The sequence below is a fragment of the Rhinopithecus roxellana genome, chromosome 7, assembly GCF_007565055.1.
Source record: "Rhinopithecus roxellana isolate Shanxi Qingling chromosome 7, ASM756505v1, whole genome shotgun sequence".
In the NCBI taxonomy this organism is placed as follows: Eukaryota; Metazoa; Chordata; class Mammalia; order Primates; family Cercopithecidae; genus Rhinopithecus; species Rhinopithecus roxellana.
In genome coordinates, this window is record NC_044555.1 from 25329245 (window position 1) to 25399072 (window position 69828).

The 69828-nt window shown below is 49.5% G+C and overlaps 2 protein-coding genes across 9 annotated transcripts; one reads left to right on the top strand and one right to left on the bottom strand.

Moving 5' to 3' along the window:
* The first annotated feature begins 11002 nt into the window (after positions 1 to 11002).
* GJB1 (gap junction protein beta 1) lies at positions 11003 to 22449 on the top strand. 3 transcript variants are annotated; one of them, XM_010374019.2, is made up of 2 exons: positions 11003 to 11081; positions 20927 to 22449. In XM_010374019.2, exon 2 carries the CDS (start codon positions 20943 to 20945, stop codon positions 21792 to 21794), a length of 852 nt encoding a protein of 283 aa, XP_010372321.1. In that variant the 5' UTR covers positions 11003 to 11081; positions 20927 to 20942; the 3' UTR covers positions 21795 to 22449. The 3 variants fall into 3 exon arrangements, with proteins under 3 accessions (XP_010372321.1, XP_030790658.1, XP_010372320.1); XM_030934798.1 differs by lacking the exon at positions 11003 to 11081 and adding an exon at positions 18872 to 18928; XM_010374018.2 differs by lacking the exon at positions 11003 to 11081 and adding an exon at positions 20439 to 20568.
* Positions 22450 to 36426: 13977 nt separating this feature from the next.
* ZMYM3 (zinc finger MYM-type containing 3) lies at positions 36427 to 51835 on the bottom strand. Of its 6 annotated transcripts, none has more exons than XM_030934399.1 (25): positions 51782 to 51835; positions 49712 to 50397; positions 48682 to 48725; positions 48302 to 48368; positions 47556 to 47850; positions 47152 to 47329; positions 46589 to 46807; positions 46147 to 46297; positions 45815 to 45930; positions 45567 to 45653; positions 45291 to 45441; positions 44864 to 45036; positions 44472 to 44637; positions 43727 to 43824; positions 43482 to 43644; positions 43115 to 43227; positions 42769 to 42943; positions 42440 to 42586; positions 41584 to 41687; positions 41099 to 41267; positions 40633 to 40784; positions 39777 to 39891; positions 38977 to 39231; positions 38022 to 38139; positions 36427 to 37911 (listed from the first exon to the last, which is right to left on the bottom strand). In XM_030934399.1, exons 2-25 carry the CDS (start codon positions 50376 to 50378, stop codon positions 37719 to 37721), a joined length of 4116 nt encoding a protein of 1371 aa, XP_030790259.1. In that variant the 5' UTR covers positions 50379 to 50397; positions 51782 to 51835; the 3' UTR covers positions 36427 to 37718. The 6 variants fall into 6 exon arrangements, with proteins under 6 accessions (XP_030790259.1, XP_030790256.1, XP_030790260.1 ...); XM_030934396.1 differs by having other exon boundaries at positions 48302 to 48374; XM_030934400.1 differs by lacking the exon at positions 51782 to 51835 and adding an exon at positions 51152 to 51367 and having other exon boundaries at positions 43763 to 43824; positions 48302 to 48374.
* Between the last annotated feature and the right edge of the window lie 17993 nt (positions 51836 to 69828).

The following is a 69828-nucleotide window of genomic DNA, read 5'->3' on the forward strand; positions in this document are numbered from 1 at the left end:
CCCCTGACCTCAGGTGATCTGCCTGCCTCAGCCTCCCAAAGTGCTGGGATTACAGGCATGAGCCACCATACCCGGCTGATTTTCCTTTTTTAATTTTCAGTTTCTTATTTTATTATAAACCATTATTTCTTCTTTATTTTCGTTATGTTTTAACTTTTATTTTTAAGTTCAGAGGTACATGTGCAGGTTGTTACACAGGTAAACTTGTGTTATGGGGGTTTGCTGTACACATTAAACCTAGTACCCATTCGTTATTGTTCCTGATCCTTTCCCTCCTCCCACTCTCTGCCCTCCAATAGGCCCCAGTATGTGTTTTTCCCCTCTCTGTGTCCATGTGATTTTCTTTGTACTTCTCAGTTTTTCTGTAAAGAACAGGCATTACATCAGCGCATGGTGGCTCACGCCTGTAATCCCAGCACTTTGGGAGGCCAAGGCAGGTGGATTGCTTGAGCTGAGGAGTTCGAGACCAGCCTGGGCAACACAGTGAAACCCTGTCTCTACCAAAGTACAAAAAATTAGCCGGTCATGGTGGCATGTGCCTGTAGTCTCAGCTACTTGGGAGGCTGAGGCAGAAGAACTGCTAGAACCCAGGAGGCAGAGGTTGCAGTGAGCCAAGATCACGTCACTGCACTCCAGACTGGATGACAGGGCGAGACTCCGTCTCTGGGGGAAAAAAAAAGGAGAAAAATAAAAGGATGAAATGTTTGATGAAGGTGGGAGTGGTCAACCGTATCAAACACCTCAAAGAAGTGCAGTGAGGCTAGTCCTGAAGGGTGTCCATTGGATTCAGCAACAAGGTGACTTTGGCGAAAACCATTTAAATGAAATAGGGAGTGGTGGAGGAAGCCAGGTTGGAGGGGAATTGAAGAGTAAATAGGAAATGAAGAAGTGTAGACAGCAAATATAGAGTTGTCATTGAGGCCAGGTGCAGTGGCTCATGCCTGTAATCCCAGAATTGTGGAAGGCCGAGATGGGAAGATCACCTGAGGTCAGGAGTTCAAGACAAGCCTGGTCAACATGGCAAAACCCCATCTCTACTAAAAATTTTTTTAAAAATTTAAATTGGCCGGGTGCGGTGGTTCAAGCCTGTAATCCCAGCACCAAAGGAGGCCGAGATGGGCGGATCACGAGGTCAGGAGATCAAGACCATCCTGGCTAACACGGTGAAACCCTGTCTCTACTAAAAAAAATACAAGCCGGGCGCGGTGGCTCAAGCCTGTAATCCCAGCACTTTGGGAGGCCGAGACGGGCGGATCACGAGGTCAGGAGATCGAGACCATCCTGGCTAATACGGTGAAACTCCGTCTCTACTAAAGAATACAAAAAACTAGCCGGGCGACGAGGCGGGCGCCTGTAGTCCCAGCTACTTGGGAGGCGGAGGCAGGAGAATGGCGTGAACCTGGGAGGTGGAGCTTGCAGTGAGCTGAGATCCGGCCACCGCACTCCAGCCTGGGCGACAGTGCCAGACTCCGCCTCAAAAAAAAAAAAAAAAAAAAAAAAAAAAAAAAAAATACAAAAAACTAGCCGGGTGAGGTGGCGGGCGCCTGTAGTCCCAGCTACTCGGGAGGCTGAGGCAGGAGAATGGCCTAAACCCGGGAGGTGGAGCTTGCAGTGAGCTGAGATCCGGCCACTGCACTCCAGCCTGGGCGACAGAGCGAGACTCCGTCTCAAAAAAAAAAAAAAAAAAATTTAAATTAGCAAAGCGGGTGGGGCGCGGTGGCTGACGCCTGTAATCCCAGCACTTTGGGAGGCCGAGGCGGGCAGATCACAAGGTCAGGAGATCGAGACCATCCTGGCTAACACGGTGAAACCCCGTCTCTACGAAAAAAAATACCAAAAATATTAGCTGGGTGTGGTGGCAGACACCTGTAGTCCCAGCTACTCAGGAAGCTGAAGCAGGAGAATGGCGTGAACCCAGGAAGCGGAACTTGCAGTGAGCCGAGATCACGCCACTGCACTCCAGCCCGGGAGACAGAGCAAGACTCATCTCAAAAAAAAAAAAAAATTAGCCAGGCATGGTGGTGGGCGCCTATAGTCCCAGCTACTTGGGAGGCTGAGGCAGGAGAATCATTTGAACTCGAGAGGCAGAGGTTGTGATGAATCAAGATCAGGCCACTGCACTCCAGCCTGGGAAACCGAGCGAGACTCCATCTCAAAAAAAAAAAAAAAAAAAAGTGTCTTTCAAAATATGTGGTTAAGAAGGAAAAGAGAGAGAGCAGAATCCCAGTTTAAGATATCTTCCAATTTGGGGGCCAGGCACTGTGGCTCACGCCTGTAATCCCAGCACTTTGGGAGGCTGAGGCAGGCAGATCACTTGGGGTCGGGAGTTCAAGACGAGCTTGGCCAGCATGGCAAAACCCTGTCTCTACTAAAAATACAAATTAGCCAGGCATGCGGTGCACACATATCATCCCAGCTACTCAGGAGGCTGAGACATGAGAATCGCTTGAACCTGGGAGGCAAAGGCTGCAGTGAGCCAAGATCACACTACTGCACTCCAGCCTCTGCGACAGAGTGAGACTCCGTCTCAAAAAAAAAAAAAAAAATCTTCCAGCTTGGGAATCCCACACTACGTGTGGTAGCTTTGAACATGCTGAAGGGAGGTAGGTTATGAAGGTCATCTGACATTCAGATTTTCAATGTAAGGGGTATATACAGCAGAATGCAGAATTGGAAGTGGTAGCCAGCTCAGGGTAACAACATCAGAAATTGCTCCTCAGAATCAGAGATAAACATTATTATTACTATTATTACTATTATTATTATTATTACAGGCACCTGCCACCATGCCTGGCTAATTTTTGTATTTTTAGTAGAGACGAAGTTTCATGTTGGCCAGGCTGGTCTCGAAATCCTGACCTCAGATTATCCATCCGCCCACCTCAGCCTCCCAAAGTGCTGGGATTACAGGGTTAAGCCACCGTGCCCCGCCAATAAACTTATCATTATTAAAACTGAGCAAAACAGCTGGGCGCGGTGGTCATGCCTGTAATTCCAGCACTTTAGGAGGCCGAGGTGGGTGGATCACAAGTTCACGAATTCAAGACCAACCTGGCCAATATGGTGAAACCCCGTGTCTACTAAAAATACAAAAATTAGCTGGGTGTGGTGGCACGAGCTTGTTATCCCAGCTACTCGGGAGGCTGAGGCAGGAGAATTGCTTGGACCCGGGAGGTGGAGGTTGCAGTGAGCTGATATCATGCCACTGCACTGCAACAGAGCAAGACTCCGTCACACACACACACACACACACACACACGCACACACACAAAAGCCTCCTCCCCGCCCCCAACTCCGCCTCCAAGGCTTGTGATGAGTATGAACTAGTTATGGAAGTTTGTATGACTCATATAACAACAATAAGGCAATAAGGGTTTTTTTTTTTTTTTTTTTTTTTTTTTGAGACGGAGTCTCAGTCTGTCGCCCAGACTGGAGTGCAGTGGTGCAATCTCGGCTCACTAAAACCTCTGCCTCTTGGGTTCAAGCGATTCTCCTGCCTCAGCCTCCTAAGTAGCTGGGACTACAGGTGCCTGCCACCACACCTGGCTAATTTTTGTATTTTTAGTAGAGACGGGATTCACCATATTGGCCAGGCTGGTCTCGAACTGCTGACCTTGTGATCTGCCCACTTCGGCCTCCCAAAATGCTGGGATTACAGGTGTGAGACACTGTGCCCCGTCAATAAGGGCTCCTTTATCAATATGTGTAGCTTATTTGCAGAAACAATATTGTTTCTCTAGGAATAAGCCAAACCCCAGTGCATTCTATGGCCCGACCCAGCCTCAGCACTGTGAAGTGGAACGTCAGCAGTGAGAAAAAGCTGTTTACGTTCATTGGAAAGCACTAGCTCAGATTCAGAAATAAGTAACTGCTTGACATTCTGCAAAGTGCCCTCATGCTGGCAGATGCAATGCCACTGAACACCCATTTCCTAGGAGACAATGAAGTAGCTCAATTATCCTTGTCTTTTGTAGGAAGAAAACAACCAAAATGGAGGAACCTTCAGAGAGCCTTCAGAAGCGTCTTCAAAGCCCTTGCTTTTTATCTGCAGCAGGGGATCCCAAGATTGTGGAATCTTTATTCTGGATGTGTCTGCTTCTGCGATGAGCAGAGGGAGGAGGATCCTACAGGCATCCAGCTAGAAGAGCTTTTCACCTGAGGAGGTCCAGGGTGGCAAAGCCTTAGAGGAAAACTGTAGTTGTCTATCAAAGGGAAAGGCAAAGATGAAAACAAAAGGGAGGCTGGACATGGTGGCTCATGCCTGTCATCCCAGCACGTCGGGAAGCTGAGGTGAAATGATTGCTTGAGCCCAGGGATTTGAGACCAGCCTGGGTAGCATGGCAAGACCCCCTCTCTACAAAAATAAAAATAAAAAATTAGCTGGACATAGTGGCATGCACCTGTGGTCCCAGCTACTCAGAAGGCTAAGGTGGGAGGATTGATTGAGCCCAGGAGGTCGAGGCTGCAGTGAGCTGTATTCAGGCCACTGCACTCCAGCGGGGTGACAGAGTGAGATGTCCTCTCCAAAAAAAAAGAAAAAGAAAAAGAAAAAAAGAAAAGGAAAGAAAGAAAAGAAAAAGTGGCTTCCGCCTGTAATCCCCAACATTTTGAGATGCCAAGGCAGGTGGATGGCTGTGGCTCAGGAGTTTGAGACCAGCCTAGCCAACATGGTGAAACCAGATCTCTACTGAAAATACAAAAATCATCTGAGTGTGGTGGCGCCCACCTGTAGCCCCAGCTACTCAGGAGGCTGTGATGGAAGTGCCACTGCACTCCAGCCTGGATGACAGAGCAAGACCCTGTCTCAAAAAGACAAAGAAAAAAAAAAAAAAAGAAATAGGAAGACAAAATATTTGGCCGGAAGACTTGGGAGCAAGATTGTTCTGTTCAGGTGCAAGACACAAATTAAGACCAGGCACAGTGGCTCATGCCTGTAATCTCAGCAATTTGGGAAGCAGAGGTGGGAGGATCACTTGAGCCAAGGAGTTTGAAACCAGCCTGGCCAATTTGGTTGATATAGCAAGACCTCATCTTCAAACAAACAAACAAACAAAAAACAGATTGAGGAGAGTAGGTTAGTTAGAAGACGAATGTAGGGTCCTGAGTCAGGCACCAGAGGGGAGAAAAAAGATGGATGTAAAGAATGAAGGGTGGGGTGCGGTGGCTCACACCTGTGATCCCAGCATTTTGGGAGGTTGAGGTGGGCAGATCACCTGAGGTCAGCAGTTCAAGACCAGCCTGGCCAACATGGTGAAACCTCGTCTCTACAAAAATTAGCTGGGCTTGATGGTGGATGCCTATAATCCCAGCTACTCTGGAGACTGAGGCAGAAGAATCACTTGAACCTGGGAGGCGGAGGTTGCAGCAAGCTGAGATCGTGCGATTGCACGCCAGCCTGGGTGACAGAGGGAGACTCCATCTCAAAAAAAAAAAAAAAAAGAATGCAGATGGGCCAGGCTCAGTGGCTCACGCCTGTAATCTCAGCACTTTGGGAGGCCAAGGCAGGAGGATCACTTGAGCCCAAGAAGTCAAGGCTGCAGTGAGCCATGATTGCTGCACCACTGTACTCCAGCCTGGGTGACAAAATGAGACCCTGTCTCAAAAACAAAAACAAAAAAGAATGAAGATGTATTGGAGCTCCGGTTTTTTTTGTTGTTGTTGTTGTTTGTTTGTTTTTTAAGATGGAGCCTTGCTCTATTGCCAGGCTGGAGTGCAGTGGCGCGATGTCGGCTCACTGCAACCTCTGCCTCCCGGGTTCAAGTGATTCTCCTGCCTCAGCCTCCCAAGTAGCTGGGACTACACGCGTGCACCACCACGCCCAGCTAAGTTTTGTGTTTTTAGTAGAGACAGGGTTTCACCATGTTGGCCAGGATGGTCTCGATCTCTTGACCTTGTGATCCACCCGCCTCGGCCTCCCAAAGTGCTGGGATTATAGGCGTGAGCCACTGCGCCCTGTTTCAACTTTGCTTTTGTTCTCCACTCCAAATTGTCCTTAGAGTAAATGGTATATGTCTAACTCTCAAGTGAATTGGGGCACTATCTGGTACAATTCTTCAGAAACCTCCTTGGAAAAATACTGATAGCTCCCTCTAGTTGGCTTCTTCAAAGAATATGAATTCCTGGGGCATAGATTCATTCATATAATCATGTGGCCTTTTGAAAAGGATTTGTGAAAAATAATACCAATTATGAGTACAAGACCACTTCCATGTTTCCCTTGCACCTCTCACTGGGAACAGTTTGCATGATCTTCCACAGCCTGAGCTGGAGTGGGGATTTGAGAAATGTTCTGCAGCTTCTCAGGGTTAGCCATCTCCTTAAGCCTATGGACCCATTTGGGAAGAGTTTTTGCCTGTGTGTCATAAACAACATTTATATTGGAAGCTGTCCCTTTGATTTCTGAGTCATACAGCAATGCTGTCTCATTGATCAAAGCCATACAAAATGCCACATTTGTTCAGTAATGAGACACAGGGACGGGCTGGATGAGGGACTCCACATGCGAGGCTGTGCTGCTGCCTGGCATCCCAGAAAGCCTCAAGATTGCCGTTGCTGAGGCAGCTGCCACAACTCCCTGATGTAATGAGCAGAGCTCTCACCAGGCTGCCGATTCTGTTTATAAGGCCTAAGCTCTGAACTATGACAATGTCGGTAGTAAGATGCGCTTTTAAATAATGTGATCGGTTTGCTCCATCAACTCTCTTGGTCTTCGGTGGAACAGGAATGAGGAAAGCCCTTGTTTGGGCTGATGTTTGAGCCATGCTGGAGACAGCAGGCTTGTGTTTAGGGTCTCTTACCTGTCACAAGATTTAATGAAGATTTCCTTGAGTGAATATCAGGAAATAAGCAGGCTGATTTTTTTTTTTTTTTTTTTAAGACGGGGTCTCTCTCTGTCGCTCAGGCTGGAGTGCAATGGCATCATCTTGGCTCACTGCAACCTCTGCCTCCCGGGTTCAAGCGATTCTCTTGCCTCAGCCTCCCAAGTAGCTGGGATTACAGTCATGTACCACCACGCCTAGCTAATTTTGTATTTTTAGTAGAGACGAGGTTTCTCCATGTTGGTCAGGCTGGTCTCAAACTCCCGACCTCAGATGATCTGCTCGCCTCAGCCTCCCAAAGTGCTGGAATTACAGGCATGAGCCACTGCGCCTGGCTGTAAAGTTTTTAAATATTCCCCCAAAACATTCATTGTAATGAGAAAGACTGGGCAGAGCACCTGTTATCTCAGCACTTTGGGAGTCCAAGGTGGACAGATCACTCAAGTTCAGGAGTTCGAGACCAGCCTGGTCAATATGGCGAGACCCCCATCTCTACAAAAAATTTGAAAAGTAGCCGGGTGTGGCGGCACGCACCTGTAATCCCAGCTACTTGGGAGACTGAGATGGGACGATTGCTTGAGCCCTGGAGGTAGCTGGAGGTAGAGGCTGAAGTGAGCTGTGATGGCGCCACTGCACTCCAGCCTGGGTGACAGACCATGACCCTGTCTCAAAAAAAACAAGAAGGAAGTCTGCTTAGGATTCCAGGTAGCAGCTGAATTCAGCTGCATCACAGGAGCAAATGGATTTACATTGTTTGCTGTAATCATTTTCCCTTTGTCCTCTTCTTTTTTTTTTTTTTTTTTTTTTTTGAGACAGAGTCTCGCTCTGTCGCCCGGGCTGGAGTGCAGTGGCGGGATCTCAGCTCACTGCAAGCTCCGCCTCCCGGGTTTAGGCCATTCTCCTGCCTCAGCCTCCCGAGTAGCTGGGACTACAGGCACCCGCCACCTCACCCGGCTAGTTTTTTGTATTTTTTAGTAGAGACGGGGTTTCACAGTGTTAGCCAGGATGGTCTTGATCTCCTGACCTCGTGATCCGCCCGTCTCGGCCTCCCAAAGTGCTGGGATTACAGGCTTGAGCCACCGTGCCCAGCCTTTTTTTTTTTTTTTTTTTTTTTTGAGACAAAGTCTTGCTCTGTCGCCCAGGCTGGAGTGCAGTGGCGCAATCTCGGCTCACTGCAAGCTCTGCCTCCCGGGTTCACACCATTCTCCTGCCTCAGCCTCCCAAGCAGCTGGGACTACAGGCGCCTGCCACCAAACCCGGCTAATTTTTTGTATTTTTAGTAGAGACGGGGTTTCACCGTGTTAGCCAGGATGGTCTCGATCTCCTGACCTCGTGATCTGCCCGCCTCGGCCTCCCAAAGTTCTGGGATTACAGGCTTGAGCCACCATGCCTGGCCTGCTCTCCCTCTTTTCCCTCCCTTCTCTCTCTTTGCCTTTCCTCTCTTTAGCAGCCGCACACCATCCAGAAGATGGGCTCAAGTAACAGTCAACAGGCAGCAGACAGGTCAATTCTAGCAACAGTGTATTTTATACAGCTACAAAGTATCCAAATAGACTTTCTATAGTTTAGAACTATAAGCACCACAAAGAAATCCTGCCAGAGCTCCAAGGAACAATGAGTACACACTAATATTAACCTGTAGTTTCCCTTCCTATGAACTCCGCTATGTATAGGAGCTCTCTCTTCTGGTCAAACAGGTCTGCCTACAGTTCCCCAAACACAGCTCACAGCTTCCTGTCACCTGAAATGTTTGTCCTTCCATCTCCTTTATGACCCACATCCAACTCTGCCTTTCTGTTAAACCTACCCTTTTCTTCTGCATCTGAACTTCTGGCATCTCATATCTGCATATGGCATTTAGGAGAAACTCCCTTGTAGTTACTCAGGTGAGTGTCTCATCTGTCCTGTTAGCTTAGAATCTCCTGGAGTCAGGGACCACCTCTAACTCAGATTCTCAGTGGGACCCTGTAGAGCTCATCAGCTGTGATATAGTGGTCAAGTGAACAAGTTCTGGAGCCAGACTGCCTGGGTTCAAATCCAGCTTTGTTACTTACCAGTAGCCAGCTAACCTCAATTATGTCACTTAACCTCTGTGTGCCTTAATTCCCCTGTAACATGAGAATATTAATAGGGCCTACTTTGTAGGGTTATTTTGAAAATCAAACAAAGTAATACAAAACACTTTGAACATTGCCTTTTATGCATTCAGTACTCGGGAAACGGCAGTCCTCTTTATCCACTACAACTTGTACTCTCAGAGGGAAGAATAGTGTTCAGCCTGTCCCCCACCCACCATGATGTCCAGCTCAGTTTTGCCTTTCACCAAGTTTACCAGGCACAACTAAAGGATTCCCTATCTGGCTTTAAATGTCCTCCATACTCTAAGCCTCTTAACTGACTGACAGTTTCCTCCACAGCCCCTCAACACAGTCCTGCCTCCTTACTGGCTCCCAGATATGCCTTGCTCCTTCCTACTCTGTGCCTTCACTCACACTGTTCCTCCTCCCTGGAATGCTAACCCTGTCCTTCCCCTTCCAACTCCTACCTGTCTTTTACATCTCCACTCAAACCTCACCTCCTCTAGGAAGCCTTCCCTGATTACTTCAGTTTACTCTCATCATTCCCTTCTCTGGACTCTCTCAGGAATCAAAGTTAGAACCACACGATTGAATACGCACTGATATTTTTCACAGCAATTTATTGGGTCTTGGTCCCCTCTCCTCCAGAAGTTCGGCAGGGCATGATAGCTCACACCTGTAATCCCAGTGCTTTGGGAGGCTGAGGTGGGCAGATCACTGGAGCCCAGGAGTTCAAGACCAGCCTGGCCAACATGGCGAAACCCCATCTCTACTAAAAATACAAAAATTAGCCAGGCGCCTGTAATCCCAGCTACTTGGGAGGCTGAGGCAGAAGAATCGCTTGAACCCGGGAGGCGGAGGTTGCTGTGAGCCAACATTGCACCATTGCACTCTAGCCTGGGTGACAGAGTGAGACTGCAACTCAAAAAAAAGAAGTTGATAAATCTCTTATGAACAGTTGAGATGTTTTCACCTCCTTTGCCACCTGTACCCAGCACGTAGCCCTTTGTTGGGTTCCTAGTAGGTGTCCAATACTCATGGACTGATGTATCCATATGCCCAGGTTTGGCTAAGGAAAGCTGAGGCCCTGACTCCCTTTCTAGCAGTGAGCTCAAGCTGGAGTGAGGAACAGAAGGCAGGGGGCCAGTTTCTCTGCTAACTTCCCTTATTTCTCCACTGCCATTCAGGCCACAGAACCCAGCAGGGTCTTCAGGTAAGCCGTCAGTGGTGCAGACCTTGAAACTAGACTGATCCCTCAGTTAATGGCTGACATTCTCTGTTTACTTTAATGATTGCCAAGATTCATTGCTGCACATGATACACTTTGCAGTTCAACTGCCTTGGCCTTGAGGGTAGAAAGCAATTTCTGAGGTTTTAGGGTTCTGGGATAGGATTAGAAATACTTTGGTCCGTCCCCAGCCACTCAGGATGTGGACAATAAGCAAGTGGCCGAAGGGCACCCTGGTACTGCCATATGGGTGGGAAGCACTGCCAGCTCCCATCTTGACCTCAGGTGCCAGCAGGCATCACCCATGGCTTTTTCCTCCCCGTTGTCATATAATGTGTTTATTTATTTATACTTTTTGTAGAGATGAGGTCTTACTATGTTACCCAGGCTGGTCTCAAACTCCTGGCTTCAAGTGACCCTCCTGCCTTGGCCAAAGTGCTGGGATTACAGGCATGAGCCACCATGCCTGGCCCTGTCATATAGTTTCAGAGGCTGGGAGCTAGAAGGGTTGACCAGGATGGCAGCCTGTATAGGATCCATCTCTGCAGCTTGCCTACACTGTGGATCTACCTAAGGCTAGGGCATGGGGGAAGCCTGAGGGATGCTGAGGAGCACAGGTCCAGCTCAGTCTCCCAGAGAGACTAAACATGGGTGGGTGACAACGATGCCTCTCTTCCTCTGGGACAAGGCAGTGACTCCAGGCTATGTGATCTGTCTCTCCAAACTCATAGGGCGCTCAGAGGATCAATCGTGTTTAATGACTGTATGTGGGAGGAGGTGGGGCTGGTTAATGTTTGTCTGGTTCCTCTTGGGCTGTGGGCCATTTCTGGCTCTGGCCCTGAGCTCGTTGTCCCTCCCCTGGGCTGGGCTGACAGTACCTGGTGGCATAGGGCAGACACACCTGCAGACATTCTCTGGGAAAGGGCAGCAGCAGCCAGGTGTGGCAGTGACAGGGAGGTGAGGAGACTGGGGGCTGAGGGAGGTGGGCCAGGGAGGGCTGATGTGGCACAGGGGGCTGGAAATAGGGGCCGGGTCTTGCCTTCTATTGACCTCCGCCTTCAGTCACTTAGGTCCCTTCCATGCTTCCTTCTGAAGCTGGGGTGAGGCCCCTCCTACCAGGTGCCAGGCTTGCTTGGCCTCTCTCTGCAGCCTCTTTCCAAGTTCAGTGTTGCTTCTCCTCTCACTTTTTTTCCTCCGGCCAAAGATTCCCCTTATTTCCATAGGGTCAGATTCACAGGAAGACTTGAAGGACCCCCTAGGTGCAAGGTGGCCAAGTTTGTCTATCTGAGACATTTCCTGCCACACAGGGTTAGGGTTCAGTGGGAATGCTGGGCACTGCCAGGTGCTGTTTTCCTTCCTTGATTACAAGGCAAACCAGGCATGCACCCAACACGGGGCTGCGAGTGGATGAATAAAGCGTGCTCAGCGGGCTGCAGAGGGCTAGCCAACAGGGCCAAGGATTTGGGAGCGTGTGTTTCCACTTTCTTGAAGGAGGCAGACAGACTCAAGCTGAATTTGGAGTAATTGATGGTTTGGAGATTTTTTTTTTTTTTTTTTTTTTTTTTTTTTTTTTTTTTTTTGAGGCAGAGTTTCACTCTTGTTGCCCAAGCTGAGATGCAATGGCGCAATCTTGGCTCACTGCAACCTCCGCCTCCTGGGTCCAAGCGATTCTCCTGCCTGAGCCTCCCGAGTAGCTGGGATTACAGGCATGCCCCACCATGCCTGGCTAATTTCGTATCTTTAGTAGAGACGGGGTTTCTCCATGTTGGTCAGGCTGGTCTCAAACTCCCGAACTCAGGTGATCTGCCCGCTTTGGCCTCCCAAAGTGCTGGGATTACAGGCGTGAGCCACCACGCCCGGCCAGTTTGGAGATCTAAAGGAGAGGTGTTCCCCAGCTGTTTGAAAGTTTTGCAGCTGTTGGGAATGGCACAGCAGAATGTGTAAACTTAGAAAACGAGATGAGGAGAGGAGAATACAGACAAGAGAGGTTTTAATGGAGAGAAGTATAGATTAGAATGCAGCCTGGCAATGGAAAAGGGACCCAAGCTTGGGTTGAGGGGTCAATACAATTCTTACTCTGAGCTCCAGCACTTGCTTACCACCTGTGTAGTAAGTTACTCAGCTTCTGTTAGCCTTCATTGCCTCACCTGTGAGTTGAAGACAATGGCTCCTGGCTCACGGGGTTGTTGTGAGCGTGAGAGTCTGTGAATATACATACAGGGGGCACTCCATAAATGGCAGCTGTTATAATAACCCAAGCAGAGAGCAACAGGAAGTCAGGTGGGTGATGGAAGAGTAAGGGAGTAGCGTCCAAACAATGGAGAAGGGAGCTGGCATAAGCAGAAGCTCTCCGAAAAGACTGCAGCAGAGAAGGGGAAGGAACAAATTGGAATGAGCTAGACTGGACCTGACCCAAGCCTGGCCACGGAATATGTATGGCAGGGTGGAGAGGCTAAGTCCAGTGACTGAGATACTGTAGAACCACAGGACGGAGGCAAGAGAGAGAAGCAGGGGAAGGGGAAAAGAGCTGGAGGAGTTTGGCCTTAGCCACACCAAACTGATGAAGGCAGCCAGAAATTCCTAAGTAAATCTCAAAGAAAACCCCATGTCCCTTCCTGACGAGTGACTGCCTGTGAAATGGGGGAGGGAGCATGGAGTCCCAGGCTGAATGTAACCCCAATTGTCCCAGCCCGTCCCTCTTCCCCAAACCCCAAATCACAAGGATTTTCCTGTAGTTGGAAGGATAGGGAGGAGGTGAGGGCAGAAACAGAGACAGAGACAGACTAGACGAATGTATGTGTGTGCGTGCGTGTGTGTGTGTGTGTGTGTGCGTGTGTGTGTGTGTGTACGTGCCAGCACACACAGGAAAGTGTATAGGTTTTTGAATAGTAGGCCTGGTCTCAGAATGCAAACTCCTTAAAGGAAGAGAGGCCGCCATAAGCAGCACTATATACAAATACTTTGAGGTAAGAAAATAAACTTGGAACTTGATTCTACCATTTAGCAGCAGTGCAATTGCTGTTGAGGCAAATTACTTAACGTCTCTGAGCCTCAACTTCCTTGTCTGAAAAATGGGGATAATATTACAGGACTGTTGTAAGGACTAAGTGAGATCACCTGATTTTGCACTGTGCTTGAGTGCTAGGGCAAATCTAAATTTGGCCAAATCTAAATTAGGGCCAGAGCCTGACAAGGCCAGAGAAGTCCTGTCTAATTAAACTTGAGAGCAAAACACACCTGCCTACAGCAACACTGAGGATATCAATACCTGGACTTTAACCCAAAGTCACAAAAACAGTTTGGATTTCAAAATCAGGTCACTCCCCTGGATGTTTTTAGAATGAAATCCTTGAGGCATTGATGTTGACATAGGGATCAGTTCTCCTTCCAAAGGGAACAGCAAAAATTGAGATCACAGCACCCAGACAAGGGTCCTTAGAGGCCCCACAGGGAGCTACTGGCTATGACTCACACCCCTGAAGGGCAGAAAAAAGAGAACAGCTAAGGTTTGCTTTGCAGTTTGAGAAAGCAGCCCAAGAAAGGTAAGGAAAGGAAAAGCAGACCAAATCAAGAGGCAGCAAAAAATCCTGGGACAGAAGGAGAGGGAAAGAGTTGTCAATTTTACTACAACAAAAGTACCTTAGAAAAAAAAGAGCTGGGCCAGGCACACTGGCTCACACCTGTAATTCCAGCACTTTGGGAGGCTGAGGCAGCAGGATTACCTGAGGTCAGGACTTCAAGACCAGCCTGGCCAACATGGTGAAACCCCATTTCTACTAAAAATGCAAAAATTAGCCAGACATGGTGACACGCACCTGTAATCCCAGCTACTCAGGAGGCTGAGGCAGGAGAATCGTTTGAACCCGGGAGGTGGAGGTTGCAGTGAGCCGAAATCACACCACTGCACTCCAGCCTGGGTGACAGAGCAAGACTCCATCTCAAAAAAAAAAGAAAAAGAAAGAAAAGAAAAGAAAAGAAAGAGTTGTCAATTGATAGGAAAGGAGAGAAGGGGCTAAAAGAAAATAGGACATAGCAGTTTTGAATCTCCCTCTCTGTTCCTTTTTTTTTTTAATCTCCCTGTTCCTAAAAAATACCCACAGAAAGTAAAGTTATACTTGTAGCCAAGTAGAGCTTATGGGAAAAAGTATGTGCTCTGTGAGAATCACGTGAACCTAGGAGGCAGAGCTTGCAGTGAGCCGAGATCGCACCACTGCACTTCAGCTTGGGCTACAGAGTGAGACCCCGTCTCAAAAAAAAAAAAAAAGTGTGTGGCCAGGCGCGGTGGCTCACACCTGTAATTCCAGCACTTTGGGAGGCCAAGGTGGGCGGATCACGAGGTCAGGAGATCGAGACCATCCTGGCTAACATGGTGAAACCCTGTCTCTACTAAAAATACAAAAAATTAGCCAGGTGTGGTGGCAGGCGCCTGTAGTCCTAGCTACCCGGGAGGTGAGGCAGGAGAATGACGTGAACTCGGGAGGCGGAGCTTGCAGTTCACACCACTGCACTCCGGCCTGGGTGACAGAGCTAGACTCGCTCTCAAAAAAAAAAAAAAAAAAAAAAAACAGTGTGTGTTCTGGAGTCAGCTTGATCTGGCTCAAATCCCAGCTCTATCACTTAATTGATTATGTGACTCTTAGATAAGTCCTTTCACCTTTCTTTGCCTCAGTTTGCTCATCTGTGACATGAGGATAAAGCAAAACTTACCTCAAAAAGTTTTTTTGAGGATTAAACGAGAGTGCATGTGCAGGGGCCTGGCATATAACAGGTACTCAAAATTTTTTTTTTTTTTTTTTTGAGGCGGAGTCTCGCTCTGTCGCCCGGACTGGAGTGCAGTGGCCGGATCTCAGCTCACTGCAAGCTCCGCCTCCCGGGTTTACGCCATTCTCCTGCCTCAGCCTCCCGAGTAGCTGGGACTACAGGCGCCCGCCACCTCGCCCGGCTAGTTTTTGTATTTTTAGTAGAGATGGGGTTTCACCGTGTTAGCCAAGATGGTCTCGATCTCCTGACTTCATGATCTGCCCGTCTCGGCCTCCCAAAGTGCTGGGATTACAGTCTTGAGCCACCGTGCCCCGCCAATAATTTTTTTTTTAATAAAAATGCTACAATGTTGGGAGGTCTTATTATTATTATTATTTTCTGAGACAGGCTGGAATGCAGTTGGCACAATTGAAGCTCACTGCAGCCTCGACCTCCTGGACTCAAGAGATCCTCCTGCCTCAGCCTCTTGAGTAGCTAGGACTATGGGTGAATGGCACCAGCCACCATGCCTGGATAATTTTTGTGTTTCTTTTTTTGTAGAGATGGGTCTCACTATGTTGCCTATGGCTGGTCTTGAACTCCTGGACTCAAGCGATACTCCCACCTCAGCCTCCTTTTAATTTTTTTTTTTTTTTTTTAAGGGACAGGGGTCTCCCTGTGTTGCCTAAGAATAACCTGGCCAGGGGCCAGGCGCGGTGGCTCACGCTTGTAATCCCAGCACTTTGAGAGGCCGAGGCAGGTGGATCACGAGGTCAGGAGATGGAGACCATCCTGGCTAACACGATGAAACCCTGTCTCTACTAAAAATACAAAAAAAAAATTAGCTGGGCGTGGTGGCGGGTGCCTGTAGTCCCAGCTATTAGGGAGGCTGAGGCAGAATAATGGCGTGAACCCGGGAGGCAGAGCTTGCAGTGAGCCGAGATCACGCCACTGCACTCCAGCCTGGGTGACAGAGCGAGACTCCATCTCAAAAAAAAAAAGAACCTGGCCAGGTTATTCTTTTATTATTATTATTATTATTATTATTATTATTATTATTATCATTACTATTGTTGTTTATTTTGTTCTTTTTTTTTTTTTTTAAGAGACAGAGTCTTATTCTGTCACCCAGGCTGGAGTGCAGTGGCATGATCTCGGCTCACTACAACATCTGCCTCCCGGGTTCAGGTGATTCTCCTGACTCAGCCTCCTGAGTAGCTGGAACTACAGGCCTGCACCACCACACCCAGCTAATTTTTGTATTTTTAGTAGAGACGAGGTTTCACCATGTTGGTCAGGCTGGTCTCGAACTCCTGACCTCAGGTAATCCACCAGTCTCTGCCTCCCAAAGTGCTGGGATTACAAGCGTGAGCCACTATGCCTGGCCTTTTTTTGTTTGTTTGTTTTTCTTTTCTATTTTTTTTTTTTTTGAGATGGAGTCTCGCTCTGTCACCCAGGGTGGAGTGCAGTGGCACAATCTCTGCTCACTGCAAGCTCTGCCTCCTGGATTCACGCCATTCTCCTGCCTCAGCCTCCCGAATAGCTGGGACTACAGGCACCCGCCACCATGCCTGGCTAATTTTTTGTATTTTTAGTAGAGACGGGGTTTCACCATGTTAGCCAGGATGGTTTCGATCTCCTGACCTCGTTTTCCACCCGCCTCAACCTCCCAAAGTGCTGGGATTACAGGCGTGAGCCACCGCAGCCAGCCTTTTCTTTTTTAAAATACAATAGAGACAGGGGTCTTGCTATATTGCCCATGATGGTCTCAAACTCCTGGGCTCAATCCACCCACCTCAGCCTCCCAAAGTGCTGGGATTCCAGGCGTGAGCCACTGCACCTGGCCTAGGCTTTTTGTTTTGTTTTGTTTTGTTTTCCCAAGACAGAGTCTCACTCTTTCCCCCAGGCTGGAGTTCAGTGGCAGGATCTCCACTCACTGCAACCTCTGCCTCCTGGGTTCAAGCAATTCTCCTGCCTCAGCCTCCTGAGTAGCTGGGATTACAGGTGCCCGCCACCACACCCAGCTAATTTTTAGTAGAGACGGGGTTTCACCATGTTGGTCAGGCTGGACTCGAATCCCTCAGTGATCTGCCCACCTAAGCCTCCCAAAGTGCTGGGATTGCAGGCGTGAGCCCCTGCACCCAGCTGGTTATTAATAATTCTCTGGCCACCTGTTCTAGAGTGTAACACATCTCACCACCTGAAGCATTTCTTTTTTCTTTTCTTTTTTTTTTTTTTTTTTTTTTTTTTTTTTTTTTTGAGACGGAGTCTCACTCTGTCACCAGGCTGGAGTGCAGTGGTGCAATCTTGGCTCACTGCAATCATCGCCTCCTGGGTTCAAGCGATTCTCCTGCCTCAGCCTCCCAAGTAGCTGGGATTACAGGTGCGTGCCACCATGCCCAGCTAATTTTTGTAATTTTAGTAGAGTCGGGGTTTCACCATGTTGGCCTCGATCTGCTGACCTCGTGATCTGCCCACCTTGGCCTCCCAAAGCGTTGGGATTACAGGCATGAGCCACCGTGCCCAGCCTCTGAAGCATTTCTTTATGGCTAGCTGTGATGCCTAGTGCAGCAGCTTTGCATGTAGAATCCTAGGCTTGGGAGAAAGGGCACCCATATCCCTGCTTCCCCATGCTGGTTGGCACATGACATGAACTCACTAAGGCTATTTATTTATTTAGTTAGATGAAGAAACCTTCTTCTGAGAAGTAATCTATGTCCTGTGGACTATCCTTTCCCCTGATTCTTTCATCCCATTTCCCAACTTTCGCAGTTGCTGTTACCCCACCCCTTTCCTCTACAGCATAGAGGACCACCCAGGGCTGAATATGAGGCTTCTTCCACAACCACTTGCTCTGCTGTGGAGCATGCATTGGGTTCAGGAAATGACTCCAGGGATCACTGCATCTCCTATGGTCCAGGCCTGCATGTCCTCCTCACATTCGGTTTCCTGCTGCTAGTATGATCTCCTTGCAACTTAATGGCAGAAGTGGCAAGAGATGGGAGAAGCCTTCTTAGCCTGCCTAAGGGATGGAGGAGAATTTCCTCCCTAGAGCAACTGGCAAGCTCCTGAAACCACAAGGTTACAATATGCACTTGGGGTTGGGGATTGGTCTCAGACAGACCCTATAGGTCAACAACTGTATCGGGGGCTGCTCAAGGTCGCTCACGCCTGTAATCCCAACACTTTGGGAGGCAAAAGTGGGAAGATTGCTTGAGCCCAGGAGTTCAAGACCAGCCTGGGCAACATAGTGAGTCCCCCATCTCTACAAAAAAAAAAAAAAGAAAACTTCGCTGGGCATGGTGACACATACCTGTGGTCCCAGCTAATTGAGAGGCTGAGGTGGGAGGATCGCTGGAGCCCAGGAGGTCAAGGCTGCAGTGAGCAGTGATTGTGCCACTGCACTCTAGCCTGGGTGATATAGCCAGACCTTGTCCCCACCCTCAAAAAAAAAAAAAAAAAAAAAAAAGCCCACAGCATTAGGGAGAAAAAGGAGAGATCTTGGGTTGGCAGACCATTTATTCCCCCAAAGCAACTTTGTTTTCTCTTCCCGAGAAGATTTTTTTTTTTTTTTTTTTTTTTTTTGAGACGGAGTCTTGCTCTGTCGCCCAGACTGGAGTGCAGTGGTGCAATCTTGGCTCACTGCAACCTCCGCCTCCAGGGTTCCAGTGATTCTCCCACCCAGCAGCTGGGATTACAGGCATGCGCCACCACACGTGGCTAAATTTTTGTATTTTCAGTAGAGATGGGGTTTACTATGTTGGCCAGGGTGGTCTCAAACTCCAGACCTCAAGTGATCCGCCCACTTCAGCCTCCCAAAGTGCCGGGATTACAGGTGTGAGCCTCTGTGCCCGGCCCCTGAGATTCTTAACCCCTTTGGTCACCAACTATGATCCTGGAGCTGGGCTAAGAACTTTTGCAGATTGCCTCGTTGAATCTCACAATAACCCTGGGTATTAACCCCATTTATAGATGAACAAGCAGGCTCGGAGAAGTTCAGTAGCTAGCCCAAGGTCACATCAAGTGAAGAACCAGAATCCAAACCTAAAGCTATGTGACTGTAGGTAAGAGTCACAGCCTATCTCCTGACCCTCTGTTTGCTCAGTGACTTTTTTTTTTTTTTTTTTTTTTTGAGATGGAATCACGCTCTGTCACCCAAGCTGGAGTACAATGGCATGATCTCGGCTCACTGCAACCTCTGCCACCCAGGTTCAAGCAATTCTCTTGCCTCAGCCTCCTGAGTAGCTGGGATTACAGGTGTATACCACCACGCCCGGCTAATTTTCGTATTTTTAGTAGAGACGGGGTTTCACCATGTTGGCCAGGCTGGTCACGAACTCCTGACCTCAAATGATCCACCCGCCGCGGACTCCCAAAGTGCTGGGATTACAGGCGTGTGCCACGGCGCCCAGCCTGCTCAGTGACCTTTTGCTTTCTCCTTCTGGCTTATGCTCACCCTGTGCCCACTTGACCACCCCCTGCATGAGTTCCCTTTCCTGAAACTCAAAGAGAGACGGCCAGGGTTTGCTCCATGACACTGGAGTTGGAATGTGCTCACGGATCGACAGCTTCCATACTTCTTGTGCCTTTATGGTTAACATTCGCCTTTGCTTTTTTGTTTGTTTGTTTTTGTGATAGAGTCTCACTCACTCCTGTCCCCCAGGCTGGAGTTCAATGGCGCCATCTTGGCTCACTACAACCTCGGCCTCCTGGGTTCAAGTGATTCTCCTGCCTCAGCCTCCCGAGTAGCTGGGACTACAGGCACGTCCCACCACGTCCGGCTAATTTTTTGTATTTTCAGTAGAGACGGGGTTTCACCTTGTTAGCCAGGATGGTCCTGATTTCCTGATCTTGTGATCCGTCCGCCTCGGCCTGCCAAAGTGCTGGGATTACAGGCGTGAGCCACTGCGCCCAGCCTTTTTTTTTTTTTTTTTTTTTTTTTTTCAAATGGTTAGCCTTTGCTTTCTACAGACACTATCTGCAGAAGCACAAGCAGCCTGCTGTAGAAAGACTTCTGTCTCAGATACATTGTTTCATCCTACTTATACTACCGCTTTGTAACAGTGTGAGCTTAAGGAGTTACTTACCTGAGCTTCAGCTTCTTCATCTGGAAAATGGGATAACAGGCTTCCTAAATGGGTGGAAAGAAAAAAGGTATGGAACAACACTCAGCACAGTTCCTGGCTTGATAAATGAGCTCTCTTTCCTCTCCATATTCCGGAGGGGATCTAAGTCTCAGGGAAAATCCTGCTGACCTTAAACTTCTGATAGGGCCATGGGGGAGGGCCTCAGCCCAGAGCCTCCGGGTCCCCTGAGGTCCCCTCTTCACATCCACCTGCCTGAGTTTTATCTCCCTCCCCCGCGTGGCCATTCTTCTGGTGGGGCTATGGGGCGGGTGCGGCGATGGACCGGGCGGGCACAGAACAGGTGGGTGCAGGCTGGGTGTCCGGCGCTGGGACACAAGTGCTCTGTGTGTAGGGTGGGCGGAAGTCAGGGCGTTTGATCTGAATTCTAAAGGGCGTTGTTCAGAGCCCCACAAAGGTCTCATTGTGCAGACACTGGGTATAAAGCAGCATATGACTCCCCAGCACCGGGCGGTGATGAATTGGGACGCAGGCGCGGAGCCCAGGGACCACTCCCCCTGCACAGACATGAGACCATAGGGGACCTGTCTGGGTGGCCTCAGGGATAGGCGCTCCCCAAGGTAAGAGGGCTTTGTTGAGTTTGCCCCAGGTCTGGAGTTAAGGAGCTAGAGGACAGGGAGTCATAGGGGATGGCTGATATCGGAACAAGATGGGCTTGGCAAAGAAAGGGGCTGGCGAGAAAAGAATGTTGGATGAAAGCGAAGAAGGGGGATGGGGCTCAGGGAGGTCAAGTCAAGTGAGTGAGGAGGAGGAGAAGCTGGCAAGGGGATGGGGTGACGAGGAAAGTCATGACCATCCTTCCTTTCCTGCTACTGGCTCTTGGAAGAGTTGGGTGGGGGGAGTGTGCAGGCAGTGCTATGGCGCCCGACTTTCCACCCCAGCTTTCTGACAGCTTGCTTCATGGCTGGTGTTTTGCAGGTGTGAATGAGGCAGGATGAACTGGACAGGTTTGTACACCTTGCTCAGTGGCGTGAACCGGCATTCTACTGCCATTGGACGAGTATGGCTCTCGGTCATCTTCATCTTCAGAATTATGGTGCTGGTGGTGGCTGCAGAGAGTGTGTGGGGTGATGAGAAGTCTTCTTTCATCTGCAACACACTCCAGCCTGGCTGCAACAGCGTCTGCTATGACCAGTTCTTCCCCATCTCCCATGTGCGTCTGTGGTCCCTGCAGCTCATCCTAGTTTCCACCCCAGCTCTCCTCGTGGCCATGCACGTGGCTCACCAGCAACACATAGAGAAGAAAATGCTACGGCTTGAGGGCCATGGGGACCCCCTACACCTGGAGGAGGTGAAGAGGCACAAGGTCCACATCTCAGGGACACTGTGGTGGACCTATGTCATCAGCGTGGTGTTCCGGCTATTGTTCGAGGCCGTCTTCATGTATGTCTTTTATCTGCTCTACCCTGGCTATGCCATGGTGCGGCTGGTCAAGTGCGACGTCTACCCCTGCCCCAACACAGTGGACTGCTTCGTGTCCCGCCCCACGGAGAAAACCGTCTTCACCGTCTTCATGCTAGCCGCCTCTGGCATCTGCATCATCCTCAATGTGGCCGAGGTGGTGTACCTCATCATCCGGGCCTGTGCCCGCCGAGCCCAGCGCCGCTCCAATCCACCCTCCCGCAAGGGCTCGGGCTTCGGCCACCGCCTCTCACCTGAATACAAGCAGAATGAGATCAACAAGCTGCTGAGTGAGCAGGATGGTTCCCTGAAAGACATACTGCGCCGCAGCCCTGGCACCGGGGCCGGGCTGGCTGAGAAGAGCGACCGCTGCTCGGCCTGCTGATGCCACATACCAGGCAACCTCCCATCCCACCCCGACCCTGCCCTGGGCGAGCCCCTCCTTCTCCCCTGCTGGTGCACAGGCCTCTGCCTGCTGGGGATTACTCGATCAAAACCTTCCTTCCCTGGCTATTTCCCTTCCTCCCAGGGCCTTCCATTTGAGGAGCTGGAGGGGTAGGGAGCTGGAGGCCACCTATGCCAGTGCTCAAGGTTACTGGAAGTGTGGGCTGCCCTTGTTGCCTGCACTCTTCCCTCTTCCCTCTCCCTCTCTCTGGGACCATTGGGGACAAGAGATGGGATGCTCCGACAGCGTCTCCAATTATGAAACTAATCTTAACCCTGTGCTGTCAGATACCCTGTTTCTGGAGTCACATCAGTTGGGAGGGATGTGGGTAAGTGGAGCGGAGGGCGGGGGTACTGTGGACATGTGGGTGGAGAAGGGAGGGTGGCGAGCACTAGTAAAGGAGGAACAGTGCTTGCTGGCCACAAGGAAAAGGAGGAGGTGTCTGGGGTGAGGGAGTTAGGGAGGGAGAAGCAGGCAGATAAGTTGGAGCGGGGGTTGGTCAGGGCTGCCTCTTCCTCTAGTCCCCAAGGCCTCTCTCTGCCTGAAATGTTACACATTAAACAGGATTTTACAGTAAATGAAGAGGTGGCTCGTGTGTGTGTCAAGTTCTTTCTCCTGCAACCTCTGACCTCCCCCAGGATGAGCTGCCCTTGGGTTTTTACTGATTAAGAAAGGAATAGGGCAAAAGAAGTAGTTACTTGAGTAGCTGAAGCTGCAAATGAGGAACCACTACACTTCTGGGCTGCAGAGCCAGCCGCTGAGCCATTCCGCCCTGTTGTTTTTGTTGTGGTTCTTGTCTTTTTCATTGTCTAATAACAGCTTTATTGGGATTTAATTTACATACCTCCTTCCTCTGATTTTGAAAAGATTAAAAATGACAACTCCCTCTGAAGAGATAAGAAATGATTGGGAAATTTCTCATGCCCCAGAGAGTGGCACACATTCCCTGGGTACCTCGGTGACAGCCCCCTCCCCACACACCTGGAGAACTATCTCCTTACTCCCTCCAAACTCAGCATCCCCTACAAGCTGATGTCCCACAGTCCACCTGTTGGGTTGCACGATGACCCCGGCCCCTTTCCTCTGGACATAGCCCCTAATTCCATCCTCTTTCCCAGTTTCCTTCTCTCAGGAATCAATGCTTCCCACTCCAGAGATGCCTCCATACAGGTCAAACATTTCACAGCAGCGGTTTCCTCACCAGCATCACCCTTCCCTGTCAGCTGTGGTAGGAAAAGCTCCAGGTTGAGCCTTGGAAAAGCTGCGCTGGAGTCCTGGTGCTGTCACTTAGCAGCAAGGCATTCCCTTCCCCGAGCCTCAGCTTCCTTACGAGCAAATGAGAACTGGCCCAGCACATCTCTCAGCTCCCTTCAACACTCTGTGCTTCTGGGATTCCTAAAAGACTTCCCCGAGTAACAACGCATTATCTTCCCGCAGCCTCACGGGGGTTTCCTCAGAGTCACTGCCCCCACAAATAGCCTCTCAGAGTAAAAGTTTCCCCCATGGCAAGTTTACCTCCTCAGCTTCCTCACCTCCGAACAGGAGAAATTATTTGCCACTCCCTCTGAGAGTATGTGGACTCCATGTAGGAAGTGCTGGATATCAGAAAGGGAGAGAAAATCAGACACAATCTCATATGAATTTTTCTTCCTTGAAACAGTTTTTCCTCTTCAGAGAGAAAGCATGGAAATTTTCCTTATTTGAGATTTCTCCTTTAGAAAAAAAAGGAAGGCTGGATGTGGTGGCTCATGCCTGTAGTCCCAGCAGTTTGGAAGGCCAAGGGGAGAGAATCACTTGAGCCCATGAGTTTGAGACCAGTCTGAGCAACATAGAGAGACCCCATCTCTACAAAAAAAAAAAAAAAAAAAAATTAGTCAGGTGTGGTGGCATGTGCCTGTAGTCCCAAGCTATTTCGGAGGCTGAGGTGGGAGGATAACTTGAGCCCAGGAGGAGGCTGAAGCTGAAGCTGCAGTCAGCCGTGATCATGCCACTGCACTCCAGCCTGGACCAGAGAGTGAGACCCTGTCAAGACAGAAACAAAGGAAGGAAGGAAGGAAGGAAGGAAGGAAGGAAGGAAGGAAGGAAGGAAGGAAGGAAGGAAGGAAAGAAGGAAGGAAAGAAGGGAGGGAGGGAGGGAAGGAGGGAAGGAAAGGAGACCTTTAGAGGCCGAGGCAAGAGGATTGCATGAGGCCAGGAGTTCAAGACTAGCCTGGACAGCATAGCAAGACCCTATCCCTATCTCTATTTTTAAAAAATTGAAAGAAAGGAGAGAGTAAGTATTCCTTTCCACGACACTTAGCAATCCCTGAGAGAGAGCTTCCTCTCCCTTAAAAGAGGAACATTCCTTTCCTACAAGAAATTTCCTTTCCCCTTAGAAACTGACATTATGTTCCGTCAGAGGAGAGGTCCCCACCCCTCACGGTGGAAAAGATTCCTTTTCTTATCGAAATCCATCCTCTTCACCCACAACAATACAACAAACACATCCCCTCTCCATACAACATGCCATCAGGAGAAATATTTTCTTTTGAAAATTCCATCCTGGTCCTGGGAGGAAGCAGGGAACCTCACGCCCTCTCCACATTGAGAAATGCTAACCCCACCATCACATCAGAAATGTGGTTTCTCTTAAAAGATTCTACCAATCCCCCTTGGAAAGAGACTCCAACTCTAGATCAAGGCTTTCCTCTCCAGGGGGCAGTGGTGGGACAATAAAGCTATCAGGCTGGGTGTTACAGCCCAAGTGGGGGACACCGGATTCTTGGGTCCCATGAACCAGGTAGGAGCAGGCCCAAGGAACCTTGAGGGCAGCTGGTGGACACAATGTCTCAGGGAGGTAGGAGGCAGAGTTAGACTGACTCCAAGACTGACTTTTCAAATCAGGCTCTGTCACAAGAGTATAAGAGAGAGATGTCGAGGCAAATGAGACATGCTCTCTGCCACGCAGTAGAAATTCAATGTACTGAGTGACCTGGGTTTTGAAGAGGACATTGGAATCAGGAGACCTTGTTCTCCACTGATGAGCTCTGTCCCCTTGGACACGTGATATTTACCCTCTCCAGGTCTGTTTCCTCACCTCCAGTAGAGAGTTAATAATAACCTCTCTACCTCTTTCACAGAACTTGTGTGAGAATCAGACAAGATGTGTTCAAAAGCTGGTTATGAACTAATGGTAAAGTAAGGTAAGATAGTATCGTAAGCACTGAGACCATGGCCTTACGACATGCTAGAATTCTCATTAATCCAGAAAGGAGGCCGGGCGCGGTGGCTCAAGCCTGTAATCCCAGCACTTTGGGAGGCCGAGACGGGCGGATCACGAGGTCAGGAGATCGAGACCATCCTGGCTAACACGGTGAAACCCCGTCTCTACTAAAAATACAAAAAAACTAGCCGGGCGAGGTGGCGGGCGCCTGTAGTCCCAGCTACTCCGGAGGCTGAGGCAGGAGAATGGCGTAAACCTGGGAGGCGGAGCTTGCAGTGAGCTGAGATCCGGCCACTGCACTCTAGCCCGGGCAACAGAGCAAGACTCCGTCTCAAAAAAAAAAAAAAAAAAAAAAAAAAAAAAAAAAAATCCAGAAAGGAGTGAGGCTGGTTCAGGTAGGCTGAAGCTAGTTAAAACAATTTGGCAATAATAGTGTTGGCTCCCCCAAGGAGTGGACACCAGTCCAAACAGCAAAGTCCAAGAGAGGTTGCAAACCTGAGCATGATTCATTTAAGGATCAATATTCAAGGGGTCTGATCAGGAGACAGAAAAGGCCTAGTAACAGGAAGCTCTTGCATGCTGTATCTTAAGGAACTGGTCCTTTTAGGAATGTCTATGATCTTTTAGAGGTGTCTATGCACAGAGACGCCAGGAGCTGGGGGGCAAAGGAACAGAGGCAGATGAACTAAGAGAGTAATCAAGGCCTCCAGCCAGCTGAGTTGGGATTTGAAAGCAAGCTGCGGTATCCATAGAGAATTGGCATGGCAACCACAAACTGGTTCAGATGTTCAATCAGATAGCCTGGGTGCACACAGTGGGGGCTAGAGGGGAATGTTTGCTCCATTTACTGACTCCACAGTACTTAAATGCCAGACCTGGCCTATGATGCAGAAGGGGCTATACAATCGTACCAAGCTGAGCTCCTGTTGATTCCTGGAGTAGGCCAGGGAGAATGTACAGGGTCAAATGGAGAATGGATTGGGACATTCCAGCAAAGGGCAAATAAAACAGACAAAAAATACCCTACAGATATGACAGGAGTTGGCTGGACACAATGGCTCATGCCTGTAATCCCAGCAATTTGGGAAGCCAAAGCAGGCAGATCACTCGGAGCCAGGAGTTCGAGACCATCCTGGCCAACGTGATGAAACCCTGTCTCTGCTAAAAATACAAAAATTAGCCAGGCGTGGTGGCACATGCCTATAGTCCCAGCTACTCAGGAGGCTGAGGCGGGAGAATTGCTTGAATCCGGGAGGTGGAGGTTGCAGTAAGCCAAGATCGTGCCACTGCACTCCAGCCTGGGCGACAGAGTAAGTGAGGCTCCATCACAAAAAAAAAAAAAAAAAAAAAAGACCTGCTGGCTCACACCTGTAATCCCAGCACTTTGGGAGGCCGAGGCAGGTGGATCACTTGAAGTTAGGAGTTTGAGACCAGCCTGGCCAACATGGTGAAACCCCATCTCTACCAAAAATATGAAAATTAGCCCCGTGTGGTGGCCGGCACCTGTAATCTCAGCTACTTGGGAGGCTGAGGCATGAGAATCACTTGAACCCGGGAGGCAGAAGTAGCAGTGAGCCGAGATCATGCCACTGCACTCCAGCCTTGGTGACAGAGCGAGATTCTGTCTCAAAAAAAAAAAGAAAAGAAAAGAAAAGGTATGATGGGAGTGACACCTTCAAACTTGTGTGTTTGGAAGGTCAGTCAGCAGCTGCATGGAGACTGGATTGGGGATTGAAGACTGAGACAGATTGACCAGGTACTGCCAGGTGCAGTGGCACACCTGTGGTCCCACCTACTTGGGAGGCTGAGGTGGAAGGATTCCTTGAACCCAAGAGTTTGAGACTAGTCTGGTCAACATAGTGAGACCCTGTCTTTAAAAAAAAAAAAAAAAAAAAAAAAAAAAAAAAGACCAGCTATGGAGCTGTTGCAATAGCCCAAGTGGGGCCTGTAGAACTAGGACAGTGGCAGAGGAATATGAAGAAGAGACAGGTGTGAGAGACATTTTGGATGTAGAACCTACAACAGGACTTCATGTCTGAGTTGTGGGGTGTGGAAGAGCGAAAGGTAATTTGAGGTTTCCTTTCCCTCCTTTGACTAGAAAACTCCTAATCATTCAAAACTCATCTCAAATGTCGTTTCCTTTGTGAAGCTGTCAACTCTTCTCTTCCCGCTGACCAAGTCCCTCGGAGAGAACGAGTCTTCCCCTCCACTCTGAATTCCCACAGTATGACTGTGGTGTATGTGATAAGAGCACTTATCCCATTATGTAGTGCCAGGTGTGGCGACTCGCACCTGTAATCCTAGCTGCTTGAGAGGATGAGGTGGGAGGATCGCTTGGAGACCAGCCTGGGCTACACAGTGAGACCCCGTCTCTAAAAAATACCACCACCACCACCACCACCACCACCACCACCACACACACACACACAAAAGAAAAGCACACAGGCCAGGCACAGTGACTCATGCCTGTAATCCCAGCACTTTGGGAGGCTGAGGCAGGCGGATCTGGTGAGGCCAGGAGTTCAAGACCAGTCTGGTCAATATGGCAAAACTCTGTCTCTATTAAAAATACAAAAATTAGGTAGGCGTGGCAGTGGGCACCTGTAGTCCCAGCTACTCAGGAGGCTGAGGCAGGAGAATCAGTTGAACCTGGGAGGCAGAGGCTGCAGTAAGCCGAGATCGTGCCACTGTACTCCAGCCTGGGCGACAGACTGAGACTCTGAAAAAAAAGAAGGAAGGAAGGAAGGAAGGAAGGAAGGAAGGAAGGAAGGAAGGAAGGAAGGGAGGGAGGGAGGGAGGGAGGGAGGGAGGGAGGGAGGGAGGGAAGAAAGATTAGCTCATAAAATCTGTGTCTTAAAAAAAGAAACAGGCCAGGTGCAGTGGCTCACGTCTGTAATCCCAGCACTTTGCAAGGCCCAGGCAGGTGGATCTCTTGAGGCCAGGAATTGGAGACCAGCCTGGCCAACATGGTTTAACCCTGTGTCTACTAAAAATGGAAAAATCAGCTGGGTGTGGTGGCATGCGCCTGTCATCCCAGCTACTCGGGAGGCTGAGGCAGGAGAATTGCTTCAACCCGGGAGGCGGAGGTTGCAGTGAGCTGAGATCATGCTATTGTACTCCATCCTGGCTGACAGAGCAAGACTCCATCAGAACGAACGAATGAACGAACGAACGAAAGGAAGGAAGGAAGGAAGGAAGAGAAAGAAAGGGAAGGAAAAGAGAGAAGAAAATAAAGAAACCATTGTGTGGTAATCACTTGCATAAGCTTACCACATAGTAGGTGCTTAGTAGCCTGTGGAATTCAGGGCAGCAGGGAAGAAGACATAGGCATGTGCAAAGGTTCAGAGTCTTGAGAGAGTAGAATGTGTTCACTGTGACGAGAGCAGAAAATGATGGGATGGGGAGTAGAGTGGTAGCAGTAGGAGATGAGACTGGCAAAGCAGGTCGGGGCTGGTCAGTGAAGACTCTCATAGAAATGCATGCAGGTTTGCACAGGAGTCTGGACTCCAGTATCACGTGTAGAAGCCCTTCTGACATAAAAGTTAAGCGCCTACTAGATTAACAGGCAATTCTGTACTCATGATCATGGATGGACTGTAGAGGTCTTCAGGAGATCCAGATCAGGGCAGACCTTTGCACAAACAGATGTGTTAAAGTTGACAGTGAACTATGGAAGAAAGACCAGAATTATTTGAAAGTGGACTTTAAGGAGAAAGGGTAATTTACACAGGATGGTGACCAACTGTTCTCCATTTTTTTCACCACAACTGAAGCCCCTGTGAAAAGTCAGTGTCACATAGAGATTAAGAGCATTGTTGGCCAGGTGCAGTGGCACACGCCTATAATCTCAGCATTTTGGGAGGCTGAGGTGGGCAGATCGCCTGAGGTCGGTAGTTCGAGACCAGCCTGACCAACATGGAGAAACCCCGTCTCTACTAAAAATACAAAATTAGCCAGGCGTGGTGGCGCATGTCTGTAATCCTAGCTACTCGATAAGGCTGGGGCAGGAGAATAGCTTGAGCCCGTGAGGCGGAGGTTGCAGTGAGCGAAGATTGCGCCGTTGCATTCCAGCCTGGGTAACAAGAGTGAAACTCCGTCTCAAAAAAAAAAAAAAAATTGTTTACTTCCTACCTGTGTGAGTTTGACCATGTTACTTGGCCACTCTAGGCCTTAGTTTCCTCATCTGTAAAGCATGACTACCTGTGTCACAGGGCTGTAGTGAGTATTAAATGTGTTCATTATATATAAAGCACTTCAAACAAGGCCTGGTCTATAGTAAGTCCTACACAAGGATTTGCTGTTATTATTTCATCTTGCCATCTTCACTGCTTCTCCAGCTATTCACCAACTCTCTCAAACACTGAGTTAAACTCTGTCTCACCTAATTAACATGCTCGCTTTTTTATTTTTATTTTTTTTAAAGACAGGGTCTCACTCTATTGCCCAGGCTGGAGTGCAGTGGTGCCATCATAGCTCACTGCAACCCCAAACTCCTAGCTCCAGTGATCCTCCCTCCTCAGCCTCCCAAAGTGCTGGTATTACAGGCGTGAGCCACTGTGCCTGGCCTAACATGTTTTCTTGACTATCTAACTGTCCGTTGTCATGGGCGTGTGCTTAAGCAAGCACGTCTGTATGTTTGCATGCATACGTATCATTGTGTTGACACATATGACCACATTCACATGTATGTGGGAGGATGGCTGTGAGGGGAGTGCCCTTTTTTTTTTTGAAACAGAGTCTTGCTCTGTCACCCAGGCTGGAGTGCAATGGTGCGATCTTGGCTTACTGCAACCTCCATCTCCCAGTTTCAAGTGATTCTCCTGCCTCAACCTCCCGAGTAGCTGGGATTACAGGCGTGTGCCACCATGCCAGGCTAATTTTTGTATTTTTTTTGTAGAGATGGGGTTTCACCATGTTGGCCAGGCTGGTCTCCAACTCCTGACCTCAGATAATCTGCCTGCCTCGGCCTCCCAAAGTGCTGGGATTACAGGCGTGAGCCACCGTGCTTGGCCAAGTGCCTTAACTCTTAATGTAGTTTTAATGAAAAGGATGTTTCCCAATCATAATATGGTCTGAAACTTTATGACCAGACTTAGAAATGACTTAGGTGGGCCAGGGGCACCATACTATGGAGCACCTAGTATGTGCCAGATTTGGTGCTGAATTAAGCACTGACATGTATACTGGCAAGGTAGCTATTATTATCCCCCTACTTGTAAATGAGGAAATGGAGACTCAGAGAAGTTAAGTAATATGTCCAAAGGTTGCACTGCAGAGCTAGAATTAAAATCTAGTCCCATTCTAATCCAAAACCTGTGCTGTTTCCTCTATTCCAAAGTAACCACTCTGGCTGGGCATGGTGGCTCACACCTGTAATCCCCACACTTTGGGAGGCCGAGGCAGGTGGATTGCTTGAGGGCAGGAGTTCCAGACCAGCCTGGCCAACATGGCAAAACCCCGTCCCTACGAAAAATACAACAATTAGTCAAGCGTGATGGCACATGCCTGTAATTCCAGCTACTCAGGAGGCTGAGACGGAAGAATCGCTTGAACCCGGGAGGCGGAGGTTGCAGTGAGACGAGATGGCGCCACTGCACTCCAGCCTGGGTGACAGAGCGAGACGCCCTCTCAAAAAAAAGCAAACACAAAAACAAACGAAAAAGCCAAAGTAACAACTCTATGCTGCTTTAGGAAGTGTTTCAGGACATGTGGGGTGGGGAGCTCAGTATGCTATTAAAATATCCCTAAGTACTAATGTGCTGGAAAACAACATGTTTGTACAGGACCCCTAAGGTTAAGAGAGAGAAATGGTGAAAGTTGAGGAAGGGGCTGCCCTGCACTCAGGCAAGGAAGGGCAGTTTTGTGGGGAGAGGGCCCTTCCCAGGAGGTCTACCTGGAGCAGGATCCAGAAATTGTCCATCTCTGGGAAGGGAGGCAACTTGGGGAGTACAGGGAAGATGTGGAGAGACAGTTATTCAGAACCCCTTACCCTCATTTGGCCTAAGTCAAGATAAGCTGTTGAAACTGTTGCCCTTTCTCTCCCTCCACCTTAGGGGTCCCAAACACACTTTATTTTCCCGCAGTCTCCCCTAATCCCTTTCTGTTTCTGCCCCAGCTTTCTTCAAAGGACAAAGCCTTTCATTCCTCAGTTAGAGATAATTGTCTTGAAATGCAGATACCTGGGAGAACTCATTCACACTAAAATATAATCAATTAACCAACAAACAAGTTCTGGTAATTCTGCTTCTCAAATCTTTCTCAAATCCCTTTTCTCCTCAGCATCCCCATTGCCACTGCTGCTTTCCTTCAGGCCTTGCCAGAATCTAACTGAAAATGTGGAGGAGAGTGAACTTGGATTAAAACACTTGCTCCATGCCAGGCACTGCGCTACACATTACCTCCTTTAATCCTCACTGTCACTGAGGCAAGCTCCGTATTGTTCCCATCTTACAGACAAGGAAATCAAGGTTCAAGTAGGTTAAGTAACTTGCCTTGGTCACACAGGAAAGAAAGGGCTGAGCCGGGGAACTGGAATTCATATCTGGTGGATGCCAAAGGCAAAGCACTAACCATTTCTTTTTCTTTCTTTCTTTCCTTCCTTCCTTCTTTCCTTCCTTCTTTCCTTCCTTCTCTCCTTCCTTCTCTCTCTCTCTCTTTCTTTCTTTTTTGAGATGGAGTCTCGCTCTGTCGCTCAGGCTGGAGTGCAGTGGCACAATCTCGGCTCACTGCAAGCTCTGCCTCCTGGGTTCACGCCATTCTCCTGCCTCAGCCTCCAGAGTAGCTGAGACTTTAGGCGCCCGCCACCATGCCCGGCTAATTTTTTGTATTTTTAGTAGAGGCAAGGTTTCACCGTGTTAGCCAGGATGGTCTTGATCTCCTGACCTCATAATCCACTTGCCTCGCCTCCCAAAGTGCTGGGAATACAGGCGTGAGCCACTACTCCTGGCCTCTTCTTTCTTTCTTTCTTTCTTTCTTTCTTTCTTTCTTTCTTTCTTTCTTTCTTTCTTTCTTTCTTTCTTTCTCTTTCTTTCTTTCTTTCTTTCTTTCTTTCTTTCTTTCCTTCTTTCTTTCTTTCTTTCTTTCTTTCTTTCTTTCTTTCTTTCGTGCTGGGAATACAGGCGTGAGCCACTGCACCTGGCCTCCTTCCTTCCTTCCTTCCTTCCTTCCTTCCTTCCTTCCTTCCTTCCTTCCTTCCTTCCTTCCTTTCCTTCTTTCTTTCTGAAACGGAGTTTCACACTGTCACCCAGGCTGGAGTCCGATGGCGTGATCTAGGCTCACTGCCACCTCTGCCTCCCAGGCTCAGGCAATTCTCCCGCCTCAGCCTCCCAAGTAGCTGGGATTACAGATGCCCGCCAGCACGCCTGGCTAATTTTTTGTATTTTCAGTAGAGACGGGGTTTCACTACTTTGGCCAGGCTGGTCTCGAACTTCCGATCTCGTGATCTGCCTACCTCGGCCTCCCAAAGTCTTGGGATTACAGGCATGAGCCACCACTCCTGGCCTCTCTTTTTTTCTTTTCTTTTTTTTTTTTTTTAGATGGAGTCACATTCTGTCGCCCAGGCTGGAGTGAGTGGCAACCTCCACCTCCCAGGTTCAAGTGATTCTCCTGCCTCAGCCTCCCAAGTAGCTGAGATTACAGGTGCCCGCCACCAGGTCCAGCTAATTTTTGTATTTTTAGTAGAGAAGAGTTTTCACCTTGTTGGCCAGGCTGGTCTCAATTACAGGCATGAGCCACTGCACCCGGCCACCTCTGTAATCTTTCTTGATTTCCTGGGCGAGAGTGAGAAACAATTACATTCTACCTCGGCTATTTTATTGACATGTGAGTCTTTCCCAGGGTCAGGACTAGGGTGAGGCAGTTGAGGCACCTAGAATGCAAATGTAAGGAGGCATTCCCTCTCAGGGTCATAAAATGCCAACCCTGTACGTATGTGACCCCGAGAGCAAGTACCCTTACATTTTGCACCCTAGGTGCCTCAGTTGCCTCACCCAGTCCCAGCCGTGGTCTTCCCTATCAGACTAGGAACTTCTCAAGAGTAGACCCCAGGTTTTTGTTGTTGTTGCTGTTGTTTGGTTTTATTTTTTGAGACAGAGTCTCGCTCTGTCACCTAGGCTGGAGTGCAGTGGTGCGATCTCAACTCACTGTAACCTCTGCCTCCCAGGTTCAATCGATTCCCCTGCCTCAGCCTCCAGAGTAGCTGGGACGACAGGGGCCTGCCACCATGCCCAGCTAATTTCTATATTTTTAGTAGAGGTGGGGTTTCACCATGTTGACCAGGCTGGTCTCGAACTCCTGACCTCAAATGATCCACCCACCTTGGTCTCCCAAAGTGCTGGGATTACAGGCGTGAACCACTGTGCCAGCCAACCCCAGGTTCTTATTCATGTTTGTATTCATAGTGAGTGACAAGAGGCTCTGCACAGAGTAGATATCTAGTTGAACAAATGACATCAGGCCCTTCTCTGTTTCAACGAGGGAAGGAGGTAAGAGGAAGTGGATAGTTTGGCGCCCTGTTGTGAATGGGAGAAGGAGAAGGTCAATTTAAGACTTCATCCTGGCCTGGACTGTAAGGACAGTTTTTCATCAGGTGGTTATATCTTTGGCGTCTGGCAGATTTGGGACTCCTCCTACTTCTCTGGTCTCTCCCTCTCAGTGCCTTTCTCTGGTTAACTGGAGACATTCTCCAAAGTACTGTGTTTGGGTTTTTTGTCCTCTTCTCTCTTCACTCTATTTTCCCAAGTGACCTTGTTTACTCCCAGAGCTTCAGTGAGAAGCTCTGCAGATGACGTCTAAATTAACACCTCATCTCTCTCCTAAGCCTCAGACTTGAATTTCTAACTGCCTACTACATACAGTAACACATAGCATCAATATTTGCTCTTTTGTGTCTGTTGTCTCATCTGACCTTCTCAACACTTCTGTGAGAAAGTCAGGGCAGAATATGAACTCATTTTTTAGGTGAGGCTCAAAAAGGTTGTCTTGCCCAAGATTTTATGGCAGACCTATGATTAGAAACTCAATCTGGGTGTTCTCTCTGCTGTGCCATGTTGCATGGTGCACCACAAGGGTGTTTCAATGGAGTCTCGAAACCAATGTGATAAAAATCTCAACTTATTAGCAACCTTCTCCTATCCCTGACAGAACACACACACACACACACACTCTCTCACACACACACACACACACACCCCTAAAAAAAAAAAAAAAAAAAAAAAAAAAAAAAAAAAAAAACACACACTTGGCTGGGCATGGTGGCTCATGCCTGTAATCCCACCACTTTGGGAGGCCGAGGCGGGCAGATCATGAGATCAAGAGATCAAGACCATCCTGGCCAACATGGTGAAACCCTGTCTCTACTAAAAATACAAAAATTAGCTGGACATGGTGGTGCGCACCTGTAGTCACAGCTACTCGGGAGGCTGAGGCAGGAGAATCGCTTGAACCTGGGAGGCAGAGGTTGCAGTGAGCTGACATCGCGCCACTGCACTCCAGCCTGGCAACAGAGCAAGACTCTGTCTGAAGAAAGAACAAAAACAAAAACAAAAACAAAAAAACTTGTCCCTGTGTTACCCATCTTTTTTTGTTTTGTTTTGTTTTTGAAATGGAGTCTCGCTCTGTCGCCCAGGCTGGAGTGCAGTGGCGCGATCTCGGCTCACTGCAAGCTCCGCCTTCCGGGTTCACGCCATTCTCCTGCCTCAGCGCCCCACCAAGTAGCTGGGACTACAGGTGCCTGCCACCACGCCTGGCTAATTTTTTGTATTTTCAGTAGAGACGGAGTTTCACCATGTTAGCCAGGATGGTCTCGATCTCTTGACCTCGTGATCCGCCCGCCTCGGCCTCCCAAAGTGCTGGGATTACAGGCATGAGCCACCGCACCTGGCCTGTGCTACCCATCTTGGTTAAAGGCATCTCACTCTCCCAGTCATCAAGGCTAGAAACCTGGGGTTCACGCTCAATTCTTCCCTTTCCCGTAACCTTTATAGCCTTTACCTTTTATTATTATTATTGTTATTATTATTATTATCATTTGAGATGGAGTCTCACTCTGTCACCCAGGATGGAGTGCAGTGGCATGCTCTCAGCTCACTACAACCTCCGCCTCCCAGGTTCAAGCAATTCTGCCTCAGCCTCCCAAGTAGCTGGGATTACAGACATCTGCCACCATGCCCAGCTAATTTTTGTATTTTTGGTAGAGATGGAGTTTCGCCATGTTGGCCAGGCTGGTCTCAAACTCCTGACCTCAAGTGATTCACCCGGCTCTGCCTCTCAAAGTGCTGGGATTACAGGCGTGAGCCACCCCCCAAGAACCTTTACTTCTAATGATTCATCAGATCCTGCAGACTTGACCTTCAAAATGCCTGAAATTTACTTTGAATCTCTTTTTTTCCCTTCCCTATGCTCACAGTTCTCACTGAGGTCCACAGAACCTCTTAGCCATACTCCTTCCACCAATCTCCAGGCTTCCAGGCCTATTCCCACTTGCTATTCTTCACATTGTTCTGGGGATTGTATCCCTGAAGAAATAGATCTGAGCCTACCACCCCTTGGTTGGAAAAATCTCAGCCTTGCACTTCCCACCCCTACATCTGTGGCCTCCCAACCCTTTCCACTTTGTCTTTGAGGCCCAGGTCTAATTCCACCTCCCTTGGTAAACCCTCACATAGCCTCCCTATAAATGTGTTTTGTCTGTTTTTGAGACAGAGTTTCATTCTGTCACCCAGAATGGGTGCAGTGGGGTGATCATTGCAACCTCGCCTCCCAGGCGTTATAACCATCCTCCCCAGCCTCAGCTTCCTCAATGGCTGTGACTACTGGTGTGCGCCACCACGCCCAGTTAATTCTCTTATTTTTATTAGAGATGGGGTTTTGCCATGTTGCCCAGGCTAGTCTTGAACTCCTGGGCTCAAGGGATCCTCCCACCTTAGCCTCCCAAAGTACTGGGATTACAGACGCAAGCCACTGCACCCAGCCTCCCTGTAAACCTGGAGTAATTTATTCCTCTGTCCTCCCATAGCACTATTCATTTTATTCTGCCTGTATTATGACTAATTGTGTACTATTTGGTCTCCCCTATAGCCTGGGATCCTGCTGGGGATTGGATCCTGGTCTAACCAGTCTTTGTCTTTTTTGAAGCATGTAATCTAGGTCTTTAAACATAATAGGTCCTTAATACACGGCTAGTGAGTATTTTTTTTCCTTAAGTGTTTGGGAACTTGTTATAAAAAAAAGACCACATTCCCAGTAGATTCAAAGTAAGACAGTAAAGTAAGAACGATTCTCAAACACCTGACTTGTTTACACTTGGAGAGATTTGATGTTATCCAGTGTTGCTCCTCTATATCCATCACCCAGAAAAGACAAAAGACCAAAGACAATTTTAACTCTTTATTTGAAACAAACAATTTCAGAGACAGAAGGTTAGTCGTGACAACAGCTTTTCACTACAACACAAGGGTGGGCATGGCTCACTGAAGGGACAGGCCAGGCGCCTCAGAACAATATATACAATTTAAACAGTGGCTAACTGGTGACAGTTATAAAAACACAAAAAGGAGCCTGGGAAACAGCAAAGTCAACAGGGAAAGAACTGGGTACCCCCTTTGCCAGAAGTTAATTGTCTTCTAGGACCTCCAAGGCAAGATGGGGAAGAGAGAAGATGTAGGCAGTGGGGCAGGCCCTGTGCCCACAGCTCCTCACCTGTCCTTTGACCACAGATCCCATCCTGCATGACTCAAGCCCCCACAGGCTTGGCCTGGCTCTTATGATGGGGGAATAATAGAGGGGAACCCAGCCTCAACCCAAGTCAGAAGGTAGTTTTTGCCTTGGGAGCTCTGTCCATTGAACTAAAGGGAGGCAGTTACAGAGGGGGCTAAGCATGTTGACACCATGGCTCATGGCAACCTAAGATGGCAGAGAGACAAACACAGAAACCAAGGGGACAGGAGTCTGCACAACAGGAGTCTGCTCCCCGTACTTAGTCATTCTCTGCCTCTGAGGAAAAAAAGGCATTTGGAAGAGATTTTAAAAACTGCAGCACCAAGGGTTGCTGCTTGCCGGGGGGGGGGTTGAGGGATACGCGGTGGTGAGAGGGTGCCAACAACCAATTATTTCATAGGAGGGGAAGAGTGTCTAAGCTCTGTGTTTTATGTAAATGGTCCCCTCATCACTTTCATTATTTCATACCTTTCAGATAAGACCTTTTTGCGTGGTGCTGGGGAAGAGTAGAGAAGGGAGTGGGCACAGGGCAGAGAAGGCAGCTGGGTTTTTCCCTAGGTCATGCCTGGGAACAAGAGGCTTTACCTATGCGGGATGGGTCAGGAAACCCAAAGCCAACAGGATCACCAGAGCTATTAACACTCCACCCAGAGTCTGGACCCAGAAGGAGGGGTTTACTCTGAAGCATAAAGAAAACGGGCAAGCTGGCTTTTGCCCATCACTGGGAGACCAGCCCCTGAGTACAGAAGACCGGGGCCCCATGGTTGTCAAGTTAATGGAAGAAGATAAAAGCCAGGGTTCCTAGAGAAGGCAGGGAATGGGTGAGCGGAAAGGAGCAGTCAGGGCCCTTCAGAATGAGTAGCATTGGTTCCTGGGCCTGTCACCCTGAGGGACATGACCACAGGACAGACATTGATGTGAAAGATGGATATGGATGGCACACGAGCTCAGTCCAGGTCTTCCTCCCCAGGACGACCCAGTTCCTCATAAATCTCGCGCACAGCCAGGATGCGATTGAGCATGCTCTCCAACATGCTGCGGTCCATGGGGATCACAGAATACCAGAGAGGTGACTCGGCGATGCACGACCTTTCCGGTTGCAGGTAGAACACATCGTTGCGAGTCCGGAGGCTTTCAGGACTGCAACATCGGGGGTGGGGATGGCAGGACAGAAGATCAGTACCAAGGCAAAGTAGATCCCTCGGGTCCCCATGCTAACGCTCTTCCTTCCTGCCAACTCACCAACTCACCATTTTGAGAGATAGAATTCATAGAACTTGACAGGGCAGCGGAGGGGATTCATGCGGTTCTCACGCTGCTCTAAGATAGGGGCTTCATCTTCTCTCTTCCGTTTTCCAGGACCCGTGTCTGTAGGGGAGGGAAATGACTCAGACTCATTAAGAGCACAGGCTTCACGAGCATCATCCAAGAGCACAGTCCAGGGCACAGGGAGAAGGCATCACGACACAAATTACAGTCTCAACAAGATGGAGAGGTGGAAGAAGAGGTCAGTCTCCCTCTCCCACACCAACCCAACATCCTGTCGAGCTGTTGTTATGCAACCCTCCCCAGTTCCCACTGCCAAAGACTCTCTTTAAAATCTCCCCCAAGTTGCTGTCTTGAAGAGGTGATCTCAGAAGTTATTCAAAAAACCTGATAAAACAGACCCTACTGCAAGGGTGGGCTTGCCTTCTGGGATAGAGAAACAGCAATGACCCCAACCCCTCGTGCATTAGTCCAGGTAGAAGCATGGGTCCAGAGAAGGGACCTTGGGAACTGCACTCAGACAGGACAGAAATCCAGGAACAGAAAAAATGGAAACCAAGGTGCAGTTGTTGTTAGGCCCGACAGCAAAGAATCAGAGAAAGCCTGTCATTCATTCAGTCTACCCTCCCCCACAGTCAAACACACCCAAAGGTTTCCTACCTGTCCACCACCCAGAAAAAGCAGGCAAGCAAGTAAACCGTCTTAAATGAGGAAAGGGGGGGAAAGAGGTCACAGGGTGATCTTGTATTTATGCAACAGCCACTGCCCATCAAGTAGGAGGACTGGCCGTTTCTACCCTTTCTGCACACAGCAACGGAAGGAGAGGGAAGCTAGGGGCCAAGGAGAGGGCCGACCTGGCAGGTATGGTGGGTTATGGCAGGGAATGGAAGGGGAAGGCAGAGAAGGGGCAAAAGCACAGGGGAGGGGGCAGCCTCGTACCTCGCCCTTTCCTCTGGCGGACTGGGGCATAGTAGCGGATGCTCACCACCTTGGTGGTGCCCCGAGGGGTGGTACACTTGCGGGACTGCCGCACCACATTGGTGAAGGAGAGTTGCATGTGTTCCTCAGCTGTCTGCAGCCCAAAAAACTTAGTGTTGAAGAACATGAGGGTGTTGAGGAGGACAAAGGGCGAGTAGACCCCCAGTTGCTTACACTCCCAGAGGTGCTCCTCCTCCACTCGAGAGAACACCGTATCTACAATGGTCAAGGGGGAGAGGCCGGTCAGGAGGGAGTGGCTACCCAAACCCAACCACTTCCCATCCCATGTGCCCTGCTCATTTCCCACACAATTCTCATTTGGTGAGTAACCTTCATATATAAAACATTGTCACTTTGCTACACTTGCTACACCACACAGTGGGACAGGGCTTTAAAAAATACATACTTTCCACTCCTGCATTTGGAACGTCTCTCACCACCCTCAAGTTGTAGACAGGTAAATGTAAACCTTGAGGAGTCCCACGATTTCTTGCTTTCTTTCTTTACTTACCACCCAAACCCAGGCCATCTTTTTCTGGTCCTAGAGATAGCTCTTCAGACCTAAGTCTTGATCCCCTCCTCATGTTCAAGAACAGGTGCTCCTATGCTCCTTTAACTCTAAACCCTGAGGCATCCAGCTACACGCTCCTGCCCTCGGGCCCTTTGTGAAGAGTGGCAGACCAAATAGCACAGGACTCTTGGGATGGTGGATTGGAAGAATGGAAAAGGGGTGTAGGGGTTGCTACGTCCCTGTCCCTTACTGTTGGGGAGGAGTGTGGGCTGCCAGGTACTCAGAGACTTATTGAGTTCTTGAACGAAAGTCAGGTAGTAAAGGTCCGTGAAAATGTTCACCATCCGGTTATTTTCCAGCAAGTACTGGGGAAAGAAAAGCAGACACACATAAGGCTAGACTGTAGGTCCTCGAAGAAAGATAATGATGCTGAAGCCCCCAGGTATGGTGTCGTTGATCATTAGGAGACGATGGGAAACAGTTGCTTGATTAGGTGGCCTCGAGTGCTTTCCCCCAGGTATACCTACAGCTCTGCGCTACTCAGGCTTTGCTGGAAGAGGAGGAGGCTTGGAGGAGATGTTCTTTAGAAGCCCACACCTCCTTGTCAGGTAATACGCAGTTGACTTCTCCCAGGGGGAACTAAACATTACGCCAGCACTCAAGGATCCCAGCTCCACCCATCCCTCCCCTCCTAGAATGGGCTTAAATATTACAAAGGGGACGTGGATAGTAATGAAGACTGCTCCTTGGCCAACAGTCCTGGAATGCAGTTTTGATTTTAGAAAAGTATTGGTATCTCATGTTCTATTTGGAATAGGAGATTAAAGGCAAGCTGCCTGCTTGAGGCAGGGGACAAGATGAGGAACAGGGAGTGCAACAGAATAATTGCTTTTTTTTCATTAAATATTTTTTGGGTAGAGATGCGGTATCACTTTGTTGCCCAGGCTGGTCTCAAACTCCTGGCTTGAAGCGATCCTCCTGCCTCAGCCTCCCAAAGTGTTGGGATTACAGGCGTTAGCCACCGTGCCCAACCCAGAATCATTTCTGGTTAGACCCTGCCTGCTGTGTTAAGAGTGACAGGAAGCAAGGTGGTGCATGTGAGGTACCTGCTGGATGCCAAGACACAAATAGTAGATACTGTCAGGTTCGTATCGTTCACCATTGGGCCGAGTGATTTCTCTCACAAACTGGGCCAGACCGTAGTTGAGCTCAGCAGCTGAGCAGGCGAGAATATCCTCTTTGATACGCATGGGTTTGGCTGCAGTGATATGTTGTGCAGGGACAGGATTAAGAAAATACATGGAGAATTTCACTTAGCTCCACCACCATTAACCTCTTCATCCCTTAGTCATGCCTAACATGAACAATTACAGAAAGAGCCCCTAACCTTGAACCTAGACAGCATTTCCTTTAATCTACAACTCCTCCCCATCTTCACAGGACATCCTTAAGTCATCACACCCTTATCACTCCTAGACATCTCCAGCTGAATCACAGGCCCAGCCCCTTCTTCCCTTTCCCCTCCTCCTCCCTGTCTTTGCCCTCCCCTACCCCCCAACCCCAAGTACTTACGGCCAAAGCGCAGCTCATCACCCTTGCTGGTTTCTCCATTGGCGTATTTTGACTGCACCCAGCACTTCCAAGCATTGACACCATATGAATAGTTGAGCCCGGTACAACTAGGCTGACTGCTCATGGAGTCCCGGGAGCAGCTTTCGGAAAGCACCAGCCGCTTTTGACCCTGGAGAAGAGAAAGCAGGGGCATGGCAGAGGTAAGGCCAGAGGCAAGGTGAAAGCTAGTCAGCACCATATTTACTGCTGGCTGGGGCAGGGGCTGATGTAAGTACACAGCAAGCTTCCACAGCACAGAGCCCCAGGAATAGCTTTGATGACCTTGTGAAATGGGGGAAGAGTAAAGTTTGGCTTTATCTCAGTACTTCTAGTGTTGGAGAAAGGAGGTTAGGGAAGGTCAAACTATGGTTGCTGGCTTGGCTCTCACATCCTCTCCCCTTTGGGCCTCCATTCTTCTTTTGTACATATGGTAGCCCCAGCCCTACCTTCCTCATGGTTCGGGGAAGGTCTTGTTCAGTAGACACATCCTCAGGCCCTACCAGGCCACAATCAAAGAGGAAGTCTACACTGGGATTAATGTCCAGAGGATCTAATAAAAAGGAAAGAAAGAAGAAATCAATTTCTTAAGATCTCAACCCTGCAGCCCTCCTGCCCCACCCCTGCTACTTGCCCACTTGACACTAGATGAGCCAAAGGAACCAGTAAAGCTATACCAAAAAGCATGCTCAGAGTCACAGAAACGCAAAACACAGCAATGTGAACTACTGAACTGTAAACATGTTGAACATAGTGAAAAATTTTTTTTTTTTTTTTTTTGAGACGGAGTCTCGCTCTGTTGCCCAGGCTGGAGTGCAGTGGCGCGATCTCGGCTCACTGCAAGCTCCGCTTCCGGGGTTTACGCCATTTCCTGCCTCAGCCTCCCGAGTAGCTGGGACTACAGGCACCCACCACCACGCCCAGCTAGTTTTTTGTATTTTTTTTAGTAGAGACGGGGATTCACCGTGTTAGCCAGGATGGTCTCGATCTCCTGACCTCGTGATCTGCCCGTCTCGGCCTCCCAAAGTGCTGGGATTACAGGCTTGAGCCACCACGCCCAGCCGAACATAGTGAAATTTTTATGTTTTTTTACAGTTTAAAAAAAAAAAAAAAAAAAAGCATGACTCAGAAGTCTAAAAGAATGCACCTGTCCTGGTATCTCTGGCACTGCTCCCTGTGAGAACCTTCTGTCTTAGAATCACAATGAACACTTTTCAGGGTCATACTCAGGGACACAAGGAACATTCCCTTCCTGATGGCACGAATGCTACCATACCCAGTGGGCACGGCTCCAATCTTACTCACTCTTAGGGAAGTCTGCCTCCAAGTCTTGCCCAGGCTCATCCAAGACATTGGCCATCTTGACTGCCATGGCCAGGACATCATCTCGAGCAGGCCCAAACAGGTCACAGTCTTCCAGGAGTCCCTCTGCACTCTGGTTGCTCACAAGATCTGGGAAGCAGAGAAGTTGGCTCAGTGGCTACAAGCTCCTGCTAGCACCCTCACAAGCTTTCAGGGGCTGATCCCAACTATCCTCCCATTCTACTAGGCACCAAGATCATCAATAGCTCCCCCTCGGGCAGAGACACGCTGGTAGCACCCTGTCTCCCTCATCGCCACCATCTATGGCATACCACAAAGGTCAGATGAGGCCTTGTCTAACTCCTCAGCCTCTGCAATCATTTCTGCCATAGCCAGGATGTCGGCCTCCAAGGGGTTGGAAGGGATCTTCACCTTCAGCTCCTCAATGGTCTCTACAATCTTGTCTGTGCTCTCCAAGGTAGTGGGCAAGAACATGGGCACAGGCACCTGGAGGCACGAATCCCAACTAAATGCCAAGAACCACACCAGCAGTTGGGGGGAAGCGGGGGACAGATGATGAGAGTGAAGGGGGACAGTTGATGAGAGTAAGGGGAAAGGGTGGATCTCAAACCTGGAAGGGGAAAGGAGGACCCAGCCAGGAAGGGCAGGGAAACTTACCGGGATAGGCATCGAGAAAGGCACCGGGACTTTCTGGCAGTACAGATGCATAGGCACTGGCACGAAGATGGGCACTGGGATGGGCAGCACAATCACCTGTGGCTTCCACTCTTCTGTGGATGAGAAAGGGATCTTCTCAGAGACCCTGCTGGACTGATGACATCGGACCCGCCAAAAGCTCTAACGTGCTCAGTGTCACAAAACTGCCCTTGAAGCAATGGCTGAAAGACACCTCTACGATTCTAGGACAACCATATGCATGAGACTTCAGCTACCTAAGGAATCCCCTTGTCCAGCTCACGGACATAGGGCTGGCAGGCCTAGGACTCTGGAATACAGCCTGTGGCATCGAGGTACCCTGGCTCACCTGTTTGACTCCCTTTGGACTTCATCTCCACCTTGCAGGAGACGCCTCGATTCTGCATCAGCGGCTTACACATGGCAGCCTTGTTTTTGCGGGGTGTTGCTGGGGGCGGCGGGGGTGGAGGAGGGGTGGGAGCAGTGGGAGCTGATCGGGTCTTCACAGGGATCTGCAAAGAAAAAGGAACATTTGTGCCGCCAACTGCCGCACCCTCCTCTGAGATTATCCTCCCCCTTGGCTTTTGCCCCGACCTTGCCCAAATTCCCATTTTCCTCTGGGGTCCTCACTGTGTTGCTGTTCTCCACTTTGGTTTGAGAGGGTGTCTGGGGTTTTGACTCAGGAGACTGACCTGTAGATCAAAACAAATAAATGCTCTCATCCAAGGGACTAGCTCTCCATTTTCCTTACCCCTGTTCCAGGAGAGCTTTATTAACAGGTACACCAAATACAGATGAGAAGTTCTAGGATTTGCCCCCCTTGCCATCCCAGATCTAGTCTCCTCTGTGCCCCAGCAATAGTAGCCTAAAAGACTCTTTGCTCCTTGAGAATGAAACATTACATTTTCCCCAAAAACCCACAATTGAGACCTTCCATTTAGATAGCCTGGGTATCCCTGGAGTTGTAGAGGGGCAGGGGTAACATTCTAGAAATAGCAGTCTTCAGTCTCACTAAAGGTAGAGTTTATGCTGAGATTTCCTTATCTCAGAAAAGTAACCATAACCCCTATATGCCCCATCCTATCAGGATAGGCACCCACTCCCTTATAATATATATTTCATAGACAATCAGTAGACGTTAACTCCAAGAAGTTTTAAATAAGACTTCCCCTTCCGAACCTGCAGGGTTCGGAAGCTAAAAGAGAATACAGTTCACAGTACTAGCACTGTATCTGGCCAGGGATGAGGTGAACACAAGAGGAAGGAGAAAGGGGCTAGGCTTAGGATTAGGAGAGTCCAGGCCCCCTCTAACAGAGTGCACCCCCTGCCCGGGACTCACTGTTCAGGAGGCTCTCGGGCCCACTCTGGGTATCCAGGTTGGGTTGGTTCTGCTGGCTATAGAAGCGCAGAAGACACTGCTGGTTGCAGAAATGACGGATCTGCCCACGCCAGTGGATGGTCTCCAGCAGCTTCCCCTGGCGCTTACAGGCATGGCACCGGGCAGCCTGAGGATGTCAAAAGGATGGTCAGACCTGCCTCCCTAAAATGCGTTGGGCCCTATCTTTCCCCTGGGATAAGCCATGCTCCTCTCCGCTTGGAGATCGGGCCGGCTTAGAGATGGAAGGCTGGCTGCCCTGCCTGGAGATCTGTCCACACCCCGAGCTTAGTACCCACAGCCTGTTCTCCCCGCCGCCCTCTTTCCCGCCTCGCTCACGTGCTGACCCTCCTTACCTTGCAGTACCACAGCAGGTACTTGCTCTTACAGTCCTCACTGCAGAAGTCCCAGGTGCTGCCATCCAGTTGCTCAGTGACTCCGCGCTGGCAAGTCTGGGAGCAGTAAGTACAAGTGATACAGCACAAGCCCAGCTTCTTAGTGAAGTCCTGTTTGTACAGCAGCACACAGCCTGGAAAGAGGGGAAGAGGAAAGAGAGTCCAGAGACACAGGTACCCAAGGGCAAGAGACGCAACCTTTTTAAGGTGCTACACCTGAAACCTCTCTCTAAGCAGCCCCTTGTGCTCAAAGCTTTAGGGGAGATGGGGGTAGAGCATCCTGGGCGGAAGGCCCTGCCTCATGGACCACTTTCCCAGCCTCCCTCCCTTCTCCTCCATTCTCCCTGGTTGGGAGTTACGTGTCTTCTGCCCTTCCCCATCTCCTTACCTTCGCTGCAGAAGCTCTTCTCCACTCCGCTGAATCGGAGTTTCTCATGCAAGAGTTTCTCCTGCCGACAGTGCTCACACTGGGACACCACACCCCGAAGCCGCTTGAAGTCCTCACAGCAATCACGGCAGCAGAACTGGAACACTTGGTCCTGAGGTGGGGGCACAGGGCAGGGAGGATAAGCTGTAACATCTGGCCTCAGCAGGGGCCAAGTGGTAGGACCCCTTCAGACAGTCTGGTCATGTGGCAAGATGTGGGTGGGGGTGGGGCTCTTACCTGCCAGTCCAAGACCTCAGGCTTGCCACTGAAGAGGCTGTGGCAGTAGTGACAGCTCAGGTGAATGCCCCCTTCGGGGCTTGTGCGCTGGAGGGAAGGAAGACAAGTAAGGGAGGGGCAAGATGTGTGCAGCTGTGGGGAAGGGGAGTCAGGCTTGTTCTTTGCTCTGCCCAGGCCTGCCTACCCCAATTCTCCGACCCTCTTTATGTTACCACACCCTTCTATCCCTGGTCCAGGGCCTGGAGTACCTGGAACTTGGTCCAGCAGCTGGGGCTGCAGAACTGGTAGACTGTGCGGTCAACCTTGTTGTAGTAACAGGGGTCAGAGAGGCTGCGGCGGCAGAAGCTGCAGGGTCGGGGAGGGCCTGGGGCATAGAGAGAAAGAGAGAGAGGAAAAGAAAAAGAGAGAAGGAGAGAGAGAGCACACAGAAGGTGTAAGGCAGTGCAAGAGACGAACAGAAATTCCACGGGGAGATGTGGTTGGGGCTAAGGTCGGGCAGCAGGGATTACTCTGGAAGAGGGGAGTATGGGAGGAGAGAGAAGGCCAGCAGGGGACTCAGAGAAGAGGGCTTTGCACCTACCAGTGAGCCCTGCCTGCTTCACTTTGTAAGAAGTGGTACAGCACAGGGAACAGAACAAGCTGGTCTTGCCATTACGATCCACATGTGATAGCATCTCAAAGTTCTTACACAGGGTCTTGCACCAGACACATGGGTACACACGTGTGTTTTTCTGTGAGGATGGGGAAGGAGAGGCTGAGGCTGGATTTGTCCCTTCACTTTTATTTTTTAAATGTTTTAAACATGAAATATTTCAGGCATACAAAAAAAGTATAGATGATGATGTAACAAAGACCTGTGTATCCACCAGCCAGCTTCAAAAATAAAACATAACAGATACAATTGAAACCCCCTTTATTTGTTTTATTTCTCCCAGTCCTTGACCTGTCAGCCACCTTTATTTATCACCCAAGAACCACACCCCCTTCCACAGCCCTCTAATGCACTACTCCCTCGGCCCCACCTTCTTATATGCCCCCAAGCAGGTTGTGTTGCAGAACCGCTTTTGTTGGCCCTCGTGGAAGAGGAGCTCAGGGCCAGGGCTCCCGGTCTTGGTGTAGATGTAAGCCCCACACTGGTCACAACAGTTGGTTTTCAGTCCCTTGTTGGCCCGGAATTTGGAGAAGCAAGAATCGCTGCAGAGCCGGTGTACCACGCTGCCATTGCTGACCTCATGCAGGACCTGCCACACACACATACACCCTGAGCTAGGGCCTGGCCACCACCGCCCACCCCAATGCAAGGTCAGCCCCCCACCTCACCCTAGACCTTCACAGCAGACAGTGAGCCCAGGGACCCCCCAACCTGCGCCGCAGGCTGCCGACTTGATGGTGAGGTCCTGGGAGGTAAGGAAGGCCAGCTGTGCGCATCCTGGAGAAGCTCTGTCCTTGAATACGCTCCCTCATGATGGCTGCCTTTCCTCCCCACTCCCCTTTCCACAGGGCCTGGCCCCTGCAGCCCCAGGATGGGAGGGGCAGGTCAGGGCTGTCCAGGCTCTGTAAATCAGCCCCCACCGAGTGTCCTCACCTCTCCAGTCTTCTGGCATATGCTGCAGCGAGTGGCATCGGCGGGATCCCCGGACTGGGGGATCGGGCGCTGCTGCTGGGCCTCATACAGGGAGAGACAGACGGACGTGCAGAACTCATGGAAGGAGCCTCCAGAACCAGTCTGCGCCACAACTGAGTCCTTGGTGTTCCAGATCTCCCTAGAGGTGGGAACAGGTTTGAATACTCACTCAAGACCACCCTCTCATTTCCTCAGCTTCCGCCCCTCGTCCAGGATCAATGACCACAGAGCCAAATACTCTGACTCCCTCCCTACATCGCTCTCTCGCCCAGCTCCATCCTGCTAGGTTCTTACCAACAGTCTGTCTTACTCATACTCCTGCCCAGATCCCTGCCCTCTGCACAGCCCCCAAGACCCTCACGCACTTCTTGCAGAAGGTACAGGTCTTTTTGCCCGAGGGCTTCTTGGAGAAAGTGGTGAGGCAGGATGATGAGCAGAAGAGCTGAGGCAGCCCCTTGCGCTGATAGGCAGTCTGCCCCTTCTGCAGTGGTGTCCGGCAATGTGCACAAGTCATCTTGGTGCCCACTGCAGAGCGCCCGGCCCTTTGTGACACACTTGAGCGTAGGGACATGCGAGGAGAGCGCCGGGGCCGGAATGGCACAAAGTCCTCATCATTGGGGTCATCTACCATGGCATCAGAATCCTCATCTGACACTGGAACTGAGAAAGTAGGGGGGTGGACATGAGAAAGGCCACCAAACCAGGTCTCCAACCATCCCCTGACCAACAGTTCAGTCCCTCTCCTGGGATCTCTGTTGTTTTGGCCTTTACACCCTGGCCCTCATTACATTAGTATCTTAAGACCTTGGTGTCTCTCTCCCTTGGTTACTCTGTAACCTCCCAGGGAGGGAAAGGGAGAGGCTCTAAATGAGAAGATTCGGAGACAGAGATGGCATAGCTGAAACAGGAAACTCGCCATTCTCACTGCTCTTGTTTTCAATTTCCCCCACTGCCCCTGGTTCCCATGCCAACCCATAGCGGAGACAGGCACTTCACACGCTGCATGGAGCAGGACTACAGGAGCTAGAAGATCCATGCCCTGCCGCGTGCCACTTTCGGATCTTTTCCATACCCAGAACTCCCAGGTCACACTTCCTCAAATCCTACTTACTGCTCTCAGTGGAATCTACAACCTCAGGTTTTGGAGGTTCTGCTCTCCTAACGCGTTCGCTTCTCTTCTGTACCTTGGAAAGATGGGAGGGGAGGAAAACTGACACCCTGGCCAGGCTAACACTAGTACAGGGTTTGGGGGGGGATAGAAGATGGGAGGGGGAAGGGAGAGTGGGGACCCTTGGCCCAGCCCTTAGGAGGAGGGAAGAAAAGGAGGCTGGACTTTCTCCCCAACAAGCAGTAGACACTAGTGCTCCCTCCCTCCTCCTAACTCTCCTTATACACACTCTCTACAGAACAACATCTGGGAGGGAAAATGAAGGGTCTGTCCTTCCCAGAGCTAAGGGGGAACCAGACTCCTTCCAATCCCCTCCCCCTCACCCGTTCAGGCGGCTTCTCACTCGCCTTCGCAGTCAGGCCATCTCCTGCAAAGGAAGCAGAAGGCAGCCTAAATGTTGAGCCTGCCCTCACCACCCCCTCCCCGGCCCAACCCCCGCCTCCATTCCTGGGGAAGAACTTACTCAAAACTGAAAGGGAAAACTTGAGTGCCTGTGGCTTCTTGGGGCCCCTCTCAGGGTTACCTCAGGCTCTGTACTAAGGTGGGGGGGGGGGTGCACGTGCAGCTATTCCATGAAAAAAAAATCTATCCTTCCCACCAGCTTTCTGTCCCAATCCTTGGGGGTTAAGCAAACACAGGTAATATACCTTTCATTAAGAATTTATATTTTACCAATGAAAAACACACACAACCACCCAAAGGTAGCAAAAGGAAAAGGAGGCATCAATGTATGGGTAGCTTCCCCTGGATTCAGGTGGTTATGTAAGCCCTAAGACCCTCATCACAGCCTGATAGAGGCACACCACTAGGCAGAAGAGGGCAGAAACTAGAGCCTCTCAAGTCAAGGTTGTCCCTCCCCTATCAGAGACTCAATCCTAGACCCTGCATTTCTACCGCTCTGCTGAAATCCTTATGCTGTTAGGGGCTCCAGAACCTAGTTACCATTCATCAAACCCAGAAATCCCACTCCCACCTAGAACCAAAAAGCTGTAAAGGTCTTAGAACCAAGAAGCCTGGTGTACTCCTCCAAATCCTGAAGGAAGGACTCTGGCACCAAAAGCCCATTGGGGCAGGAAAAAGGGAACCCTTCCCACCAAATCCACTCCTCCCAACCTACCTCCCTGAAACCTTACCTCATTCCTCCCCCACAGCCTGTGCCCACCCCTACTTTCCTTAATCTTCCTCTACACACTACCCCACTCCTCCCTCGTAAACCCCAAGTCCTTCCCCACACACATCCCTATACTTATCTCCCCACCCTCCTCCTCCCCACTACTTCCCAAAGCACATAGCCACCCCTCCTTACCACCACCCTCTCCCAGCCCTGATTCTCCAGATAATTAGGCAACCTACCTGGCAAGGAAGGATGTGCAGGGGGGCTAGAGCCCCCAGGTTTGGTCTGAGAACTGTTGATTCCATCCCCCAGAGTCTCTCCCACTGAAGGGCTAGGGGGGGCATTTGGGCTCTGTGGCTGCCCTTGGGGAAGCTCCTCCTCCTGCCCAGGGGAGCCCCTTCTCGCAGTAGCTATGGAGGTGGTCTCCTCCTCTTCAATATGTGGGGACTGCAGGGTTATTGGAGAATCTGGAGACAAAGGCTCTAGTAGCCCCTCGGGTGAACAGGAATTTGCCCCAGCCCCCGGATCAGGTGGTACCACCTCAGGGGTCTGGCCCCCTGGTCCAGGCTCTAGGGTCTGATCCCCCGCATCCCATGCCAGGGTTCCCTCAGGACCATGGTCCACCTCCGGGGGAGAGGGGGCTTTATAGAGCAGCCCCCCCAGCCCCAGCAACTCAGTGGCTCCATCCAGTACTCCAGGGTCTTTTTCCAGGCCAGCAGGGGTATCAAGCAGGTCCAGGGCTCCCGAGGATGGAGAAGGGCCAGGGGGGGCCCATCCTCGAGTTGGGGCAGTCTGGGATTCCAGCAGATCCTCTCCAAATTCCATGTCTACTGGTAGGTCTCCAGCCAGGGGCTTCTCTGGCAGGGTCAATGGGTCAAATGGACTGGGGAAATCACTGGGGTCCATGAGTATGGCTGGATATGTACTGCAGATTAGGAGTAGAAGAGGAGGCAGTAGAGGTGGTCTTAGCCAGAATTCCTTCTTACATGGGCTCTGAGACACACCCCATCATCCACTTGGATTTCTCATGAACAGCCCCCACCACCACAATCTACAAGCATTTCCGAAGGCTTTAGTCCTAATGACCACTCCCCCCAATACAGCGCCCCCAGTGGGGAGAGGCGTTCCCCGCCCTGGCCCCGTGCCCACACTGGCCAGGCAGTCGGTCGTTCCACCCGCCCACCCCCCTACTCGACTGCAACTCCCATTCCCTTCCCCCCTTACCTTTCACCCCCCGCAACTCAGGCTGAACGCCCCCTTAGAGTCTCCTAAGGCCGTCGCCACCAGGAGCCTTTCCCGCCCCCGCGATCTCAGTTTCTATTCCCTCCCCACTCTACTGGAGCCCCCCAGCTCCCCAGTCTTTACCCACCCAGTCTGGCCCCACCCCCCCTCCCCGCGTTGCTAGGTCCTCCCTCGGCCCTTCCCCCGCCCCCACAAACTGCCCTTCGCAACCCCTTCCCCCAGTTACCTTTCAGGTCGCCCACTTCCTCAGCCCCGTCCCCCTTTCCCATTGCTCCTCCAGTCCTCCCTTCTCCTGTTGCCCACCCCCAACCTCAGGCATTTACAGGAAGACATTTTGGAGCTACGATCTCTCCTTAGACCCCCCCCCCCACCGCCTCCCGGCTACTGCAAGATCCCGCTTGCAGGTTCGCTTCGGCTTGAGCAGGCCCGACCCCTACCTGCGGCAGGGTTAGTGCAAAGGCTACAAGCCTAGAACTGCAGACAGCGACGGCCCCGCGCTCCTTCTCCACCTCCCTCCCTAGCAGCCGGGACAGGGGTCGCGGCCCCTTTAAATGGCAGCGCCGCTCGCAGCGCCCAGCGCTCTGCACCAGGCGGGCGGGCGGTGCCAGCAACCAACCCCATTGGCTGGCTCCAGGAGGGGGCTCGCGAGACAGCGCCGGCCCCCGGCGCGAGACTCCCAGTCCAGTGGCCGCCTGGAAATTGCGGAGTGGAGTACAGCCACTGGAGACGGCGCCTGAGCCCCCGCCCGGGGCCCCGTTAGTTGAGAAGGAAAAGATAGCCTCTGGAGCTTTGAAGCCGGCCCCCCGGGAAAGGCGGCGTCCCCTTTCCATCCAAGGGCCGAGTGCGCTCACCCACCAAAAACACAGATCTACGCACCTGCTCCCCTTACCTGGCTCAAGAGTCTGGCCCCCGTCACACCCTGCCCGCCCTGCCTCCTGGAGCCCACTCTACCCGTGATCCCCTCCTCTCATTCAAATGGTTCCCGGTCCCCTCCCCCTCCCCGTGTCTCTCTTCGCTTCCCACTCGTGTTCACCCCCCCGGCGTCCGGCCCCCTCAATAGTCCCTACCTACGCCATGCAGCAGGCGCCTGCCAAGATTACCCTCCCCCATCCCCACCTCTCCGGGGCCCGCCCCCTGGGCGACTGTTGGGGTAGTGAGTGACAGCGGAGGATGGGGGGAGGCAGGGACCCAGCCCTCACGTGCCCCTCCTCCCCTTGTCTGCAGCCCCGGGGCCCCCAAAACAGTCTGAGAGTCAGAGTTATGGGGTATCTGAAGCTTGATCCCCAGCCACACAGGTCGGGTTAAATGGCTCTGGCTCAGTGGCAACGCCTGTGCGGTAACCGTTACTGCTTGATGACCCCCAAGCCAGGTCCTGCAAAGCCACCCCCTACTCTCTCAACAGTCTTAGGGTAAGTTCTGGGATCTTCTCCCTGAGTGTTCCTGCAGGAGCTCCCTGCATTATCTCTGGAGTTTTCCTCCCTCACCAGGGCTGATCTCTCTGTCTCTGTCTCTGTCTCTCTCTCCCTCCTCCCGCCCCCCTTCTGTCCTTGTCTGTCTCTCTCTTCTCGCTCTCTCTTTCTCTCTCTCCCCCTGTCTCTTTTTGTCTCCGTCTCTGTCTCTCTGCTTCTCGTGCGCACGAGCACGCAGGCGCGCTACACGCTCCCCCCTCCTGGATGGTCCTTAGCATGTGGGTGTGGCTGAGGTTAGGCTAGAGAAGTGGAGTAGGGGTAGGTGGCACTAGCGTTAAGCCTACTGCCTTTAAAAAATGTGTGCCAGCATCCATTCTCAGTCCGCATTATATTAATAGTTAGAGCACTTTACAATCCCCGCTCCCCACTTCCCACCCCAGCCCTTAAGGGCTGAGAGCATTTAGTAGCTGAACTACCAGAGGAGGCTCAGGCTGGAAGGAAGTCTCCTTAGGACCAGGAAGGTTTGGTATCCAGTGCCTATTCTAGCCTGCCTCGTTGACTTCTGGCCTCTCCTCTTGGCCACACAAAGCCTCTCCTGGCCTTGTAGTCCTCAGGAGTTTACCCTCCCTTTTTTCATTCCTTTTCCCAGAAACCTTATCCTTCCTAGCTCCCCACATGGCCTTGAGGTTATCTTTGCTCCTTCCTACATACAGAGATAAAAGCCAGAGTTTCTTACTTTTTGGTTTCCCAAATCCACCTTTCTCTTTATCTTAACCAGCATTCTATGTACTCATCTCCTACCTCCTGTTTATTTCTATTCCTGGACCTCCCCTTTGCGTTTTCTGCTTGTTCCATCTCAGTTGAGCCACGTAGTTTTTTCTATATTGCCTGCCTTCCTCGATATATACTTGAATCCTTGGCCTCTCTGCTTGTGGAGGTGCCTGGTCACTATCTTTCAAGTTGAGGGGAGCTGATCTAATGGAGTTAAGTGGTGTATTATTAATTCTAGGCGCAGTGTGGTGGCCTAAGAATGGGTTCTGGAGTCGGACCAGATTTCTAATCTCAGTTCTGCCTACTTTTTAGCCAGGTGACTTTGGACAAGTGACTTGTCAAGTGAAGGGCCTTAGTTTTCTCCTCTTTAAAACAGATAAGGAAACAATCTAAATGTCCAATAATAGGGGATTTTGGTTATACAACGGACGTAGTCATTAACAACCACATTTTAGGTAGGGCGCAGTGACTCATGCCTGTAATCCCGGCACTTTGGGATGCGGAGGCACATGGATCCTTTGAGCCTAAGAGTTCCAAAGCGGCCTGGGAAACATGGTGAAACCCTTTCTCTACAAAAAATACAAAAAATTAGCAAGGTGTGGTGGTGCACACCTGTAGTCCCAGCTACTCAGGAGGCGGAGGTGTGAGGATCACTTGAGTTGGGAGGCAGAAATTGCAGCGAGCTCAGATGGCGCCACCGCACTCCAGCCCGGGGCAACAGAGGAGGACTCTGTCTCAAACCAAACAAAACAAAACCTCACATTAAAAAAAAAAAAAAAAAAAGAAAGAAAGAAACTAATGGCAGACAGCACAGAGGATTTTTACGGTAGCGAAAATACCCTCATGATACTGTAATAGTGGATACATGTAAATATACATTTGTTCAAAGATACACAATGTAAATACCAAGGGTGAACTAACTCTAATGTAAACCACAGGCTTTGGTTAGTAATGATGTGTCAATGTAGGTTCATCGATTGTAACAAATTTACCACTCTGATCTGGATGTTGGTAGTCAGGGAAGTCATGACTGCATGGGGGAAGGAGGTATGTGGGACTATCCGGACTTACCTGTCAGTTTTGCTGTGAAACTAAAATTGCTCTTAAAAAATAAAATCTTTATTAAAAAAAATTAAAACCCATAGAATGTACAACACCAAAAGGAAGCCCTTATGTAAACTATGGGCTTTGGTTGATAATGTGTCACTGTACATTCATCACTGCAACAAATTTACCACTCTGGACAGGATGTTGATAGGGAGGCTGTGTCTGTGTGTGGAGAGGGGTACAAAGGACTCTTGATACTTTCAGCTCAATTTTGCAGTGATGCCAAAACTGCTCTAAAAAATAAAGTGGGCCGGGTGCAGTAACTCCTGTAATCCCAGCACTTTGGGAGGCCGAGGCGGGTGGATTACTTGAGCCCAGGAGTTCAAAACTAGCCTGGGCAACCCTGTCTCTACAAAAAATACAAAAAAAAAAAAACTATCCCGGTGTGGTGTCGTGCGCCTGTATTCCCAGCTACTCCGGAGGCTGCGGGGAGGGTCGCTTGAGCCGGGAGGCAGATATTGCAGTGAGCCACAATTGCTTCACTGCACCACTGCAGCCTGGGCAACAGAGCAGGACACTATCTGAAAAACAAAAACAAAAAACAAGGCTTGGTGTGGTGGGTTACGCCTGTAATCCCAACACTTTGGGAAGCCGAGGTGGGCAGATCACCTGAGGCCAGGAGTTCGATACCAGCCTAGGCATCATGGTGAAACCCCATCTCTACTAAAAATACAAAAATTACCCAGGCATGGTGGTGCACGCCTGTAATCCCAGCTACTCAGGAGGTTGAGGTAGGAGAATCGCTTGAACTTGGGAGGCAGAGGTTGCAGTGAGACGAGATCGGGCCACTGCACTCCAGCCTGGGCAAAGAGCAAGACTCTGTCTCAAAAAAAAAAAACAAAAACAAACAACAACAACAAAAAAAACACACACACACAAAAAGCCACTTAAAAAAAAAAAAAAGCCGAGACGGGCGGATCACGAGGTCAGGAGATCGAGACCATCCTGGCTAACACGGTGAAACCCCGTCTCTACTAAAAAATACAAAAAACTAGCCGGGCGAAGTGGTGGGCGCCTGTAGTCCCAGCTACTCGGGAGGCTGAGGCAGGAGAATGGTGTAAACCCAGGAGGCGGAGCTTGCAGTGAGCTGAGATCCGGCCACTGTACTCCAGCCTGGGCGACAGAGCGAGATTCCGTCTCCAAAAAAAAAAAAAAAAACAAAACAGCTGGGCACAGTGGCTCAGGCCTGTGATCCCAGCAATTTGGGAAGCCGAGGTGGGTGGATCACCTGAGGTCAGGAGTTCAAGACCAGCCTGCCCAACATGGTGAAACCCTGTCTCTACTAAAAATACAAAAAAAAAAAAAAAAAAAAATTAGTCAGGTGTAGTGGTGGGAGCCTGTAATCCCAGCTACTCGAGAGGCTGAGGCAGAATTGCTTGAACCCAGGATACAGAGGTTGCAGTGAACCAAGATCAGGCCACTGCACTCCAGCCTGGGCGACAGAGACAGACTACCTCTCCAAAGAAAACAAAAACTAGCCAGGCACAGTGGCTCAAGCCTGTAATCCCAGCACTTTGGGAGGCCGAGACGGGCGGATCACGAGGTCAGGAGATCGAGACCATCCTGGCTAACCCGGTGAAACCCCGTCTCTACTAAAAAATACAAAAAACTAGCCAGGCGAGGTGGTGGGCACCTGTAGTCCCAGCTGCTCGGGAGGCTGAGGCAGGAGAATGGCCTTTTTTTTAATCTGATGTGTCAATGTAGACTCATCCATTGTAACAAATTTACCACTCTGGTCAGGATATTGGTAGTCACAGAAGCTGTGCCTGCATGGATGAAGGAAGTATATGGGAATCTGTACCTACCTGTCAGTTTTGCTGTGAAGCTAAAATGCTTTTTTTCTTTTTTCTTTTTTTTTTTTTGAGAGGGAGTCTCACTCTGTCGCCCAGGCTGCAGTGTAGCGGCGGCATCTCAGCTCGATGCAACCTCTGCCCCCCAGGTTCAAGCGATTCTCAAACCTCAGTCTTCCCAGTAGCTGGGATTACAGGCGTGCGCCACCATGCCCAGCTAATTTTTGTATTTCTAGTAGAGACTGGGTTTCACCATGTTGGCCAGACTGGTCTCAAACTCCTGGCCTCAAGCTATCCACCCACCTCAGCCTCCCAAAGTGCCAGGATTACAGGCATAAATCACTGTGCCTGGCCTAAAACTGCTATTAAAAATGGCTGGGTGCGGTAGCTCACCTGTAATCCCAGCACTTTGGGAGGCCGAGGCGGGCAGATCATGAGGTCAGGAGTTCAAGATCAGCTTGGCCAACATGGTGAAACCCCATCTCTAATAAAAATACAAAAATTAGCCGGGCATGGTGGTGGGTGCCTGTAATCCTAGCTACTCAGGAGGCTGAGGCAGAAGAATCACTTGAACCTGGGAGGTGGAGGTTGCAGTGAGCTGAGATCACACCACCGCACTCCAGCCTAGGGGACAGAGCGAGACTCCGTCTCAGGAAAAAAAAACAAAAAACAAAAAAAAACTGCTATAAAAAAAAAAAAAACAAAAAACTGGCGAGGCATGGTGGCTCACTCCTGTAATCCCAGCACTTTGGGAGGCCGAGGCAGGCAGATCACCTGAGGTCAGGAGTTCTATACCAGCCTGGCCAACATATAGTGAAACCCCATCTCTACTAAAAAAATGCAAAATGAGCTGGGTGTGGGGGCACAAGCCTGTAGTCCCAGCTACTTAGGAAGCCGAGGCAGGAGAATCGCTTGAACCCGGGAGGCGGAAGTTGTGGTGAGCTGAGACTAAGCCACTGCACTCCAGCCCGGGCCACACAGCGAGACTGCATCTCTCAAATTTAAAAAAAAAAAAATATATATATATATATATATATATATTTTTGAGATGGAGTCTCGCTCTGTGGCCCGGGCTGGAGTGCAGTGGCCGGATCTCAGCTCACTGCAAGCTCCGCCTCCCGGATTCACGCCATTCTCCTGCCTCAGCCTCCCGAGTAGCTGGAACTACAGGCGCCCACCACCTCGCCCGGCTAGTTTTCTGTATTTTTTAGTAGAGACGAGGTTTCACCGTGTTAGCCAGGATGGTCTTGATCTCCTGACCTCGTGATCCACCCATCTCGGCCTCCCAAAGTGCTGGGATTACAGGCTTGAGCCACCGCGCCCGCCCTATATATTTATATATATATATTTATATATATATTTATATTTATATATATTTATATATATTTATATATATTTATATATTTATATATATTTTTATATATTTATATATATATTTATATATTTATATATATATTTATTTAGATGGAGTCTCGCTCTGTCACCCAGGCTGGAGTGCAGTGACCCAATCTCAGCTCACTGCAAGCTCCACCTCCCAGTGTTCATGTCATTCTCCTGCCTCAGGCTCCCGAGTAGCTGGGACTACAGGCGCCAGCCACCACGCCCGGCTAATTTTTTGTATTTTTAGTAGAGACGGGGGTTTCACCGTGCTAGCCAGGATGGTCTCAATCTCCTGACCCTGTGATCCACCCGCCTCAGCCTCCCAAAGTGTTGGGATTACAGGCGAGAGCCACCATTCCTGGCCATAAATAAAATTTTTATTTAAAAAAGTTTAGGCCGAGCGCAGAGGCTCATGCCTGTGATCCCAGCACTTTGGGAGGCCAAGGTGGGTGGATTGTTTGAGCTCAGGAGTTCGAGACCAGACTGGGCAACATGGCAAAACCCCATCTCTACCAAAAATACAAAAAATTATCTAGGCATAGTGGCGCACGCCTGTGGTCCCAGCTATGCAGGAGGGTAAGGCTGGAGGTTGCAGTGAGCTGAGATTGTGCCACTGCCCTCCAGCCTAGGCGATAGAGCAAGACCCTGTCTCAAAAAAATAAATAAATATATAAATAAAAATAATTTTCTGCATTTTGTATTTCCTAAACTTTTTTTTTCTTAGACAGAGTCTGACTCTGTCTCCCAGGCTGGAGTGCTGTGGCACGGTCTCGGCTCACTGCAACCTCTGCTTCTCAGGTTCAAGCGATCCTCATGCCTCAGCCTCTTGAGTAGCTGGGACTACAAGTGTGTGCCACCACACCTGGCTAATTTTTGTATTGTTTTTAGTACAGATGGGTTCCACCATGTTGGCTATGGCTGATCTCGAACTCCTGACCTCAAGTGATCCACCCACCTCAGCCTCCCAAAGTGCTGGGATTGCTAAAGGCATGAGCCACCACTCCCAGCCTTGTATTTTCTAAACTATTCTACTGAGCACATATTGTTTTTATAATCATGAAAAAATATTAGCACCTAAAAATAAGGGCTGGCCAGGCACAGTGGCTCACGCCTGAAATCCCAGAACTTTGGGAGGCTGAGGGGGATGGATCATTTGAGGTCAGGAGTTCAAGACCAGCTTGACCAACGTGGTGAAACCTGTCTCTACTAAAAAATACAAAAATTAGCCGGTGTGGTGGCAGCTCAGGAGTTTGAGACAAGCCTGGGCAACGTGGTGAAACCCTGTCTCTACCAAAAATACAAAAAATTATCCAGGTGCAGTGGTGCACGCCTGTGGTCCCAGCTACTCTCAAAATAAATATATATATATAATTTTCTGCATTTCGTATTTCCTGTTTTATTTTATTTTATTTTTGAGATGGAGTCTCGCTCTTGTTGCCCAGGCTAGAGTGCAGTGGCGTGATCTTGGCTCACTGCAACCTCCACCTCCCGGGTTCAAGCGATTCTCCTGACAGGCTTAAATTTTTTTTTTTTTTTTTTTTTGGAGATGGAGTCTTGCTCTGTTCATGCCATTCTCCTGCCTCAGCCTCCCGAGTAGCTGGAACTACAGGCACCCGCCACCACGCCCAGCTAATTTTTTGTATTTTTAGTAGAGACGGGGTTTCACTGTGTTAGCCAGGATGGTCTCGATCTCCTGACCTCATGATCTGCCCGCCTCGGCCTCCCAAAGTGCTGGGATTACAGGCCAACATTTTGTTTTTAAGGAGCCGATGTGCATAGAAAGAGCCTGGCCTTTACAGTCAGAAAGATGAGGATCTAAATCCTGATTCTACCATTGAGTATTTATACAGCCACTTTGAACCTCAGTGTCCACAAATGTAAAATGGAGATAATACATCATAGAGATGCTATTAAATGAAATGTACACCTGCCTGACCACAGGTGCTCAATAGATACTGGTTATTGTTTTGTTTTTAATTTTATTATTATTATTTTGAGATGGAGTTTCGCTTTTGTCTCCCAGTCTGGAGTGCAATGGCATGATCTTGGCTCACTGCAACCTCCGCCACCCAGGTTCAAGCGATTCGCCTGCCTCAGCCTCCCAAGTAGCTGGGATTACAGGCATGGTCCACCATGCCCAGCTAATTTTTGTATTTTTAATGGAGACGGGATTTTGCCATGTTGGCCAGGCTGGTTTTGAACTCCTGACCTTGGATGATCCACCTGCCTTGGCCTCCCAAAGTGCTGGGATTACACGCGTGAGCCACTGCACCCAGCCTGGTTACTGTTATTCTAAGAGAAATACATCTGGTTCCATGGAAGGTCTAGGATTTCCCAAAATGGAGCTTTTGTATCCTTAAAATGAATATATATTTTGTCTTTGAATAGACCAAGAGTGGCCACAATTGGTAAGTTTGAGTATGTATCTGCCACATACGAAAGGCTCTAACATAGAATGGGCTAATATTTCGGGGGAAGGAAAAGTGTGGCGTGCAATTCATCTCTCATTTTCAGCCTTGTTACAGTTATCGTATACTTCAGCCTTGTTACAGGTATTGTATACTACTTTATACTCAGTGGTAGTATACTACTATACTAAATTATTTTCTTTTCTTTTTTCTTTTCTTCTTCTTTTTTTTTTTTTTTTTTTTTTGTTGTTGTTGTTGAGACGGAGTCTGGCTCTGTCGCCCAGGCTGGAGTGCAGTGGCCGGATCTCAGCTCACTGCAAGCTCCGCCTCCCGGGTTTACGCCATTCTCCTGCCTCAGCCTCCCGAGTAGCTGGGACTACAGGCGCCCGCCACCTCGCCCGGCTAGTTTTTTTTTTTGTATTTTTAGTAGAGACGGGGTTTCACCGTGTTAGCCAGGATGGTCTCGATCTCCTGACCTCGTGATCCGCCCGTCTCGGCCTCCCAAAGTGCTGGGATTACAGGCTTGAGCCACCGCGCCCGGCTCTTTTCTTCTTTTTTTTTTTAAGATGGAGTCTTGCTCTGTTGCCAGACTGGAGTGCAGGGGCGCGATCTTGGCTCACTGCAACCTCCACCTCCTGGGTTCAAGCGATTCTCATGCTTCAGCCTCCCTAGTAGCTGGGATTACAGGCACACACCACCATACGCAGCTAATTTTTGTATTTTTAGTAGAGACAGAGTTTCACCATGTTGGCCAGGATGGTCTTGATCTCCTGACCTCGTGATCCACCCACCTCGGCCTCCCAAGGTGCTGGGATTACAGGCGTGAGCCACCACACCCAGCCTACTCAATTCTACTACTTGTTATTTACCATTTATAAATCACTCTTAAAGTGCTGTAAGCACTATAAAACATGTAAAAATGCAGTCCCGGCCAGGCGTGGTGGCTCACGCCTGTAATCCCAACAATTTAGGAGACCGAAGTGGGCAAATCACCGAGGTCAAGAGTTTGAGATCAGCCTGGCCAACACGGTGAAACCCTGTCTCTACTAAAAATACCAAAAATTAGCCGGGTGTAGTGGCGGGCACCTGTAATCCCAGCTACTCAGTAGGCTGAGGCAGGAAAATCGCTTGAACCCGGGATGTGGAGGTTGTAGTGAGCCAAGACAGCGCCATTGCACTCTAGCCTGGGCAAAAAGAGTGAAACACTTGTCTCAAAAAAAAAAAAAATGCAGTCCCTGTGCTTGTGAGGACTCTTTGATTTTAAGTGTACATTGTTTTGTTTCTGATTACAAAAATATAAATAAATGTTTACTGTAAAAAAATTCGGAAAGCACAGAAAGTCTGACAAAGTAAGCAGTAATTGTTTATATTCTACCACAGGGAAATTTTTTTTTTTTTTTTTTTTTGAGACTGAGTCTCACTCTGTTGCCCAGGCTGGAGTGCAGTGGCATGATCTCGGCTTACTACAATCCCTGACTTCTGGGTTCAAGTGACTCTCGTGCCTCAGCCTCCCGAGTAGCTGGGATTATAGGCGAGCACCACCACACCTGGCTAATTTGTATATTTTTAGTAGAGATGGGGTTTCACCATGTTGGCCAGGCTGGTCTTGAGCTCCTGACCTCAGGTGATCCACCTGCCTCAGCCTCGGCCTCCCAAAGTGCTGGGATCACAGATGTGAGCCACTTTGCCCAGCTACCACTGTACTTTTTGATGTATATCATTCCAGTCCTTTTTTTCAATGCATACACATTTTTACAAAATTGGAATAATCTTGTACCATATGTTCTACAACATATTTGTAATGGCTGTGTATTATTCCATTATTTGGATGTAGCATGCTTTATTTAGCCAATTATCAATGGATGTCAAACTTTATTACTATTACTATTATTATTATTATTATTGAAGAGTCTTGCACTATTGCCCAGGCTGGAGTGCAGTGGTGCAATCTCGGCTCACTGCAACCTCTGCCTCCCGGGTTCACTTGATTCTCCTGCCTCAGCCTCCCTAGTAGCTGAGATTATAGGTGCACAAAACCATGCCTGGCTAATTTCTTTTTGTATTTTTGTATTTTTTATTTTTTTATTTTTATTATACTTTAAGTTCTAGGGTACATGTGCATAACGTGCAGGTTTGTTACATATGTATACTTGTGCCAGGTTGGTGTGCTGCACCCATCAACTCGTCAGCACCCATCAATTCGTCATTTATATCAGGTATAACTCCCAATGCAATCCCTTCCCCCTCCCCCCTCCCCATGATAGGCCCCGATGTGTGATGTTCGTATTTTTAGTAGAGAAGGGTTTCACTCTGTTGGCCAGGCTGGTCTCAAACTCCTGACCTTGTGATCTGCCCACCTCGGCCTCCCAAAGTGCTGAGATTACAGGCATGAGGCACCGTGCCCAGCCCAGACTTTATTTATTTATTTATTTTTTTTTTTTTTTGAGACGGAGTCTAGCTCTGTCGCCCAGGCTGGAGTGCAGTGGTGCAGTCTCGGCTCACTGCAAGCTCTGCCTCCCGGGTTCACGCCATTCTCCTGCCTCAGCCTCCTAAGTAGCTTGGACTACAGGCGCCTGCCACCACGCCTGGCTAATTTTTCATATTTTTAGTAGAGACAGGGTTTCACTGTGTTAGCCAGTATGGTCTCGATCTCCTGACCTCATGATCCACCTGCTTCAGCCTCGCAAAGTGCTGGGACTACAGGCATGAGCCACTGCACCCGGCCTCAAACTTTATTTTTTCACAACAGGCAAACTCACATATAATTTGATCAAACAAATGGAGGTATAATATTTTCTGAATTCAAGGATTTCCATGGACATCAACAGGGACTCTGTAGAACCCCAAGTAAACATCTGAATGGTTAACTCTGAAAGAAGCATTATGCTGCAGACTCTTTAGTGGTCATTTGATTAGGGTGAGGTTCACTCTGTAGAACCAACTCTAGAACCACATGGATTCTGTTGTGTCTTTTGTTTGTTTGCTTGTTTTTTTGTTTGTTGTTGTTGTGGTTGTTTTGTGTTTTGAGACAGGGTCTCACTTCATCCTCTGTCACCTAGGCTGGAGTGCACTGGCACGATCTCAGCTCACTGCAACCTCCGCCTCCCGGGTTCAAGCGATTCTCCTACCTCAGCCTCCCAGATAGCTGGGACTACAGGCACATGCCACCATGCCCCGCAAATTTTTGCATTTTTAGTAGAGATGGTGTTTCACCATGTTGGTCAGGCTGGTTTCAAACACCTGACCTCAAGTGATCCGCCAGCCTCAGCTTCCCAGAGTGCTGGGATTACAGGCATGAGCCACCACACCTGGCCCTGTTTGTTTTTGAGACAGGATCTCACTCTGTCACCCAGACTGGAGTGCAGTGGCATGATCATGTCTGACTTCAGCCTTGACCTCCCATGCTCAAGCCATCCTCTCACCTCAGCCTCCTAAGTGGTTGGGAGGACAGGTACATGTCACCATTCCAAGCTAATTTTTGTTTTTTATTTTGTAGAGATAGAGTCTCACTATATCCCACCTCGGCCTCCGAAGGATTTGGGATTACAGGTGTGAGCCACTGCTCCTGGCCATGGAATTTTTTTTTTTTTTTTTTTTTTTTTTTTTTTTTTTTTTGAGATGAAGTCTTGCTCTGTCACCCAGGCTGGAGTGCACTGGCACCATCTCTGCTCACTGCAACCTCTGCCTCCCAGGTTCAAGCGATTCTCCAGCCTCAGCCTCCTGAATGCCTGGATTACAGGTGTGCACAACTACACCTGAGTAATTTTTGTACTTTTTGTAGAGACAGTGTTTCACTATGTTGGCCAGGCTGGTCTTGAACTCCTGACCTCAGGTTATCTGCCTACCTTGGCCTCCCAAAGTGCTGGGATTATAGGCGTGAGCCACTGCAACCATCCGTATTCTTGCTCTTATCCTTTTTAATTTTTTTTTTTTTTTTGAGACAGAATTTCACTCTTGTCGCCCAGGCTAGAGTGCAATGGCACGATTTCGGCTCACCACAACCTCTTCCTCCCAGGTTCAAGCAATTCTCCTGCCTCAGCCTCCCTAGTAGTTGGGATTACAGCCATGTGCCACTATGCCTGGCAAATTTTGTACTTTTAGTAGAGATGGGGTGTCTCTATGTTGGCCAGGCTGGTCTCAATCTTCCGACCTCAGGTGATCCGCCCATCTGGGACTCCCAAAGTGCTGGAATTACAGGCGTGAGCCACCGTGCCCAGCAACTCTTATGCTCATTGTTAGTGTTTTGTAGCATTCTAAACTACCCAGGGTGGGGGGCAGGCACGGTGGCTCACACCTGTAATCCCTGCTCTTTGGGAGGCTGAGGCGGGTGGATTGCCTGAGCTCAGGAGTTCGAGACAAGCCTGGGCATCATGGTGAAATCCCGTCTCTACTAAAAATACAAAAATTAGTCCTGGTGTGGTTGCTCACACCTGTAATCCCAGCATTTTGGGAGGCTGAGGCAGGCAGATCACAAGGTCAGGAGATTGAGACCATCCTGGCTAACACGTGAAACCCCATCTCTACTAAAAATACAAAGAAATTAGCCAGGCGTGGTGGCAGGTGCCTGTAGTCCCAGCTACTCAGAAGGCTGAGGCAGGAGAATGGTGTGAACCCAGGAGGCAGAGCTTGCAGTAAGCCGAGATTGCGCCACTGCACTCCAGCCTGAGCAACAGAGCAAGACTCCGTCTCAAAAAAAAAAAAAAAACAATAATAATTTGGGCATGGTGGCGTGTGCCTATAGTCCCAGCTACTTGGGAGGCTGAGACAGGAGAATTGCTCGAACCCAAGAGGCAGAGGTTGCAGTGTGCTGAGATCATGCCACTGCACTCCAGCCTGGGCAACAGAGCAAGACTCTGTCTCAAAAAAAAAAAAAAAAGGATAAATAAAATGATGACATGTAATGAAAAGATACTTCATCCTCCTTATTATTAGTAAGTCCAATGGTGGTAGTCAGACTTCATGGTGTGCTTCTAACTATACTCCACTCATTAACTTTTACTCTGTACTGTTTCAAACATCTCTCCCAATTTTGGAGGAAACATTTCCTAGCTTATTCCCAGAAAGTCTACTGATTTTCCTGGGGATTTTGTGGGTCCCAATGTCCCTACAGGATTTTCTGCTATGGCACTGTGCCTCGGGAAATCAAGTTAGGTTAATATTATTTCTTCAATTCATACTTATAGTTCTTTATTTAAAATAAAAGCTTTATTGAGATAGAATTCATATACCATGCAACTTGCCCATTTAAAGTGTACAATTCTGCCAGCACAGTGGCTCATGCCTGTAATCCCAGCACTTTGGCTGAGGCAGGAGGATCACTTGAGCCCAGGAGTTCGAGACCATCCTGGCCAACATAGGGAGACCTCATCTCTATTTTAAAAAAAAAAAAAGCCAGGCTTGGTGGCTCACATGTGTAATCCCAGCACTTTGGGAGGCCAAGGCAGGCAGATCACCTGAGGTCAGTGTCAGGCCTCTGAGCGCAAGCTAAGCCATCATATCCCCTGTGACCTGCACATATACATCCAGATGGCCTGAAGCAACTGAAGATCCATAAAAGAAGTGAAAATAGCCAGTTCCTGCCTTAACTGATGACATTTCACCATTCCTGCCCCACCCTAACTGATCAATTGACTTTGTGACAATATACCCTCCCTGCCCTTGAGATAATGTGCTTTGTGATATTCCCCCATCCTTGTGAATGTACTTTGTATGATATACCCTCCCCACCCTTGAGAAGGTACTTCAGGCCGGGTGCAGTGGCTCAAGCCTGTAATCCCAGCACTTTGGGAGGCCGAGACGGGTGGATCACGAGGTCAGGAGATCGAGACCATCCTGGCTAACATGGTGAAACCCCATCTCTACTAAAAAATACAAAAAACTAGCCGGGCGAGGTGGCGGGCGCCTGTAGTCCCAGCTACTCGGGAGGCTGAGGCAGGAGAATGGCATAAACCCGGGAGGCGGAGCTTGCAGTGAGCTGAGATCCGGCCACTGCACTCCAGCCTGGGCGACAGAGCGAGACTCCATCTCAAAAAAAAAAAAAAACAAAAAAAACAAAAAAAAAATGAAAAAAAAAAAAAGAAGGTACTTCATAATATCCTCCCCAGCCCTTAAGAATGTACTTTGTAATATTCTCCCCACCCTTAAGAATGTACTTTGCAAGATCCATCCCCTGCCTGCAAAAAATTGCTCCTAACTCCACCATCTATCCCAAACCTATAAGAACTAATGATAATCCCACCATCCTTTGTTGACTCCTTTTTTGGACTCAGCTTGCCTGCACCCAGGTGAAATAAACAGCCTGTTGCTCACACAAACCTGTTGGTGGACTCTCTTCACATGGATGTGTGTGACATTTGGTGCCGAAACCCGGGACAGGAGGACTCCGTCGGGAGACCAGTCCCCTTTCCTCGCCCTCACTCTGTGAGGAGATCCACCTACGACCTCGGGTCCTCAGACCAACTAGCCCAAGGAACATCTCACCAATTTCAAATCAGATAAGCAGTCTTTTCACTCTCTTCTCCAACCTCTCTCGCTATCCCTCCACCCTTCAGTCTCTCCCTTCCTTAATTTCGGTTCATTTTCCTTTCTGGTAGAGACAGGAGATGAATTTAATCATGAAGTCAAAATTCTGGCGCTGGTCACGGACTCGGGAAGGCAGTCTTCCCTTGGTGTTTAATCACTGTGGGGATGCCTGCCTGGTTATTCACTCACATTTCAGAGGTGTCTGATCACTGTGGGGAGGCCTGCCTTGATCCTTCACCTTGGTGGCAAGTACCACCTCCCCCGGGTGGCAAGTACCACCCCCCCCAACCACACACACACACACACACACACACACACACACACACACACGTGTCTCTACCCTCTCTTTTCTCTGGGCTTGCTGCCTTCACTATGGGCAACCTTCCACCCTCCATTCCTCCTTCTTCTCCCTTAGCCTGTGTTCTTAAAAACTTAAAACCTCTTCACCTCACACCTGACCTAAACACCTTATTTTATTCTGCAATACCGCTTGACCCCAATACAAACTCAACAATGGTTCGAAATAGCCAGAAAACAGCACTTTTGATTTCTCCATCCCACAAGATCTAGAAAATGCTTGTAGTAAAATGGGCAAATGGTCTGAGGTGCCTGACGTCCAGGCATTCTTTTACATATCGGTCCCTCCCTAGTCTCTGCTCCTAATGTGACTCATCCCAAATCTTTCTTCTTTCTCTCCTGTCTGTTCCTTCAGTCTCCACCCCAAGCTCTGAGTCCTTTGAATCCTCCTTTTTAACGAACCCATGTGACCTCTCCCCTCCTCCCCAGACTACTCCTTGCCAGGCCAAGGCAGGTCCCAATTCTCCCTCAACCTCTGCTCCCCCACCCTGTAATCCTTCTGTCACCTCCCCTCCTCACACCCAGTCTGGCTTACAGTTTTGTTGTGCGACTAGCCCTCCCCCATCTGCCCAGCAATCTCCTCTTAGATAGGTGGCTGGAGCTGAAGGCATAGTCAAGGTTAATGCTCCTTGTTCTTTATCCGACCTCTCCTAAATCAGTTAGTGTTTAGGTTCTTTTTCATTAAATATAAAAACCCAGCCCAGTCCATGGCCCATTTGGCAACAACCCTTAGACACTTTACCACCCTAGACCCAGAAGGGCCAGAAGGCTGTATTATTCTTGGTATGCATTTTATTACCCAGTCTGCTCCCAACATTAGAGAAAGCTTCAAAAATTAGATTCCGGCCCTAGAACCCCACAACAGGACTTAATTAACCTCACCTTCAAGGTGTACAATAATAGAAAAGAGTTGCAATTATTTGCCTCCACTGTGACAAAAACCCCAACCATATCTCCAGCACACAAGAACTTCAAAACACCTGAACCACAGTGGCCAGGAGTTCCTCCAGGACCTCCTCCCCCAGGATCTTGCTTCAAGTGCCAAAAATCTGGCCACTGGGCCAAGGAGTGCCTGCAGCCTGGGATTCCTCCTAAGCCGTGTCTCATCTGTGCAGGACCCCACTGGAAATCGGACTGTCCAACTTGCCCAGCAGCCACTCCCAGAGCCCCTGGAACTCTGACCCAAGGCTCTCTGACTGACTGCTTTCCAGATACTCTTGGCTTAGCGGCTGAAGACTGCCGCTTTTGAGGTGATGCTGCCCAATCACCTCAAAAACCTCCTGGACCATCACAGATGCTTTGGGTAACTCTTACAGTGGAGGGTAAGATCATCCCCTTCTTAATCAATACAGGGGCTACCCACTCCACATTACCTTCTTTTCAAGGGCCTCTTTCCCTTGCCTCCATAACTGTTGTGGGTATTGATGGCCAGGCTTCTAAACCTCTTAAAACTCCCCAACTCAACTCTGGTGCCAACTTGGACAGCATTCTTTTTTTTTTTTTTTTTTTGAGACAGAGTCTCACTCTGTTGCCAGGCTGGAGTGCAGTGGTGCGATCTTGGCTAACTGCAAGCTCTGCCTCCCGGGTTCATGCCATTATCCTGCCTCAGCCTCCCATGTAGCTGGGACTATAGGCGCCTGTCACCACGCCTGGCTAATTTTTTATATTTTTAGTAGAGACAGGGTTTCACCATGTTAGACAGGATGGTCTCGATCTCCTGACCTCGCGATCCACCCACCTCAACCTCCCAAAGTGCTGGGATTACAGGCATGAGCCATTGTGCCTGGCTGACAACATTCTTTTATGCACTCCTTTTTAGTTATCCCCACCTGCCCAGTGCCCTTATTAGGTCAAGGCATTTTAACTAAATTATCTGCTTCCCTGACTATTCCTAGGCTACAGCCACACCTCATTGCCACCCTCCTTTTCCCCAGTTCAAAGCCTCCTTCCATATCTTCCCCTTGTATCTCCCCACCTTAATCCACAAGTATGGAACACCTCTACTCCCTCCTCGGTGACCGATCATGTACCCCTTACCATCCCATTAAAACCTAATCCCTCTTACCCTGCTCAATGCCAATATCCCATCCCACAGCACACTTTAAAAGGATTAAAGCCTGTTATCACTCGCCTGATACAGCATGGTCTTCTAAAGCCTATAAACTCTCCTCACAATTCCCCCATTTTACCTGTCCAAAAACCGAACAAGTCTTACAGGTTAGTTCAGGATCTGCGCCTTGTCAACCAAATTGTCTTGCCTATCCACCCCATGGTTCCAAACCCATATATTCTCCTATCCTCAATACTTCCCTCCACAACCCTTCTACAACCCATTATCCTGTTCTAGATCTCAAACATGATTTACTATTCCTTTGCACCCTTCATCCCAGCCTCTCTTCGCTTTCACTTGGACTGATCCTGACACCCATCAGTCTTGGCAACTTACCTGGACTGTACTGCTGCGAGGCTTCAGAGACAGTCCCCATTACTTCAGTCAAGCTCTTTCTCATAATTTACTTTCTTTCCATCTGTCTGCTTCTCAAAGTATTAAATATTTTGATGATCTTCTACTTTATAGCCCCTCCTACAAATCTTCCCAACAGAACACTCTCCTGCTCCTCCAACATCTGTTCTCAAAAGGACATCGCACATCCCCCTCCAAAACTCAAATTTCTTCCCCATCTGTTACCTACATGGGCATAATTCTTCATGAAAACATGCATGCTCTCCCTGCCGATCATGTCCAGCTGATCTCTCAAACCCCAACCCCTTCTACAAACCAACAATTCCTTTCCTTCCTGGGCATGGTTGGATACTTTCACCTTTGGATACCTGGTTTTGCCATCCTGACTAAGCCATTATGTAAACTCACAAAAGGAAACCTAGCTGACCCTATAGATCCTAAATCCTTTCCCCACTCCTCTTTCCATTCCTTAAAAACAGCCCTAGAAGCTGCTCCCACACTAGCTCTCCCTAACTCATCCCAACCCTTTTTCATTACATACAGCGGAAGTGCAGGGCTGTGTGGTCAGAATTCTTACATAAGAGCCGGGACCACACCCTGTAGCCTTTCTGTCCAAACAACTTGACCTTACCGCTTTACGCTGGCCCCCACATTATTCCTGATACCACACCTGACCCCCATGACTGTATCTCTCTGATCCACCTGGCATTCACTCCATTTCCCCATATTTCCTTCTTTCCTGTTCCTCACCCTGATCACACTTGGTTTATTGATGTTAGTTCTTCCAGGCCCAATCGTCAATCACCAGCAAAGGCAGGCTATGCTATAGTGTCTTCCACATCTATCATTGAGACTACTGCTCTGCCCCACTCCACTACCTCTCAGCAAGCCAAACTCATTGCCTTA

Coding starts and splice junctions, on each gene's coding strand:
- GJB1 (XM_010374019.2), top strand. CDS start 20,943: ATGAACTGGACAGGTTTGTACACCTTGCTCAGTGGCGTGAACCGGCAT.
- ZMYM3 (XM_030934396.1), bottom strand. CDS start 50,378: ATGGACCCCAGTGATTTCCCCAGTCCATTTGACCCATTGACCCTGCCA. Junction 48,726..49,711: donor TGCACATCCTTCCTTGCCAG/GTAGGTTGCCTA, acceptor CTTCCTTTGCAG/GAGATGGCCTGACTGCGAAG. Junction 47,851..48,301: donor TGTAGATTCCACTGAGAGCA/GTAAGTAGGATT, acceptor CTACTTTCTCAG/TTCCAGTGTCAGATGAGGAT.